Source organism: Canis lupus, chromosome 6 (genome assembly GCF_011100685.1).
Source record: "Canis lupus familiaris isolate Mischka breed German Shepherd chromosome 6, alternate assembly UU_Cfam_GSD_1.0, whole genome shotgun sequence".
Taxonomy (NCBI): domain Eukaryota; kingdom Metazoa; phylum Chordata; class Mammalia; order Carnivora; family Canidae; genus Canis; species Canis lupus.
This window is the reverse complement of record NC_049227.1, coordinates 17863729-17931170: the sequence shown is the minus strand read 5'-3', so window position 1 is coordinate 17931170 and position 67442 is coordinate 17863729. Positions and strand designations below refer to the sequence as shown.

Sequence of the window (67442 nt, the reverse complement as noted above, 5' to 3'; positions counted from 1 at the left end):
ATCTGTAAAATAGGGATAATAATACTATTTTTCAAAGTTCTTGGGAGGATTAAAGTAGCTGGGGGGCGGGGAGGCCCCTGGTAAGAACCTCATATACCATAGCTGATGTAATAAGAAATGAATTGAGGGCCGTCTGAGTGGCTCAGCAGTTGAGCGCCTGCCTTTGGCCCAGGGCGTGATCCTGGAGTCCCAGATGGAGTCCCACATCAGGCTCCCAGCATGGGGCCTGCTTCTCTCTCTGCCTATGTCTCTGCCTCTCTGTGCGTCTCTCAAAAATAAATAAATAAAATATTTTAATTAAAAAAAAAACTGATAGGTCCAGTTCTGATCTTCCAGGTCAGAATCCAGGACTACAGGATTTGGGCTTGCTTTGGGGCCTGGGACCCTTTCTTCCCATCCGTTACCCGGTCCAGGAACAGGGCAGGCACAAGCATTTGTCCTTCGAGGAATTTCCATCTGGCCAGAGAGATGTTTATATACTAATTTATTCACTGAACATAATTATTGTTTAAATTTTCATCAAATCAATGATTTTATAAGTACAGAGGATTTATCTCGAACAGCAATTCTCCCCTTTCCTTCTCAAGTCATGGTCCTGAAAAAAAAAATTTTAGTGCTTTTAACTTACTCCAGTCTCAGTTCTTCTCATGGGTCCATATCCCTAAACAGCCTGAGAATTCAACTAGTAGCAGAATCTGCCAAGCAGCCCTGTCCTGAGGATTAAATGAGCTAGGACATGGAGAGTACAGAGAACAGTACCAGAGCCTCTAAATGCCACATACATGTGAGCTGTAATAAATCCTCCATCATCACTGTGGCTTCCCTTCCTGTAGCTCTCTTCTGCCCTATTTCTGTTATGGATATGTATGCGTTTATAAGGCTCTAAGTAGATCGATCATATTTGCGTTCTCTTCTTTGCATTGTCTAGAGCTGTACCATCCAATATGGTAATCACTAGCCACATGGGGCTATTTTAATTGAGATCAATTAAAATTAAATAAGATTTAAAATTCAGTTCCTCCTTTGTAACTAACGAGCTCCATTTCAAGTACTCAAAAACCACATGTGGCTAGTGGTTACCTTATTGGATAGCACTCCAGTAGAATATTTGCAGCATCTCACCGGATGGTCCAGAATTTGAGTCTAACAATGAAAAAGCATTAATTGTCTTTCCTTTTATTTTTTTTTAATTTTTATTTATTTATGATAGTCACAGAGAGAGAAAGAGAGAGAGAGAGGCAGAGACACAGGCAGAGGGAGAAGCAGGCTCCATGCACCAGGAGCCTGACGTGGGATTCAATCCCAGGTCTCCAGGATCGCGCCCTGGGCCAAAGGCAGGCGCCAAACCGCTGCGCCACCCAGGGATCCCAATTGTCTTTCCTTTTAAAGGTTATATAATTTTGTTCAATGCACAGCCAATACTTTACTATGATTATCTACCCTGAATTATGCATCTTTTAATTTTTCCTAGAGCTTCTAATTGCTTTTCATAATTCCTTGCTTCCAGAGAACCACCTGCCCCCGCCTCCCCTATTGTTACACAGCTTCATCCTAGAACCAGTGGTTATTTCTCTCCCCGGTGGGATCCTCCATTTCCTGCACCCTACATCCTCCTCTCTCAAGCATATCCCCTCATTCTTATTTTTAATTAATTAACCAATTAATTAATTTATAGTAGTCTCCACGCCCAACGACCCCAGATCAAAAGTTGCATGCTCTACCCATTCAGCGAGGCAAGCATCCCCTCATTTTTGCTGGAGCACAGCCTCAAGTCACTTCCTAATAAAGAGACCTTCCTAAGAAGAAAGGTAAACTTTCTTTTTTTTTTTTAAGATTTTATTTATTTATTCATGAGAGACATAGAGAGAGAAGCAGAGACACAGGCAGAGGGAGAAGCAGGCTCCATGCAGGGAGCCCAATGCGGGACTCAATCCTGCGTCTCCAGGATCACACCCTGGGCCAAAGATGGCGCTACACCACTGGGCCACCAGGGCTACCCAAGTCTGATTAATCTAAAGGAACTACCCTCACCCTTGCCCATGATTAGAAAGGGAAAAGTGACCCAATTCTAGCCAGTGAGATGAAGGAAGGGAGGCTTCTTGGAGAATTCTTTACTTTTATTTTTATTTTTTTAAAGATTTTATTTATTCATTCACGAGAGACACATGGAGAGAGGCAGAGACATAAGCAGAGGGAGAAGCAGGCTCCCCATGGGGAGCCTGATGAGGGACTTGATTCCAGGACTCTGGGATCAAGATCTGAGCTATGGGCCGCCCTGTTGGCTCAGCGGTTTAGCGCTGTCTCCAGCCCAGGGTGTGATCTTGGAGACCTGGGATCAAGTCCCACGTCGGGCACCCTGCATGGAGCCTGCTTCTCCCTTTGCCTGTGTCTCTGCCTCTCTCTCTCTCTCTATGTCTCTAATGAATAAATTTAAAAATCTTAAAAAAAAAAAAAAAAGACCTGAGCCAAAGGCAGATTCTCAACAACCAGGCCACCCAGGCATCCTGAGAGTTCTTTACTTTTTTTTTTAAAGACTTTATTTATTTATTCATGAGAGACACAGAGAGAGTTTTAAAGTAACATCTTTAAAAGAAAGGAAATAAACCCTGATCTTATACCATACCCAAAAAATCAACTCAAAACGGGTGAAAGATTTGAATGTAAGACCTGAAGTCATAAAAGTCTTAGAAGAAAAACAGAGTAAACTCCTTGACACGGATCTTGGTGAAGATTTTTTGGACTTGACAACAAAAGCAAAAATAAACAAGTTGGGACTACATCAAAAAGTACAACCTAAAAAGCTTCTACACAGCAAAGGAACCACTGGCAAAGTGAAAAGGCAACCAACCAGCAGGAGAAAATTTTTGCAAGTCATATACCTAATATGGGATTAATTCCCAAAATATATAAAGAACTTGTACAATTCAATAGCAAAAACAAAACAAAAACAATTCAACTAAAATTGGCAGAGGAGGGGCACCTAACTTGGTTCAGTCAGTAGAGCGTGCAACTGTTGATCTCGGGGTCATGAGTTTGAGCCTCACATTGGGTGTGGAGCCTCCTTAAAGAAACTGGGCAGGGACACCTGGGTGGCTCAGTGATTGAGCGTCTGCTTTTGGCTCAGGGCATGATCCTGGGGTCCTGGGATTGAGTATCACATCAGGCTCCCTACAGAGAGCTTGCTTCTCCCTCTGCCTATGTCTCTGCCTCTCTCTGTGTGTCTTTTATGAATAAATAAATAAAATATTTTTAAAAAGATGAGCAAAGGATCTGAATAATCGTTTTTCTGAAGAAGACATACAGATGGCAAACAGATTCATGAAAAAGTGCTCAACATCACTTATCATCAGGGAAATGAAAACTGAAATCACAGTAAGATATATGAAACATCACCCACATCAACAGATGGCTACTGTCACTCCAATAATAAATAGCAAGGGTTTATGAGGATATGGAGATAGACTATTCTGTGTGCCATTGGTGGAAATGTAAATTGGTGAAGCCACTATGGAAAACAGTATGAAGATTTCTCGAAAGCTTAAAAATAGAAATATCATGTGATTCGGCAACTCTACTTCTGGTATTTATCTGTAGGAAATGAAGACAGTATTTTTTTTAAGATTTTACTAATTTATTCATGAGAAACAAAGGCAGACACTCAACCACTGAGCCACCCAGGTGCCCCTCTAGCCAACTTTTAAATAAATGATACAGCAGTATGAATAATAGTCATCAAGCTGTACATGACATTCCAGGACTTGTTTATTTTATACCTGGAATGCTGTAACTTCTGACCTCCTCCACCCATTTTGCCCAACTCTTTCCCCCTCACCACTGGCAAACACCAATCTATTCTCTATAACAATGAATTCATTTTTTTGTTTTGTTTTAGAGTCCACATATAAGTGAGACCATAAAGTATTTGTCTTTCTATGCCTAACTTATTTCACTTAAGATAGTGCCTTCAAGATTCAACCACGTTGTTGCAAATGGCACGGTTTCCTTCTTTATATGGCTGTATAATATTCCAGTGCATGTGCGTGTGTGTGTGTGTGTGCCATATATATACTGTATTTTCTTTTTCCATTCACTCATTGGTGGACACTTAGCCTGCTTCCATGTCTTGCCTATTGTAAATAAAGCTGCAATAAACATGGCAGTGCAGATATCTTTCCAAAATAGTGTCTTGGGTGCCTTTGGGGCTCAGTGGTTGAGTGTCTGCCATTGGCTCAGGTCTGGGGCCCTAGAATCAAGTCCATTGGCTCAGGTCTGGGGCCCTAGAATCAAGTCCTGCTTCGGGTACCTTGCAGGGAGTCTGGTTCTCCCTCTGCCTATGTCTCTGCCTCTCTCTGTGTCTCTCACGAATAAATAAATTAAAATCTTTAAAAAAAAGTTGAGTAGATGCTAGAGGTTTTCATGACAGAAAAAGGTTTGTAACTCTGTGTTACAGTAGATGTTAAGTAGACTTATTGTGGTGATCGGTTCACAATATTTACATACATTATGCTGTACACTTGAAACTCATAATATTTTATGAGTTTTGTCTCAATAAAAAAAAAAGAACATAGATGATAAGGTAAAATAAAAATGAGAGGGGCAGCCTGGGTGGCTCAGCAGTTTAGCGCTGCCTTTGGCCTAGGGTGTGATCCTGGAGACCAGGGATCGATCCCATGTCGGGTTCCCTGCATGGAGCCTGCTTCTCCCTCTGCCTGTGTCTGTGCCTGTCTCTCTGTGTGTCTCTAAATAAATACAATCTTAAAAAAAATGAGAGAAAAAACTCGGAGCCTAATGAAGGACTAAAAGTGTCTCTAAATAAATACAATATTAAAAAAAAATGAGAGAAAAAACTCGGAGCCTAATGAAGGACTAAAACTTCACATTTGACTTGGAGCTTCCTGGGGCTAACCCCAGAAGGGACAATTTACATGACGAGATCCCTTAGTCAAAAAGGAGGAAACACAGTAAGAAGTTTCTCCATGTTTTCCTGACATTCACTTCTAAAATTAGTTTTCATGTGAGAACATACCTCATGCCAGTTGATGTCATGGATGTAATTGCCCATGGACAACGCATCAGTCATGAGGGAGAATCTTGGATTCAAACAAACTAGCTTGAAAGGTGACTCTGCCAGTCATTGGATTCAAACAAACTAGCTTCAAAGGTGACTCTGCCAGTCATTATTTCAGTTTTCCCGCCCGCAGCCCCCCATTTTTTTAAGAGAAAGAGGGAGAGTATAGGGTAGGGAGAGGCAGAGGCAGAGGGAGAGAGAGAATCTTAAGCAGGCTCCATGCCCAGTGAAGAGCCTATGCAGAGCTGGATCCCAGAACCCTGAGATCATGACCTGAGCCGAAATCCAGGGCCAAGGATGCCTGGGTGGCTCAGTGGTTGAGCATCTGCCTTGGGCTCAGGGCGTGATCCCAGAGCCCCGGGATTGAGTCCACATTGGGCTCCCTGCAGGGAGCCTGCTTCTCCCTCTGCCTGTGTCTCTGCTTCTCTGTGTCTCTCATGAATAAATAACTAAATCTTAAAAAAAAAATTAAAAAAAAAAAGAAATCAAGGACCAGTCACTTAACCAACAGAGCCTTCCAGGTGCCCTTCCCGCCCTTTGAAATGGAATTAAAGGATCTACATCACAATGTTATTTAATTTGTTCGTTTATTCCAGAAATATTTGTTGAACATTAACCATGTATCATGCATAGGATATAGTAATGAACTAAATACAGTGTCACTCCTCTGTCTTTCTGGAGGTGACTTCTCCTGAGGTGAGACAGACCAGAAAAACACATCATGTTAGGTGTTGTGGAAGATCATAAAGAAAGGGGTAAGAGGAATTGCTTGTTTCCATAAAAAGGCCTCTCTGAAAAGGTGACATCTGAGCAGAGACCTGTCTTAAGCGAGGGACCCAACCATGCGATCCCTGGGGAAGGGAATTCTAAGGGAGGACAAAGCCAAGTCAAAGGTCCCTTTTATAATTTACTTATTTATTTTTAAGATTTGATTTATTTATTCATGAGAGACACACTGAGAGAGGCAGAGACACAGGCAGAGGAAAATGCAGGCTCACCACAGGGAGCCCAGTGTGGGACTCCATCCCAGGACCCCGGGATCACAACCTGAGCTGAAGGCAGATGCTCAAATACTGAGGCACCAGGTGCCCCTTATTTATTTATGTATTTATTTATGTATTTATTTATGTATTTATTTATGTATTTATTTATTTATTTATTTATTTTAAGGTTTATTTGTTTATCTTGATGGGGGTGTGGGTGCAGAAGGAGAAAGAGAATCCCAAAGAGACTCCCTGCTAAGTATGGAGCCCAACACGGGGCTTGATCCCAGGACCTGAGGTCATGACCTGAGCCAAAGTCAAAGTCAGACACTTAACTGAGCCACCTAGGCACTCTGTGGCCCTTTTTAAAAGTGGGATCTGGGATTGAGTCCTACATTGGGCTCCCTGAATGGAACTTGTGTCTCCCTCTTCCTGTGTCTCTGCCTCTGTGTGTGTGTTTCTCCTTGTCTCTAATGAATAAATAAATAAATCTTAAAAAAAAAAAAGTGACACCTGGGTGGCTCAGTGGTTGAGCATCTGCCTTTGGCTCAGGGCATGATCCTGGAGTCCTGGGAACGAGTCCTGCATGGGGCTCCCTGCATGGAGCCTGCTTCTCCCTCTGCCTGTGTCTCTGCCTCTCTCTGTGTGTGTCTCTCATGAATAAATAAATAAATAAATAAATAATTTTTAAAAACTTTAAAAAATAAAACTGGGTCATACTTGGTGTCCTCTGAGAACCCTAAGGCGCCAGTGTGGCTTGAGGAAAGCATACCACAAGCTGAGGGGAGGTCAGAGAGGAAACAGGGCCATATCCTGTGAGGTGAGCTTAAGGACTTTTGCTCTGAGTCAAAGGACAGCTGCTGATGGGCTGTCTTTGAAAAGGCTCCTTCTGGGGACGCCTGGGTGACTCAGTGGTTGAGCTTCTTCCGCCTTCAGCTCAGGTCGTGATCCTGGGGTTCTGGGATCGAGTCCCTCATCGGGCTCCCCACAGGGAGCCTGCTTCTCCCTCTACCTGTGTCTCTGCCTCTCTCTATGTCTTTCATGACTAAATAAATAAAACCTTAAAAAAAGAAAAGGCTCCTTGTGGCTGCGATGGGTGTGGCCGGGGCGGGGGTGGGCTGAGGGGGCGAGGGTGGAAACAGGGAGCCCGGTTGAGGAGGCCCCGCCCCTGATCAAGAGAGAGACCACCGGGGCTGAACCAGGATGATGGGAGATGTGGAGAGAAGTGCTCAGGTGCCGAACATGTTCTGAAGTAGAACCAACAGGGCTTTTTAATATATTGGGTATGAGGGTAGACAAGAGAAAAGATCAAGGACAACACCATGGGTTTGGGCCTGACGAGCTGTAAGAATGGAATTGCATTTTCAGATACATGAAAGCTGGGGTGGAGTGGGTTTGGGGAAGAAGATAAAGAGTTTATCTGAGGACATGTTAAGTTTGGGAAGCCATTTGACACCCAAGGGGTGGGGGTATCAAGTGAGCAGATCTGAAGCTCATAGAAGACGTCTACAGTGAGGATGTCAATTGGGGGACATCAGCCTTTAGATGGTGTTTAAAGCCATAAGTCTAGACAAATTCACCTCAAGAGTGTTAAGAGGCCCAGCGCTAACAAGTGAGATGGGTACTCCCAATTACAGAGAGGACCATAGGAGCTCAGAGAGGTTAAGTGACTTACCTAAGGATGCACAACTGGTAAGGGGTAGAAGCTTTGGGGCTTGTTGCCTTGGTCTGGTTGTCATCTACCTTCCACCCCCCAGATCTATCATCTGTTCTGCAGCATACCTTGGAGGTTCCTTTGCACTCTGGCTTCCATGAGGGTTTGGCTAAAGGTAGGACAGGCTGGAGATCAGAGAGAGAGGGAAAGTGAAGACAGGGCATTTCTTCCCTGCTCCCTTCTAATCTGGGTCACAATTTGGGCAGTGGCTTCATCTCTATACCCATGACTAGCATCTGGCAGGTGGCTCCCTGTGATATTGGGACTTATTTTTTTATTATTTATTTTTTTAATATCAGGACCTATAATAAGAACTATACATTTGGTCTTTGTCCCTGCTTCTTTTATTTTTAAGGTTTTATTTATTTATTCATGAGAGACACACACAGAGAGAGGCAGAGACACAGGCAGAGGGAGAAGCAGGCTCCACGCAGGGAGCCGAATGCGGGACTTGATCCTGGGACTCTGGGATCACACCCTGAGCCAAAACCCCCTCCTCTATATCTCCAGCTGTCACCTGGTTTCCATGACATCATTCCCTCCCCTTCCCCGACAGTCCTGGGGTTAGTAGCAGCTCTCCACTACTGTTGCCCCTGGGTGCTCCCATATTCCTTATAGGTTCTTTCAACCATCCCCACCTCTTATAGGTTCTTTCAACCATCCCCACCTCTACCTGGAGTGCTTACAGTAAAGCCTCCAGAATTGTGCTATCCAGTATGACCACTACTAGCCACCTATGGGTATTTAAATTTAAATGAATTAAAATTCAGTCCAATTTATTTATTTTTTTAAAGTTTTTATATATTTTTTTAATTCATAGACACAGAGAGAGAGGGGCAGAGACACAGACAGAGGGAGAAGCAGGCTCCACGCAGGGAGCCTGACGTGGGACTCGATCCCGGGTCTCCAGGATCACACCCCAGGCTGCAGGTGGCGCCAAACCGCTGCGCCACCGGGGCTGCCCTCAGTCCAATTTAAAATGCACTTCCTCTGTGGCACTATCCACATTTCACGGGTTCAACAGCCAATGTGGCTGGTGGCCACCATTTTGCTCGGTGCTGATTGAGACACCTCAGTCATTACAAAAGGTTCCATTGGATGGCACTACTTTGATACCATCTGAATTGGATCCTGTCTCCTGCCATGTCCATCAGAATAAGGCAATTTTACTGGGTTTACATATTTGGAATCCAGTTTAAACTGTCATTGACACTCAACCATTCTAACATATCCAAGACATAACGTTTAGCCCTCAGACAGTGTGACTGGGAACCTGTAATGGTGCAGCCACTTTGGAAAAGTTTGGCAGTTTCTCAAAATGCTAAACCATACACTTAACCATATAGTCATAACCATATAACACCAAAATTCCACTCCTAGCTCTATGCCCAAGAGAACTAAAAACATAAAAAACTTATACACATACAAAGACTTGTTCATAACGCTGCATTTTACAATAAATGTCCCAAAGTGATGGGGCACATAGGTGGCTCAGTCGGTTAAGTGACCAACTCTTGGTTTTGGCTCAGGTCGTGATCTCAGGGTCATGAGATTGAGCCTGGCATTTGGCTCTTGGCTTAGTGTGGCACCTGCTGGAGATTCTCCCCCTCTCTTTGCCCCCTCCCTATTTTCTCTCTCTCTCTAAAATAAATAAATAAATCTTAAAAAAAATTATTGCCCCAAAGTGGTAACAACCTTAATATCCATCAATTGATGAATGGATAAACAAAATGTAGTATCTCCATACAATGGGATATTATTCAGCTTTAAAAGAAATGAAGCACAGATCCATGCTCCAGCATGATGAACCATGAACACATTACAGCAAGTGAAAGAAGCCAGGCACAAAGGACCATATACTGTATAATTTATTCATTTGAAATGTCCCCACAAGGCAAATCCATAAAAACTGGAGTAGATTGATGGTTGCCAGAGATTGGAGAGGTAGGAGAGAAATGGGGCACAGGGTTTCTTTTTGCAGTGAAGGAAATGCTCTAAAATTTGTTGTGGTGATGGCTGCAAGAGCTCTATGAATGTATCAAATAATCATTGAGCATAGACTTTAAATGTGTGAATTATATGGTATATGAATTTATCTCCATAAAGTTGTCGTAAGGAAAAGACACAATGTATAAAAGCTATTAAATTTTTTAACTGTCTTTTTTTAAAGATTTTATTTATTTATTTATGACAGACAGAGAGAGAGGCAGAGACACAGGCAGAGGGAGAAGCAGGCTCCATGCAGGGAGCCCGATGTGGGACTCGATCCTGGGTCTCCAGGATCACCCCCTGGGCCGAAGAGAGGCAGTCAACCGCTGAGCCACCCAGGCATCCCAAAGCTATTAAATTTTTAAAAACCAGTATGTTATAACAAATATGGAGATAAACATCATCCTAACAACAGCTGATGCCTGGGTGGCTCAGTGGTTGAGCGTCTGCCTTTGGCTCAGGGCGTGATCCTGGAGTCCTGGGATCGAGTCCTGCATCAGGTTCCCTGCATGGAGCCTGCTTCTCCCTCTGCCTGTCTCTCTCTGTCTCTGTGTCTCTCATGAGTAAATAAGTAAAATCTTTAAAAAAAAGAATTCTTAAAAAAAAAGAATTCTTAGAACTATGTGCAGTATTATTTTGATAGAAAAATAAAGCATAATTTAAAAATAAAAAAGACTTATTTTTAAAAGCTCTTATTTACTTATTGCATATATATGTAATGAAATATTATTCAGCCATAAAAAAAGAATGAAATCTTGCCATTTGCAACCATATGGATGCATCTAGAGTGTATTATGATAAGTGAAATAAGTCAGTCAGAGAAAGACAAATACCATATGATCTCATTCCTATGTGGAATTTAAGAAAAACACATTAACACAGGAAAAAAAAAAGAGACAAACAGAAAACCAGACTTTTAACTATAGAGAACAAACTGAAGATTACCAGAGAGGTGTGGGGGGAGGAGTGGAAATGAATGAAATAGGTGATGGGGATTAAGAGTACACTGGCCCAAGACATCTCTCCAATAACTTCCATGCCAGTCACTCTGGCCACTCCTTCAGGAAACTCCTCGGGGCCCCTGATTGGCTCGTGCAGTGAAGCATGGGACTCTTGATCTCGGTGTTGTGATTTCAAGCCCCATGTTGGGTGTAGAGATTACTTAAAAATAAAATCCTAGGGCAGCCCCGGTGGCTCAGCGGTTTAGCGCCGCCTTTGGCCCAGGGTGTGATCCTAGAGACCGAGGATCGAGTCCCGCGTCGGGCTCCTTGCATGGAGCCTGCTTCTCCCTCTGCCTGTGTCTCTGCCTCTCTCTCTCTGTGTCGCTCATGAATAAATAAATAAAATCTAAAAAGAAAAGAAAAAAGGGAACTCTAAAAGGTACTACTTTCCAAGTACTGACAGGTTTATATCTGAATAACAATAATACTCCTCACCTCATATTGTCATGTATATAACATGTATATGTATATAACATGCATATCATGTATATACACACATACATGTAGTATATAACGCCATATGTTATCAGGTAATTAACATGTATATTATCTATACATCATGTATATAATATTTAGCCTGGAGTCTAAGTGCACATTATTAGTGCTTCATAAATTTGAATGTTTGGACTTCTCCAGTGGGATCCAGGTAGATGTCACATATCCAGATGTCACATATCCAGCCCCCTCATGGATTCCGGATTAGTTGGCAACTGTAGGATCACAGGGAGCCAGCCCGTGGCTGTGATATTAAACACCAGGCTCTTTCCACCACCAGCTCTCCCTTGCCTGCCTCTCCGCCACAAGGCTCAAGTGCTCATGAACACAGAGAATAGTGCCCTCTGCTGACCTCCATGAAAAACTTCGGTACATCTGTGGAAAACCAGAGGCCGCCCACTACGGTCTCTACTACCACTGAAATTGGGGCACCAGATCGGGTTGGGTTGGGACACAGCATAATGTAATCAAAAAGCCTGACTGGGGGGCACCTGGGAGGCTCAGTGGTTGACTCCCGCATCCGGCTTCCCACCGGGAGCCTGCTTCTCCCTCTGCCTGTGTCTCTCATGAATAAATACATAAAATCCTAAAAAAAAAAAAAGCCTGACTGGAGCTCCTGACCAGAATGAAGTAACAGGGGCCAGATATACCTGATGTGGAGAACAAAGGCAAAGGAAAAAAATGAAATTTCCTTACATCACACAGCCCATTGACAAGTCTGTGAGACAGGCAGACTGACCTTCCCCTAGGAATTCAACCTCCTTGATGTAAATACCTTGCTAAAGGCAAATGGCAACCTTAGCTTAACATAGTCTGACCTCCAGGATCTTGTACGTCTCTTTTAGCATACAAAAATTCTTCTGGGGGGCAGCCCGCGTGGCTCAGCAGTTTAGAGCCGCCTTTGGCCTAGGGCGTGATCCTGGAGACCCGGATCGAGTCCCATGTCAGGCTCCCTGCATGGGGCCTGCTTCTCCCTCTGCCTGTGTCTCTGCTTCTCTCTCTCTCTCTCTCTCTCTCTCTCTTTCTCCTCTCCGTGTCTCTCATGAATAAATTTTTTAAAAATCTTTGAAAAAAAAAATTCTTCTGGGAATCCCTGGGTGGCTCAGTGGTTTGGCGCCTGCCTTCGGCCCAGGGCATAATCCTGGAGTCTGGGGATCGAGTCCCACGTCGGGCTCCCTGCATGGACCCTGCTTCTCCCTCTGCCTGTATCTCTGCCTCTCTCTCTGTGTCTTTCATGAATAAATAAATAAAATCTTTTTTAAAAAGTGGTTAGGATGATAAATTAAAAAAAAAAAATTCTTCTGGAGGGACGCCTGGGTAACTCAGTGGTTGAGCGTCGGTCTTCAGTTCAGGGTGTGATCCCAGGGTCCTGGGATCCAGTCCTGCATCAGACTCCCTGTAAGGAGCCTGCTTCTCTCCCTGCTTCTCTCCGTGTGTCTCCCATGAATGAATAAATAAAATATTAAAAAGAAATTCTTCTGGAAACTTCCTTTATCTCTAACCTCAGAGATGTATGTTAGCGATCATCCCCCAAGCACATGACCCACCGATGTACATCTGAAGGGTCTCATGACTCAGGTTTTACTAGATGGTAGTAAATGGCCTTATCCTAACAGCAGCTAACCCCTCAAGGTCCTGGAAACCTGGCTTCCAAATTCCTTAGAGATTTCCGCTCTCTCTAACCCTCTGCCAACTTGAAAGTCTATGATGGGCCACTCATGACCCCAGGGCAGCTCTTTCTGCCCATGGGTCCTGTCCCCATGCCTTAATAAAACCACCCCGTGGGATCCCTGGGTGGCGCAGTGGTTTAGCGCCTGTCTTTGGCCCAGGGCGCGATCCTGGAGATCCGGGATCGAATCCCACGTCGGGCTCCCGGTGCATGGAGCCTGCTTCTCCCTCTGCCTGTGTCTCTGCCTCTCTCTCTCTCTGTGTGACTATCATAAATTAAAAAAAAAAATTTTTTTTAAATAAAATAAAATAAAATAAAATAAAATAAAATAAAATAAAACCACCCCTTTGGGACACCTGGGTGGCTCAGTGGTTGAACATCTGCCTTTGGTTCAGGCTGGGGTCCTAGGATCCAGTCCTGCATCAGGCTCCACTTTGGGAGCCGCTTCTCCCTCTGCCTGTGTCTCTGCCTCTCTCTTGGTGTCTCTCATGAATAAATTAATAAATCTTTTAAAAAAAGCTGCACAAGATAAACAAAAGAGCCACTTCAGTGTTCTGAGATCCACCAAAGGCTAAGTACAATCTGAGAAGTATATCATCTTGAAACCTACTCAACTTTGAGTTAGAATAGTGGGAGTCAGTAGTGTTCTCACTTGGGGCTGCTCCATCTCTCCTTCCCAGCTTGAGAAGTACAGAGGTACTGCCAAGGTGGGGTGGGCCTTGAGGACTAGCAGTGTCATTGCTGAAAGGGGGTTCATTTGATTTGGGCACATGGATGATGGCCATGCCCAGGGATGTTGCCAGAGGGAGCAGCCAACTCAGTGGCAAGAGAGTGGGGAGAGCCTGTGGCTCTATTAGCCTGACGCTGTTGTGGTTGAGGTGAGATGTTCCCTGATGAGGTTGTGTGCATTTGCTGCAGAGAGAGCTCATGTTACCTGCACACTCTTGGCTAACCCAGGGGGCCGCGTGCACAGGTGAAAGGAAAGCTGGGGTCAGCTTGAAAATGGCCTGAACTTTGTACTTTCCTAACACACATAGATCTATTGGCAGAGGATAGAATTCTCACTGGCTCAAGGTGACAGTACAAACTCTTTTCAGTAATTATCTGACCATTAAGCTACACAGACACGGGCATTCCTAGGGATCCAAGCTTAAAAATAAAACAAGAATTATTTAAAATTATTGCTGAGGCAATGCCCTTCTGAATTCTCTATTAGATGCCTGTGTGTTTGGTGATCTTTGGGCAGAGACATCAGTGGCCACTTACCACAAGGGAAGCAGAGTTCACAGATTTGGCCTAGGCAAATTATCAAACAAAGAAACAAACAAAAACCAATGACAACAACAACCTGTAGAGGGCATCAGAATCCAGTCTAAACTCGGGAAAAACAAGGCTTCGGTTGAACCCGTCTCTAAATGTCCCCAGATGTTGCATTTAGCAGACAAAGACTTTGAAGCAGCTATTATAAATATGTTCAAAGAACTAAAATAAAAAGACTCAAAGGAAAGTGTGACAACAAAATACATCATCTTGATAAGGGGATAGAAAAATTGTTTTGAGGGGAGAGAATGGGGGAAGGGCAGATGAAGAGGGAGACAAGCAGACTCCCTACTGAGTGGGGAGCCCTATCTATCCTATCTATCTATCCTAGACAAGGCTCTATCTCATAACCCTAACTGAGATGATGACTTGAGCTGAAATCAAGCATCTGTCACTTAACTGACTGAGCCACCTGGGAGCTCCCCAATTTTTTTTTAAATAAAGTACTGATACGTGCTACATCATGGATGAGCCTTCAAAACACTATGCTAAGTGAAAGAAACTGGACACATAAGTTAAAATATTGGGTTTGGGGTCCTTATGGTTTTTTTTTTTAGAGAGGGAGGGGCAGTGGGAGAGAGAATATTAAGCAGGCTCCATGCCCAGCATGGAGCCCAACACAGGGCTCCATCTCCATCCTGGGATCATGACCTGAGCCAAAATCAAAAGGGGGCCACTTCACCAACTGAGCCACCTGGGTGCTCCAAAAGGAAAAAATATTGTTTGCCTCCACTTATATGAGGATTCCACTTATATAATAGGAGTCCAATGCAAATTCCACCTAGAATATGCAAATTCACCCATAGAGACAGAAAAAAAAATAGAGGTTGGGGCACCTGAGTGGCTTAGTGTTGAGTGTCTGCCTTTGGCTCAGGTCATGATCCCAGGATCCTACACTGGGTTCCCTGCAGGGAGCCTGCTTCTCCCTCTGCCTATGTCTCTGCCTCTTTCTGTGTCTCTCATGAATAAACAAATAAAATCTTAAAAAAAAACAAACAAACAGAGGTTATCAGGAGCTGGGAGAAGGGAGAAATGAGACATATGAGACATTGTTGTTTGATAGGTAGTTTTCTGTTGAGGAATGAATAGTACATGTACTTAATGGAAATAGTGCACAGACTTAATGCTGCTGAATTATACACTTAAAAATGGTTAAAATGGTGAGGCGCCTTGCTGACTCAGTTGTTGGAGCATGCAATTCCGTGGGGTTATAAGTTCAAGTCCTCTATTGGGTGTAGAAATTACTTAAACATAAAATTTTTTAAAGTTGTTAAAATGCAAATAAATAATTATATAAATTCCAGAGTTGAAAAGTACACTAAAATTTAAAATTCACTAGAGGGACACCTGACTTGCTCAGTGAGTAACACATGTGACTCTTGATCTCCGGTTTTATTATTATTTTATTTTATTTTATTTTATTTTATTTATTTTTGCTTTTTTCTTTTTCTTTATTTTGATCTCGGGGTTTTAAGTTCAAGCCTCACATTGGGTGTAGAGTTTACTTAAAATAAAATCTTTTTAAAAACTCACTAGAGATGGGGATCCCTGGGTGGCTCAGCGGTTTGGCACCTGCCTTCGGCCCAGGGCATGATCCTGGATTCCCGGGATTTTGCTCCTCTCTCTCTCTCTCTCTCTCTCTGTATCTCTCATGAATAAATAAATAAGGAAAAAAAAAAAAAAATAAGGAAAAAAATTCACTAGAGGGAGGACACCTGGTGGCTCAGGGGTTTAGCGCCTGCGCTTGGCGTAATCCTGGAGGCGTTATCCTGGAGTCCCGGGATCAAGTCCCACATCAGGCTCCCTGCATGGAGCCTGCTTCTCCCTCTGCCTCTGTCTTTGCCTCTCTCTGTGTGTGTCTCTCATGAATAAATAAAATCTTTTTAAAAAATTTTTTAAATTATTTATTTACGATAGTCACAGAGAGAGAGAGAGAGAGAGAGAGAGAGGCAGAGACACAGGCAGAGGGAGAAGCAGGCTCCATGCACCGGGAGCCCGACGTGGGATTCGATCCCAGGTCTCCTGGGATCGCGCCCAAGGCGCCAAACCGCTGCGCCACCCAGGGATCCCAATAAATAAAATCTTAAAAAAAAAATTCACTAGAGGGGCTCAATGACAGATTTGAGATGACAGATGATGGAATCAATGAACATGAAGATGGGTCAATAGAAACTATCCAACCTGAAGAACACAGAGGGTAGGAAGCAAAAAAAAAAATTTGAGTCTTTACTCAGAGATCTGTAGAAATCAGATGTACCAACATAAACATAATAGGAGTCCAAGTAGGAAAGGAAAAGAGAGAAAAGAGCAGAAAAAAAAAATAATTGAGGAAACAATTGCAGAGCTTTCAAGCTGAATTCCACAGAGTTCCACATACTCCATGGTAGCACACCCCATTTTTATGAAAACAGAAGTTCCTGAGCTTGGGACCCTTCCAGACCGCCTATGTACTTCTTCATCTGGCTGCTCATCTGGTTATCTGTATTCTTTATAATATCCTTTATAATAAAGTGGTCAACATAAATGAAGACTCAAAGCAACAAAGTGACTTGGAATTCAAACCCGGAACTCTGTGTCTGAGAAACCAAAATCTTTTTTTTTTTTTTAAGATTTTATTGATTTATTTATGAGAGACACAGAGAGAGACAGAGAGACATAGGCAGAGGGAGAAGCAGGCTCTCTGCAAGGAGCCTGATGTGGGACTCAATTCTGGGACTCCGGGATCACAACCTGAGCCAAAGGCAGATGCTCAACCACTGAGCCACCCAGGCACCCTGAGAAACCAAAATCCTAACCATTATGTCAGAGAATATGTCACAACAGGAATTCATAAAGTACTTTGTCACAGGAAAGGAAAAAAGGAGAAATAATGGCCAAAAACTTCCCAAATTTGATGAAAAAATAATCTCCACATCCAAGCAGCTCAATGAATGCCACATAGGATCAATATAAAGAGATTCACAGTCAGACACATCATAGTCAAACCATTGAAAAAGAAAATAATAAAAGCAGTGATGAAAAAGACTCATCGTGTGCAAAGAAGTATTGACACCAATCTACATAAACTTCTCATCTGAAACAATGGAGGCCAGAAGTCAGTAGAATGACATATTCAAAGTGCAACAAACCAAGAATGAAATTAAGAGAGCAACTCCATGAACAACTTTGCATGAGTAAAATTCAATCACATAGATGAAATGGACAAATTCCTTAAAAATAACAAACTACAAAAAAAAAAAAAAAAAAAAAAACTACCAAAGCTCACTCAAGAAGAAATAGAAAACTTAAATAGCCTCACATATAATTAATGAAACTGAATTCAGAGTTAAATCTTCCCATAAAATTAATTGGAGTTCCATGCCTAAAATAAAAGTGTTATCTTTGGAACCAGCACAGATCTCTAGGCACTGAGAGGCAAGATTTTTTTTTCATTCCCAGAAATACTTTCATCATACAATGTTTTTTGTAGATGTTGTTTTACACAAGCCAACTTTCAAAATATTTGGATGCAGAAAGAATTCACTCTCAAGTTTCTCATTGTTGCTTTGCTGGTGAACTTAATAAAATTAATTGGATTCTTTCACATTTCCTATATGCTGGAGATAATAAACAGATATATTCAGGGAGAAAATCTCCTACAAAGAAAATTCCAGGTACAGATGGCTCCATTGGTAAAGTCCACCAAACATTTAAGAAGAAATAATACCAACTCTACATAGATTTAACATTATTCCCATCAAACCCCAACAAGGTTTTTAGAGAAATTGGCAAGCTGATTCTAAAATTTGCATAGAAATGCCAAGGAGGGCAACCCTGGTGGTGCAGCGGTTTAGCGCTCCACCTAGCAGCCCAGGATTGAGTCCCGCGTCGGGCTCCCTGCATGGAGACTGTTTCTCCCTCTGCCTGTGTCTCTGCCTCTCTCTCTCTCTCTCTCTCTCTCTCTCTCTGTGTGTCTCATGAATAAATAAATAAAATCTTAAAAAAATAAAGAAATGCCAAGGACTTAGAGTAGCCAAAACAATTTTTAAAAAGAAAAAAGTTAGAGGATGTTCACTACTTGATGGGGCTCACTATAAGGCTACAGTTATCAAGACAGTATGGTACTGGAGTACACATGGCTGGCTCAGTCAGTAGAACATGCAACTCTTGATCTCAGGGTCATGAATTTGAACCCCACATTGGGCTTAGAGATTATTTATTAAAAATAAAGGAAAAAAAGGGCACCTGGGTGGCTCAGTGGTTGAGCATCTGCCTTTGGTTTGGGTTGTGATCCTGGGGTCCTGGAATCAAGTCTTGCACTGGGCTCCCTGCAGGGAGCCTGCATTTTCCTCTGCTTGTGTCTCTCCTTGTGTCTCTGACTCTCTCTCTGTGTCTTTCATGAATAAATAAAATGTTTTTAAAAATAAATAATAAAATAGACAGTATGGTATTGGTATAGAGATAAACATATAAATCAATGGAATAAGGGTGCCTGGGTGGCTCAGTCAGTTGAGTGTCTGACTCTTGATCTCAGGGTCATGAGTTCAAGCCCAGTGTATGGAGTCTACTTAGAAAAGGGAGGGGGGTGCCTAGTGGCTCAGTCGGTTAAGTGTCTTCCTTCAGCTCAGGTCATTATGATGCTGGGGTCCTGAGATGGAGTCCCACATCGGGCTCCCTGCTCAGCAGGGTGTCTGCTTCTCCTCTCTCTCTTCCCATCCCCTCTGCTTGTGTTTTCTCTCTCTCAAATAAATAAATTAAATCTTTGGGAAAAAAAGATTCCAATTAATGGAATAAAATATGTAATTCAGAAACAGATGAACGTATATGTGGTCATTTGATGTTTTGCAAAGGTGGTAAGGCAATTTTTCAACAGGAGAAAGGATGATCTTCAACAAATGGTGCTGACACAATTAGCTAGCCATATGCCAAAAAAGTGAACTGTATACAAAAATTAACACAAATGGATCATAGACCTAAATGTTAAAGTTGAAACTATAAGACTTAGAGGAGAAACAGAAAATTTTGGGGACCCTGATTTTGATGATTTTTTTTAAGGTTTTATTTATTTATTCATGAGAGACACAGAGAGAGGCAGAGACCCAGGCAGAGGGAGAAGCAGGCTCCATGCAGGGAGTCCGATGCAGGACTCGATCCTGGTACTCGATCCCGGGACTCCAGGATCACACCCTGGGCCAAAGAGAAGCACTCAACCACTGAGCCACCCAGGCGTCCCATAATGAAGATTTCTTATATAGGACACAAAAAGACAAACTATAAAAAAAAAAAATCAAAAATTGAACTTCATCAAGATTTTAAACTTTCGGGATCCCTGGGTGGCGCAGCGGTTTGGCGCCTGCCTTTGGCCCAGGGCGCGATCCTGGAGACCCAGGATCGAATCCCACATCAGGCTCCCGGTGCATGGAGCCTGCTTCTCCCTCTGCCTGTGTCTCTGCCTCTCTCTCTCTCTCTGTGACTATCATAAATAAATAAAAATTTAAAAAAAAATTAAAAAAAAAAAGATTTTAAACTTTCACCCTTCTAACAATACTGATTAAAAAGAAGTTAAGACAAGTCACAGACCAAGGGAAATATTTTGCAAAATATATATCTGACAAAGGACTTGAATCTGAAGTAACTATCTGTTACAAACTCAATAATAATAAGATAAACAATCTAATTTTTAATAGACAAAAAATAGGAATAGGGGCATCTGGCTGACCCATAGCAGGTGGAGCATACAACTCTCAATCTCAGGGTTGTGACTTTGAGCCCCACATTGGGTGTAGAGATGACTTAAAAATAAAATCCTTTGGGATGCCTGGGTGGCTCAGCGGTTGAGCATCTGCTTCTCTGTGTGTCTCTTATGAGTAAATTAAAAATTAAATTAAATTTTAAAAATAAAATATTTCCTTTTTAAAAAAAAAAAAGATTTTATTTATTTACTCATGAAAGGCACAGAAAGAGAGGCAGAAACATAGGCAAAAGGAGAAGTAGGCCCCCTGTGAGAGACCGATGTCGGACTCGATCCCAGGACCCTGGAATCACACCCTGAGCCAAAGGCCGGTGCTCAACCACTGAGCCACCCAGGTGTCCCGCTTAAAAATAAAATCCTTAAAAAAAAATTGGAACATACATTTCACCAAATATTCTGGCTGGACTTTAGGATCACAGACCTGGGTTCAAATGGTGGCTTTACCACTTTCAGGCTGTGTGACATTAAATAGGTCACTTCACCTCTGTGGGCTTCATTTTTCTCATCAGCAAAATGGAGAAACTAATAACTAAATAGTAGGCAGTCAAGAAAGATGCCTGCTTGGCTCAGCAGTTGAGTGTGTGCCTTTGGCTCAGGCCGTGATCCCGGGGTTTTGGGATTGAACCTCACATCAGGCTCCCTACATGGAGCCTGCTTCTCCCTCTGTCTGTGTCTCTGCGTGTCTCTCATGAATAAATAAATAAAATCTTTTTTTAGGGCAGCCCAGGTGGCTCAGCAGTTTAGCGCTGCCTTCAGCTCAGGGCCTGATCCTGGAGACCTGGGATCAAGTCCCATGTCGGGCTCCCTGCATGGAGCTTCCTTCTCCCTCTGCCTGTGTCTCTCCCTCTCTCTCTCCCTGTGTCTCTCATGAATAAATAAAATCTTTAAAAAAAAATATATATATATATATATATATTTTTTAAAGTAGGCGGTCATGAAGATTAACCATACTATTCCTAACTTATTTAGATACTTAAGAAATGCCAGATGTCTTTTTCTTCCCTTTCAAATCCAGATAGGTTTAGTTACTGTATTTTAAGCCTGGGGAAAAGTCATCATTGTGTTTAAGCAAGCTAAAGAGGTTGAGACAGAGAAATCTGTCCAAAATAGGGCATTGGAGCTGCTGCTGGAGCTGCAGGGCAGAGACATGCAGAGGTAGTCGTGGGGACCGACCGGAAACTGAGAGCAAGAATAATAGTATCAGGGCAGGAAAACCAGAGGCTGCCCAAGCAGATCTGAGGCAGGATGAGTATCTGTGGTGGGGTTGCATGGGCTTGTCACATGTTGTGTTTACTTAGGTAGGTGGGGTCTTACCTACAAGGCAGGCTGGGCCAGACTAGGCCAGAGGGAGATGTGCACTGGGCTGGCCCCTTGGAGGGAGTTAAAGCAGTCTGGGGGCCGCTGAACCGATCACAGAAAGCATACCCTTGAACCGGGATGATAGCCAAAAAGGACCAAGGGCAAGCCTGGCTTCCACGTGCAGTTCAGAAGTGGCTACTGATCTGAAGAAACATCATCTACCCTTGGGCCTCGTTTGCTTCCAAACCCACTCTTGAAAGACATTCCTCTGGGGTGTGAGTGTCAGGAAGGGATGGGCATTTCCAGGGCTTCAGCTTGGTTCTGGCTGGGAGCAGATGGAAGGCAAGCTGCTCAGTCCCGGGCCTCCCCACTGCCTGGGAGGCCAGCATTTGGTGACCCTGCCTGCAAAGGAGGCATCAAAACAGCCAGGTGGGTCTGGAAGGGGTGACAGACATATCAAAGACATTAAAGGCCCACCTAAACTCCATGGGCTTAGTGAAGCCTGGCTTTTGACTTATTTTAACTTCTTTTTGCCATCCTCTATGGTCTCTGTCTCCCCCAAGACCTGACAGACACTCAGGGCAGAGTGTGACACCCTAAGCCCAGATTCACCTTATCCCACTCCTGCTAGTCTTCTGGAAAATGGCCTACCAAAGGCAAAGGCTGCATTTCAGAGGTTCTCGTGTCCTGGATACAGTGATGACATCTGCAGCTTTGAACTTGAGCCCCCCCGTAAATTTGCCCAGGGACCCAGGGACACCCCAGTAAGAACGACCCTACTGACCCCTCAGCCCCACTCCCTGAGAGACTCTTGGATCTAGACACCTGTACACTGTCAGGTGATACCTCACCCCTTTAAGGGCAACAAACAGCACCACCAGCCCCTAATTTCTGGTCTTGCTCGAGAGGGGACTGTCCCACACAGGACCAGGAAAGACTTGGCTCATTCCCTATTCATTCATCAGCACTGATTCCCAGTCTCACCCTAATTGGTGGAGACGGGATCCTTGGGTGGCTCAGCAGTTTAGTGCCTGCCTTCGCCCAAGGGTGTGATCCTGGAGTCTCGAGATCGAGTCCCACATCGGGTTCCCTGCATGGAGCCTGGTTCTCCCTCTGCCTATGTCTCTGCCTCCCTCTCTCTGTGTCTCTTATGAATAAATAAATAAAATCTAAAAAAAAAATTGGTGGAGACAGACAGGCAGGGAAAAACTGCCCTGGGTGTGACATCAGACCTCTTTGCTGCTGGGCACAGTGGAAAAAAAGCTGACCAACCTGGGGCATGGGGAGTGGGTTAGGAAGCTTTGTAGGGAAAGGAGACTTTGGATCTAGTACAACACATATATATTAACTGGTCTTTCCCATATAGAGGAGAGAGAAATGCATCACTGGGCCAGGCCTGGTGAAATGAAATTGCCCTCTCCTGGGAGAAGGTTGTGGGAGAAGGAAGTAGGGAAGCAAAGGCAGTTGCGGAGCTGGAGGGGCTGGCTCGAGTCAGGACATGGAAGATCCTCTCAGTCAGCTTCAAGCTGTTGAAATTTATCTTGAGGGAAATGGAGCCATTAAGAGTTTTCATTTTCTGTAAAAGGGAAGGCACTTCACCTCCATGGTCTTCCTCCCCAAAACCCACAGCCCAAATCTAAGCATGAGAAAAATACCAGACAGAAAAAACCCAAATTAGAGGAATATTTTATAAAATACCTAACCAGTACGCCTCAAAACTGTCAAAGTCAGCAAAAACAAGTCTGAGAAACCGTCAGACCAGAGGTTAAGGAAACATGACAATTGTATGCAAACGGGTATCCCAGAAGAGGTTCTGGAACAGATTAGGAACATTAGGGAAAAATGAGTAAAAGCCAAAGAAAGTGCAAGGTTTAGTTAATGGTAATAGAGCATACATCCATATGGTAGAATATTGTTCAACCATAAAAATGCATAACAAAAAATTTAAAAAGCATAATGTACTGTGTTACGCATTACATGGATGGATTTCGAAAACTGGCTAAATAGAAATAGACACAGGAGACACAAAGACCACATCTTTATGAGTCCATTTGTATCAAATCGCCAGGATAGGCTACTCTACAGAGAGAGAGGAAGATTACTGGTTGCCAGGTGCTGGAGGATGAGGAGGGTGGGAAGGAAAGGGGAGGGACTGCTGATGGGTGTGTGTGTGTGTATACACACACACACACGGATACACACTTTTAAGAAGAGCCAGGGAGTTAAGTGCTGATAGGAGCTTGTAATAGGGAAAGGCCACAGGGAGAAAACTTAGGGATGTTTGTGGGAGGGAAGAGGCAATCACTCAGATGGGGTATGTTAGTTTCCTGCTAGGGCTGCAACAAATAACCACAAGCTTAGTGGCTTAAGACACAACTTTATTAGGTAGGATCCTAGAAGTCAGAAGTCCACAATGGTTTTCACTGGGTTCAAATCCCCAGTAGGGCTGCCCTTTGTAGTGGCTCTTGCCTTTCCAGCTTCCACAGACCACTGCATTCCTTGGGATATGGCCCTGTCTTCCATCTTCAAAGCCAGCAGCCATGTTTAACACCTTCACCTCCTTTGACCCTCCTGACTTAACCCTTTGACATTGCAGGTCACTTTTGATGACACTGGGCCCACATACCTCAATAATCCAGAACAACCCTCCCCCCAATTCAGTCACTGATTTAATCACTTCTTTAAAATCTCTTTTGCTTCTTAAGGTCCCATCTTCACCGATTCTGTTAAGGACATGCCATATTTGGGGGGGGGGGGTCATTATTCTGCCTACAGTGTGTCATCAAAGAGATTGGGACACCTGTGTGGCTCAATGAGTTCCGTGTCCAACTCTTCATTTCAGCTCAGGCCATGAGCTCAGGGTAGCGAGACCAAGCCCCACATCAGGCTCTGTATCAGGCTCTCCCTCTGGGCACCTGACTGGCTCAGTGGTTGAGTCCGCCTTCAGCTCAGGTTGTGATCCTGGGGTGCTGGGATCCAATCCTGTCAGGCTCTCTGCAGGGAGCCTGCTTCTCCCTCTGCCTATGTCTCTCATGAATATTTTTTCTTAAAGGTTTTATTTATTCATGAGCGACACAGAGAGAGGTAGAGACAGGCAGAGGGAGAAGCAGGCTTCCTGTGGTGAGCCCAATGTGGAATTCAATCCCAGGATTCCTGGGTCATGACTTGAGCTGAAGGCAGACAAGCCACCCTGGGGTCCCAATAAAGAAAATCTTAAAAAAAAAAAAAAAATTCTCTCTCCTCCCTCTGCTCCTTCCCACCTCTCAATCTCTCAAAATAAAAAAAGGCGGCAGGGATCCCTGGGTGGCACAGCGGTTTAGCGCCTGCCTTTGGCCCAGGGCGCGATCCTGGAGACCCGGGATCGAATCCCACGTCGGGCTCCCGGTGCATGGAGCCTGCTTCTCCCTCTGCCTGTGTCTCTGCCTCTCTCTCTCTCTCTCTCTGTGACTATCATAAATAAATAAAAATTAAAAAAAAAAAAAGTTAAAAAAAAGGCAGGGGGGTGGATCCCTGGGTGGCTCAGCGATTTAGCACCTGCCTTCGGCCCGGGGCATGATCCCAGAGTCCCGGGATCGAGTCCCACATCGGGCTCCCTGTGTGGAGCCTGCTTCTCCCTCTGCCTTATCTCTGCCTCTTTCTGTGTGTCTCTCATGAATAAATTCTTTAAAAGAAAAAGGGTGAACCCAGGAGGACGCTGTGAGGGGAAGATGGGAGTCCGTTCTGGCCAGGTGGAGGCCCCAGGTGCTGGTGGCAGTCTCAAGGGAACTGCTACCTATTCACCAAACACTAAGCCCCTCCCACAAGCCAGTCATTGGGGTTATAAAGGTGGCAGCTGTACTGCTTTTCCTTTCTTGTTTCTGAAATCAGGATGCACCTTTTAATCATTGACATCTCGTAAATGTAATTGGCAGGGTTTTCTTCCTCAATGACACATAAAGAGTTCTTACAACTGAAGGGATCTTGGAGTCGGTGAAACCCAAGTCTGGACTGGCACTAGCACAGACCTAATTATCACAGAAGTTGGAGACCTTGCTGGAGTACCAAGTATCCCCACCCTGTCCTTGTCTTTCCTACTTCCCAGTCTGGCTCCTTCCACCTGGGGCTCTGGTGCTCCACAGTCCTGTAACAGACTCCAGCGGAGCCCTGGCCACACCTGTTCACCTCTGCCACCACCGCAGGATTTGGGAAGAGGCCCCTCGCTTGAGGTGGAACCCAATCACAGGAGTCCCACCCGATGGTTTTCCACTCATCCACACATTGGAATCACCTGGAAGCTTTTCAAAGTCCCAACCACCAAGCCACTACCTAGATCAATTCATTCAGAACATGAGGAGTAATTTTACAGCCCTGCTGAGACACCAATGGACAGTCGAGGTAGAAATGTGGAGGACTCCCCCTAACCTGGTGCATGAGAGAAGAGGCATAAGGCAAAACTGGTTAGAGGTGGGAGGTCCAGGTTCAATGATACCTGTCTCCTTCCCGACCCCACTCTTCAGAATCTGAATTCCTGGAAGTGGATCAGCTCCCTAGTTATTGAGAGTTCCTTCAAAGCACTAGCCTCATACCAGGCACACCACGAGAGCCCAGGGAATGGAAGCTTCAGGGCCTCAAAGGTGCCAAGAAAGGTCTGGGCAAGAAACCCATGGGGTCAAGTCATGCTCAGATTGCTGTGTGAGCTCCAGGGAGACACTGCCCCTCTTTGTCTGTTCAATGGTTGGCCCAGGTGGCCTGGAGTTCACACTTCGCCTGAGGAGCTGGAGATCCCGAGGGGGTGGGGAGGGAGTGGGTACCAGGCTTCCCACTCACCCCCAGCATATGTCTCAGCCCTTTTGAAGCCTAAAAATTTCTACTTCTGAAGCTCCATCTTATACTGGCTAGAGACTCTAAAGTTCTAAAAACAGGACTGCAGAAAAACAAAACAGGAACCCTGCTCCGAGGGTACTGGAGAACAGCAGGTGAGCAAAGAGATTTTTGAGATGGTGAGCAGAATCCAGGTGGGAAGGCCACAGGCCACCTGGGAGCCCTGGCTCTACCTTGGGAATGGTAAACAAAGGTGAGGTGGCTCAAGTGACCAAACACTCCCAAGAAGAACTTCATGAGGCAAGTCCAAAGGGGCTATGAAGCACCTTAGCTCCTGGCCATCAGCACAGCCAAGGCCCTAACATACAACTAAAGGCTTTTATTGGGAAAGGAAAATGGACTGAAAGGTGGCCCCCAAAATCCTCAATGCCTGAGACAGCTGGGGCCTCCTCCAGAGTCAAGGAAAGAAGGGACCACCAAACTGGGCCCTCAGCAGACTCAGGTGTAGAGGTCAAAGTCAATGCGTTTGGAGTTGTAGAACTGTCCACCGGGAGGGTCCAGCTTCCGGCAATAAACACCATCTGCGAAGTAGCCTTCGTTCACCCAGGTCTGCAGGAAAGGAAAGCAGAGCTGGGGAAAGACTCATGGGAGAAGGGAAGGGGGGTAGTGGTAGAAGCAGGAAAGGGCTTACCTGCATCTGGGTGCTGGTGAAGGGCCCATACAGCTCAGCATCCCCTGTGTTCTCCCACTTATATTCCCACATCACGTCCACCAGACCATCATCTCCTTTCAATTCTGCTTCTAAAACAACAGGCAAAGCCATCTGGCCCTCAAGTGCCCTACCTCCTGCCCCAACACCCCTCCTCTGCCTTCTGATCTTACCTCCCCTCTGTGTGGGGGTTGGGGTCTCCAGCTCCCCCTCTGCCACTTCCTCAGCAAACATGTCCAGAGAGGGTGGGGGTGTGGGGTCAGGGGGTCCCTGAGTCCGGGACCCCAACCCCTTCAGCCGCATGGCTAACCGTTCCCTTGTCTCCTGATATACACCGAGGTTGCCCCGGGCCACCATCTGGTCAGCCAACCCAGAGAGCCGATCCAAGCGCTGAGGGGAACTAGGCCGCCCAGCCCCCTTGCTGCCCCCTTTGCCACCTCCTCCTCCTCGGGCCCCCAGACGCCTCAGTGCCCCGGCCACTGTCTCTCTGGGTAACAGCAGCTCCAGAAGGCCCTCCAGGAGGGCTTGGGCACTCATTGGTGTCTGGCCCAGGCTGTCTTCTTCCTCTGAGTCTGAAGGTGGGCGCTGATCAGGTGGCCGCTCCTTGATCTTCACCTGTGATATGAAAACGGGGTGGGGGGGGGGGGGTCGGTTATCTCTTACAAACCGTGAGCAGGGCACAAGCCCAGCACTTGCTGCCTCCAGGTCCCCAGCCAAAGTCAACCCCTGGGCCACACCCAGTCAATGTTGTCCAGCCAGCTATCTCGGATCTGAGCATCCCGGTTCAGAAAGTAATTGCCATCAGCATCAAAGTGGCCTTCCTCCATCTCTTCCTGCAGGTTGAAAGGTGTGATCCGCACACCTCCCTCACTGGGGAGTGTGGCTGCTTCCTGACCTGCACCAAAGACACAGGTGGCCCAGGCTGAGCAAGCAAAAACAGACAAGAGCCTTCTCCACCCCATATCCCGTGAAACCCCATCTGTTCCTCCAGCAGCAACAATTCTTGGGTTTAGCTCACCTTCCACATCCTCTGAGGCCAGGATGTCGTATTTGCTGGACCCCTCATCATCATCATCCTCCTCATCACTGTCCAAAGAGTGTTTGCCTTTGAAGCGGCTCCCAGGACCCCCTGCCCCAGCCACAGGATCCACCAGCTGTGAGGAGCCAGCAAGTTGAGAGATGCAGGTTTGCGGCTATTCCTCAAAGTACTCTAGGAAGGTTTTTCTTCAAAGCTTTCTCAGACTGAAAATTCTCCAAACCCATTTCCCAGAGAACATGGAAAAAGCGAGACCTTTCACCGCTTTATCCCCACCAGCTTTCTTTCTCTTCTAGCCTCCAGTTCCTTCTCCCTGCCCTCACTCCTCCCCAGAATACAGGAGTCTGGCCACCTCACCTTCTTCTTGGGGACACTGATTTCATCCTCATCATCCTCATCTCCTACGCCTTGGAAGGTCACTTTCCTCTTTGGCATGCCTGCACAGAGGGGCCTTCGCCAAGCTGAGCGAGGGAAAGGGTGCAGATTAAGGGAACTGGGCGAGGCTACTCACCGCCGAAGGGCCGCCAGCACAACAAATAATCACCTGGTACGCACTAGATCCAGCTTGGGAAGAGAGGGTGCAGAGTCAGGGGCCGAAAGGGAAGTCGGCCGCCAGGAGGCCCCGGGGACTTGGTTTGGTCCAAAAGAGTTGCTGGTGCGGGGCCGGAGAGGCGGACGCGCGGAGGGGCTTCCCACGGGCAACCCCCACCCTTGACGAAAGGAGACAGACCCCCCACACATGCCCCCCCATTCCTGGCCCCCGCAGTCCTGGGTGCGACGAGGCTCTGAGGGCTGACACCGGCTCCTACACCCCCAGCTCCCTCAGAGCCCGCGGGGCCCGGGCGGACCCAGGACCTGGCGTCCTGGCCGACCCCCTCTTCCCCGCGCCGAACTCCCGGCTCCGAGGGGTGACCCCCAACTGTCCCGGGCTAAGTGTACAAATCAGAGGGGCGGCAGAACCGCGAGGATTCCAGGACCCCACCGGCGCGCGCTCACCTAAAGATCGACGGGAGGCCGGCGGGGAAGGAAAAAGAGAGCTGCTTTCCCCACGGCTACGTCCGGGGCAGCGGCCGCCATCACCCGGAAGGGAACTGCGGAAGGCGCTGGAGAAGGCCGGAAGTGGCTTCACTCGGGGTAGGGGACTAAGTGGAGAAGCGGGCGGAAGTACACAGTGAGCGGGAAACACCTCCCCGCCCAACCCAGAGTGACGTGATCAGTGTGGGGCGACAATGGCGAGAACAGGGGACGTACGAACGCCTAGGCCCCGATCAGACGAGAGAGATGGCCGGATGCGGTTTCGATTCCCTCCGACAGCAGTCAGAGGCTCTGGGGAGAAAGCAGAGCGCACTCTACTTAAAGGGGCGCCCAGGACCATGATGGAGGAGCAAAGTGGGACAATGGCCCGTTTCCCTTTCCATAGTTGAATCACTTTCCCCAGGGTTGCCCAAGGGCTTTGCGCCCCTCACCAGAATCTTCTTGGAAACCCTTCCTTTCCACTCAGCGTCCAGTCCAGTCCACTCCTACCCCGAGGTGCGGCCCTGCTCTTTTCCCCGAGGCAAGACCCGGTTCTGATGGCCAGCCTGGAGGCCCGGGGTGGTTCCGGGGCACTTGCCGAACACAGGTCTCTTTAGGACCCGGGGGAAGTCATTTACCCGACACCTATCCCCTGGGGAGTTCCTGGTTTGAGAGGTGGGAAGAGCCGTCTCGGAAAGGTGACGGTGGTACCTGTGTCCAGTACCCAGGCCGAAGTTTCTTGTGCCCTGATTTCAGGTAGGCCTGGAAAAGGGCAACAGTGCGTCTCTCCAACTACAGGCGCAAGCAAATAGGGGTCCAGGCCAGCGGCCCCTGCCCAGGGTCTGTAAACTAGCCCAAAGGGGAGAACTGTAGGTGGGAGGTGTCGGCCCCAGTGCTGGGGGGGGGGGGGGGGAGCAAGACCTGTACTCTTGAGGACACTCTTAAATCCCACTAGGCTAGGACCAGCTCTCTCTCCTGCCCCCAAGGTCTACTCCCAGATTGGACTACCATGAAACTGCACCAGAAATCCGTACTCAATTTCTTCCGTGGATACAGAAAAGCTCCAGACCGCGAGGGCATCTTGCTGAAGAAAGGAGCCCGAAATATCAGCTATCAACGCCGCTGGTTCATCCTCCGGGGAAACCTCCTCTTCTACCTGGAGAACCAGGCGGACCACACACCCCTGGGCCTCATTCTCTTGGAAAACTGTCGGGTGGAGCCACGCCTTGGGGCCACAGAACCCTATGCCTTTACCATACTGACCCCTAGGGTTGAGGGAACAGCTGGGCGTGCCTACAAATTGGCAGCAGAAAACCAGGAAGAGCTGGGAGCCTGGCTGTGGGCACTAGCTGGGGCGAGCTGGAGGCGGCTGGTGGCGCTACTACCCCCCCTGGAGGCCCAGTACCGGGAGCTGTGCCAGGCAGCTGGCCAAGAGCCCAGCTCACCCCCAGAGGACTGTGGCTTTCTTGCCACCCTCGGTATCCCCTCCAGCTTCCAGGAATTGCATGAGCACTTTGGAAAGGAGATCCGGGTGCTGCAGGTGGTGCGTAGAGGGCCCCAGGCTAACAATGGGGGCAGCAGATCCCAGGCAAAAGAGGAACAGGAGCTCAGCAGCTGATGAGTGACTGAAAGGTGGACCAAAGGCCAAGAGGTACCCACGTGCCAAGACCAGCCCACAGCTTCGGTAGATGCCTGGATCCTGGCCTGCTCCACTGTTTCCCACCCCCTGCCCAGTCCTTATTCTAACCCCCTCTATCAAATAACAAAGCAGGAGACGGGCCCAGGTACAACAGCAGGTTCTTTTCTGATTCCTCAAAGCGCTGCATAGGATAGGAGCAGAGATAGAAGAGAATGTAAACATTGGGTTCCACCCCCTGGAGCTCAAGGGAAGACCCCTTCCCCAGATAGGGGCTGGAGGGAAACAATGTAAAAGGTGGGGACCCTGGTGAGACAAAGCAGGAGAGGCCTGAGAATACACAGGAAGGTGGTGAAGAAGAAAGAGAGCAAGGAGGATGGTTGGGGGGGGGGGGCATTTCCTGTTCCAAGGCATGTCCCCTTAAATAAATGAGTGCAAGAACATTGTAGAAGGAGAACTAAAGGACAGAAGATAGAGCGAACACCCCCACCCTGGACCCACCAGGTCCTCTGTACATAATTACAACGCAGAGATGTCCGAAAGTAGAGCGAGGAGAGCTTTGGCCCCCAGGCAGGAAGAGGGGGAGATGGGCAGGGCTGCAGGGAAAAAGGAACCCGGCTCCACTCACGGATAAAGGGGAGCAACTGGAGTGTAAGAATCTGAAAACTGCTGATTCCCATCGCCAAGTCACCCCTGAGGTGACTAAAGGCCAATCAGGACTGCACCTGGGAAGGACCCCAGAGGGAATTGGGGCAGGAGTGACAGAGACCCCAGCTGGACCTAACTGGAGGTGAGGGGCTCCAGACTTATTCGAGGCTGTCCCAAGGAGAGGCGGCTGCCCAGTGCGCTCCCACTGTCCCAGCTGTGTAGGGACCAGTGGCTGGCAAAGGAGATGGGGAGCCAACTGCTTTCCCCAGAGAGAGTGACCACTGGCCCAGGAGGCTTGGGGCAGCACCCCAGGCCAGGCCTGCTCTGGACTGAGGAAAAAAGAGGGAGGTCATGCAGTCCAGCCCCAAAACAGAGGTCAGAAGTAAGCATCCTGCCGGGCCTCAGATGCCGAGGACCTGTCCCCACCATCCTGGGGGGTGGGGGGCCCATCTGCCTTTCGACGCAGTGAGAGCTTCCTGCCCTGGGCCTTCTTTTCCTGCTTCTGCCGCTCCTTCTCCTGCTTCTGTTGCTCCTTCTCCTGCTCTTTTTCCCACTTCTGCCGCTCCTTCTCTTGCTTTTCCCGTTCTTTCTCCTGTTTCTGCCGCTCCTTCTCACGTTCCTTTTCCTGTTTCTGCCGCTCTTTCTCTTGCCTTCGAGTCTCCTTGCTGGGAGCCAGTGGGGTGCTATTGCCAGTAGGCGAAGGAAGGGATGGATGTAGTCCCTCAGCAGTGACCACGGGCCCTGGAGTGGGCCCAGCACTAGCCCTGCGGGCAGGAGGAGGTGGAGAGGGGACCCCCCCCGTAGCCCGGGAACCTCGGCTCTTGAGGCCAGGGAGGCTAAGAAGGCTGGACGAGGGGCCCAGAGGTGGCTGCTGCCGCCGACGCTCCTCATGGATGGCCCGGGAGCCATGTAGTCGCCGAGAGGGCCGATACTGCAGCTCCCCCCGGGTTTCCCGCCACTTCTTAAGCTGGGTTGTGTTCTCTCGCTCAATCAGGGCTTCTGTCACTGGGAGGTTGGTGACCTAGACAGAGAAGAAATGGGTAGCAGGACGAAGGGGATGGGATGAAGCAGGTGTGGATGTGCTCAGGCCACAGCCTACCTCATGCACCAGGAAGTCCTCCTGCATGCACTGCTGGGGCAGGTTGCGCAGCTGCTCCATGGTCTCATACATGCCCTGGCAGGAGCGGAGCTTCTCCACCGAGCCCAGCGTGTGCCGCAGCAGCACCAGGGCCACCCGGAAGATGATCTTGACGCCTGCAAGGGCAGAGAAAAGACAGCGTGGGTGACCAGGGATGGGACTTCAACTTGCCCCAATTCAAAGGGACTCATAGGCTCTATCCCTGTCCTACTGCCATCCTCATAGATGAGGAAACTGAGGCCCCATGAAGGAAAATGAGCTGACATGGGTTTCAAGTTCCTGGGAGGGAGAGTAGGCTCCAGGCTGATGGCAGAGCCAAGGCTAGGCCCCAATCTCTCCAGCCCCCAGACTGCTTACAGGAAAGCCTAGGCTCCAGAAATACCTTTTGGCAGCCACTGAAACCCCAGGCCCCTCATGGCCTGAATGGCTACAGAAGTACCTTCACAGAAGAACATATCCCAGACACGCAGTACTGATGCCCAGGGCAGGGTGCGGGCGAAGATGCACATGAACCATTCTGTCATGTAGAGCACGGGGTCAATGCGCTGTCGCCGCAGGTGCCGATGTGCCAGCGGGGAGGCCCGGCGCAACAGAGCAAAAAAGATTTCTCCATCCAGCTGAATGGCCTCCTGGAAGTGGGATAAGCCTTGAGAAGAGGCCTACTGGAGCCCCCTTGGGGTAGAACTGTCCCAAGTAGGGGATCCTCACCTCAGTGGGAGAGGCCCAGAGCAGAGGGACAAAAGGGCAGCAGGTGGGGCAGGACAGGGACCTCCCTGCAGCCTTGGGCACACCCGGCCTTCAGACACTCACCAGCCCTGCACTGTAGTAACCAGGGAGGTACTTGTCACAGATCTGCACCAGGCACCAAAAAGCTTGCTGGGAAGGGCAAAAACAAGGAGGGAAGGATGGGACCTGAGACAGGGAGTAGAGAGCCCCCCATCACTGCTGTACACCAAGGTCCTCCCAGGCCCTCCCCAACAAGGCCCAGGGTGTACTGACCTCAGCAGGCATGTGCATGAGCAGCACTGCAGCCACTGGGGCCTGGGCCTGGCAATAGCCCTCATCAGGCCGGTAGATGGTATAGGCCTTTAGGATCCGATACAGGTCCTGTTGCCTGTGGGTTGGGGGAAGACCATGAGGGCAGTCACAGGAGCTGGAGCCTCTCTGCCCCAAACTAGGCCTACTCCCCTCAACCAGCCCCATTCCAGACCCCTCCTAGATCCAGTTCCAGATTAACCCCAGAGCTTCACCACCACATACCTCCATTGACCTTCCTGGCGCTATCCATCAAGGTGAAGCCAAAGATTCAGACCATAATGAAAGCATTCCAGGCTCCAGCCTTCCACCCTTGCCTGCACACCCCACGTGCTCCCTACTCATTCTCCCACAGAGGCTGTGCTCTCTCCATCTGCTAATATCCCATAGACCTTCAAGGTCACCTTCTTCAGGAAGCTTTCACCACCCACAGCATCAGCCCTCCTAGAGCACTGTCTGAATGCTTTTATCACCCCAGAGCAGGGGCTCTCCCAGGGCAGGGCCCACCTCATCTGCCCCACTGGATGGCATCAGGTTCCTGCCACCATGTCCAGTGGGCCCTGGTTCTTGGTGAAGGCTTGGGAAGCCTGCTGTGCCTCAGACCTTTCTCTTGTCTCTGCATGCAAAAGAAGAAAATCTCTGCCCTAGACCTGCTCCTGTTTCTTGAGAATGCCCCATCACTGTTTTTGGGAATTGCATTCACTCAGCTACACATTGGAAAAGAGGGCCCCTCGTCACTCCCCATGGCTATTTACCAAGTCTTCTCAACACTACCTCTTGAATTTCATTCATGCCTGTTCCTTCTGTCTCCACAGCCATTCCATAGCTCAGACCTTCATTTCTTCCCCAGAAAAAATTTAAAAATGACCTCTATTCCAAAATTCAGTCACTGAAGTATGATCTTTATTTGTGCTTTATTTGCATACCTCTCACCTATTTTCCCTCAATATTTTTTTCTCCATCCATGAAATGACAGGTTTGATGCACTAGTTATTTTACCTAATACCTATTAAAATAAACACATAACTCCCCCAAGCTTCCATGCTACCTTCACCCACCTACTTGCATGTGTCCCTGCTTTCTCCCCTGTTGCTGTGGGTAAACTATTTGTGGTCTTGGCCAAACACAGCCTTTCCATTGTGGAAAGGCTGCACTGCACCCCATCCACTCTCACTAAACAGACCATCCCTCCAGCACACCTCCCATCTCTCCTACATCATCAGTTTTTCTCTTCCTACTAGATCATTCTCATTGGCATACCAACATCTGTTATTTCTTCTTGCTTTAAAAAAAATGTCTCTTGGCCACCCCCCATTTCGCCTCCAAACCCCATACCACTTCTCTCCTTACCTACTCAGCGAAACATCAGAGTACAGACTCGCCGTCAATCTCTTTCTTCCCATCCTCCAATGAGGCTTTAACCTACTGCCCCATGCAAAACTGCTCTTATCAAGGTCACCAATGGCCTCCACTAAGCTGAGTCCCAAGGTCAGCCTGCAGACTTGACTCTACTTGACCAATCAGCAGTATTTCATACAGCTGATCCTGAAACCCCTCGTTTGCTTCCAGAAATCTGGTTTTCCTTCTACCTCTCTGCTGCTAGTCTCTCTTGATGGCTTGTTCTCATCTTCCCATGCTTGAAATGTTGGAGCTGCAGGGCTCAATCTTTGAGCTTCCTTTTGTATCTACATTTGCCACCCTGATGATCTCATCCAGTCTCATGGGTGTATTTAATCCCATCTAGAGACTGACAACTCTCAATTTCCAGCTTACATCCACTTTAAATTTCTCCCCAAATTCCAGACTTGTACATATAGTACATCCAACTTACTAGACATCTCCATCTGGATGTCCAATTAGCATTTCAAACCTCACATTCCAAACTGAGCTCCTGATGTACCCGTCTAACCTCATTTTCCCCATCCGCATCAGTATATAACAATTCCATTCTTCGTTTCTCAGGCCTAAAATCTTCAGGGTCAGCCTTAATTGCATGTTCACTCACTCTTCCTCTCTCACACACATACTCCACATCAAATTTGTGGACAAATCGTTTGGGTCTACCTTCAAAATAGATCCAGAACCCAACCACCTCTCCCTATAGTTCCACAGCTACCATTCTGGTCTATCTATCATTGTCTCTCTTCTGGATTATGGAAATGGTCTAATAGGTCTTTCTGCTTCTGTCCTTGTCTCCTTAGAGTCTATTCCCAGCACAGCAGCCAGAATGATCCTTTTAAAACACAAGTCAGATGATCACCTGTAACCCAAACTCCATTCACATTCCCTATTCCCCTTTCTTGCTTTAAAACCCGTTTCATACTTACCACCATTTCACATACAACATACTTTGCCTTATTTATTCATCCTCTATCCCCACTAAAATGTAATAAGCCCCATAAGGGCAGGAGTTTTGTCTCTTGTTAACTGCTGTCATCTGTGGCTTGAGTAGTGCCTGGCAGATAGCAGGTGTTGAAAAGTACTTGCTGAAAAGATGAACCAACTGATGAAAAAAGTCCACCTAAGAGCTACCTAATACTATCTTGCATATTACTAAGGACTTATCTATCTGTCTGTCTATCTTGGGTAAGCCCAGCATATAGAACAAAAGTATAAAGTGCCTTGGGGGGATCCCTGGGTGGTGCAGCGGTTTGGCGCCTGCCTTTGGCCCAGGGCGCGATCCTGGAGACCCGGGATCGAATCCCACGTCGGGCTCCCGGTGCATGGAGCCTGCTTCTCCCTCTGCCTGTGTCTCTGCCTCATTCTCTCTCTCTCTCTGTGACTATCACAAATAAATAAAAATTAATATAAAAAAAAAATAAAGTGACTTGGAACAGGTTTTAAGGGCCTTTGGTGATCTGGTTCTAAACTGCTTTTCCAGCCGCAGCTCTACCCAACCACACATCCCGGACACAGCTTAACCCCTAGCCAGGAAAAACCTGTCCCTTGCTTTGCTCCCATCTATTTTTCAAAACCCAGTTCAAATGTAACCTCAACAAGTCACTGTGCGCCCCCCCCAACAAGTCACTGTGCAGCCCAACCCCAAGTCAGAATCTCCCTCCCAAGATGCTTCCTTCAATATGGCTTGATACTCAATCCATTAAGGACCACTCTCCTAGAAGCCCTGGAAAGCAAGAACTGTATCCACCTGAAGCCTTCTACAAATGTTTGCTGACTGACCCATGTGGTCAGGCCATCTTACCCATGCCCCCCTCGAGCAGCAAACATCTCATGGAAAGGGAACTGGCGGTGCAGGTCCTTCTCAATCACATCCAGCCACTTAGGGTCCCCAGGAGCCCGTTCCAGCTCCTGCAGTGGAACAGCAGGGACTATCTCAGGATCTGGGGGGACTGATGATACCCTTCACACCATGTCACATCCCCATACCCTGGACACACCTCAAACTTGCCAGGGTTCTGCTCCAGGAGTTCCTTGCTATTGGACAGGTACTGCCAGGCCTTGGCTCTGAGGGAGGAGGGGATCCCCTTCCGGCAGCGCAGCTTCACCTAAGAGAGAGTGGCAGGCAGGGCAACAGCTTCAGGGGCTGGCATAGCCTCCAGGCTTTCCCCAGCAGTCCTCAGGCTTCTGGCACACCTCTTCCACATCCCATTGGCTTGACTCCACTGGACCTGGCTTGGCATTCTATCTTTAAAGCTAGTCCTCCTCCCAGGCCCAAGTACCACCTGCCCCAATGTCTGTCTAAAGAGCAAATACTAACATGCCTTCCCTGGAGCACATGAGCCCTCTCTGGCCCCCTCCCAATCTGTCCATTGCCCTGCCCACCACTCAAGCCTTCCAAACCTTCTGGAAACGCCGTGACAGCCACTTATCCCAGTTACTGAACATCTCCAGCCATTTGAGCTCCCGCTGCCGAGCCACATCCACAGGAATGGAGCTTTCTCTGCAGGATGAAGGGAGCATGGAAGGGGTCAGTAGCAGTAGTGTAAAACATGGATTGCCGGTGGAACTGAAGTCACCTCCCCAGTTTCTTGTTGTTGTTGTTGTTTTTTACCTCCCCAGTTTCAAATGAGATACTAGATAGAAAAGCATTTTGTGAGCTGCCAAATATCAGAACATTTGGCTGCTCAGCTGCCCAAGGGTCTAGCTTACCATACTGAAAGCACTTTTTTTTTTTTTTTAAGATTTTATTTATTTATTCATTAGAGACACAGGGGGCGGGGGGGGGGGGCGGCGCAGAAACATAGGCAGAGGGAGAAGCAGGCCCCATGCAGGGAGCCCAATGTGGGACTCGATCCCAGGACCCTGGGATCACACTCCGAGCCAAAGGCAGACACTCAACTGCTGAGCCACCCAGGCGTCCCAAAAGGACTTCTCTTTGGAAGGAATCTCTGTATAGAGATCATGTTCTCATATTGGATCTCTATATGTGTTGGGTATGTTCAAATCCTGCACATACAAGTTTGGGGAGAGGGTACAAAATACATAAAAGCCACACTTTGTGGATCCCTGGGTGGCGCAGCGGTTTAGCACCTGCCTTTGGCCCGGGGCATGATCCTAGAGACCCGGGATTGAATCCCACGTCTGGCTCCCGGTGCATGGAGCCTGCTTCTCCCTCTGCCTATGTCTCTGTTTCTCTCTCTCTCTGTGTGACTATCATAAATAAATAAAAATTAAAAAAAAAAAGCCACACTTTGCATTAGACTGGGGCCCAATTCTAGCTTCACCACTTATTCATTGTGTGACCTTGGGCAAGTCACTGAATTCCTCTGGGCCTCAATTTCCTCATTTGTAAGATGGAGAAGTTATATGAGGTGACAAATAGCAAGTGCTCAGTAAGTAACAGCAATTATTATCCATAAAATAAAATACAGAACCAAAATATTTCTCGCCTCCTTAGAAGCAACTGAGTTTCCACCTATCAGACTCTTGAGATTTCCTGGGCCATCTGCAATTCCCTCTACCTCCTCCTCCCTGAAATCATCCTAGATTCCCAAGCAAATGAAGTTTTCCTTGCATTGTCTGCCCATTGTTCTGTCACAGCTTCACATTCAAGATGCCCATAAGGCTTGAAATAGTTATCTGTAGGAGCCAGTAAGAGGAGGTGAGTGAACGGAAGAAAGAACTTGAGTTTCCAGACAGACCTGAGTTCAAAACCCAGTTCCATCCATTAGAAGTTGGGGAATTGGAACACCTGGGTGGCTCAGTGGTTGAGCATCTATCTGCCTTTGGCTCAGGTCGTGATCCCGGGGTCCCAGAATCAGGTCCCACAATAGGCTCCCCGCAAAGCAGGGAGCCTGCTTCTCCCTCTGCCTCTGCCACTCTCTGTCTCTCATGAGCAAATAAATAAAATCTTAAAAGTTGGGGAATCTGGGAATCCCTGGGTGGCTCAGCGGTTTAGCGCCTGCCTTCCGCCGAGGGCGTGATCCTGGAGTCTCGGGATCAAGTCCCACATCGGGCTCCCTGCATGGAGCCTGCTTCTCCCTCTGCCTGTGTCTCTGCCTCTCTCTGTGTGTCTTTCAATAAATAAATAAAATTAAAAAAAAAAAAAGTTGGGGAATCTTGGAAAGTGATAACCTGAGTCTCTTCCTCTTCTATAAAAAAGGGATGTCACCACCTACATCACAATGTTATGAGAGGACTACTGAGAAACTGTATATAAAGGACTGGTAAATGGAAGGGCTCATTAAATTTTAGTTTCGTCTCAGAAGCCCCTTAAACATCTCTCAATTTCTATCATAACTTCTAAACTCTAAGGATTAGGAAGAGTAAGATAGTATCTTTCCTGCCCTCAAGAAGGTCACAAGCTTGCAGGGGAGATAACTGCAATGTGGTGTGGGAAATGCAATGACAAAAATGTACAGAAGAGGCACTGACGGGAGTAGGGGCAGTGGATACATCGGGAAAGGCTTCCCAGAGGAGACATCTTCATAAACCATGAAGGACTGAGTAGAACATACCAAGACAAGGAGGAGGAGAAAGGCATTCCTGGCAGGTGGGAAAGCCTGAGTATGAAGGGAGAAAGACTACAACCAGTTCAACAGGACCACAGGGGATGCCTGGGTGGCTCAGCGGTTGAGCACCTGCCTTTGGCCCAGGACATGATCCTGGAGCCCTGGGATCGAGTCCCACATTGGGCTCCCTACATGGGGTCTGCTTCTCTCTGTGTCTCTCATGAATAAATAAATAAAATCTAAAAAAAAAAAAAAAAAAAAAAAAAAGGACCACAGTACTAAGTGCATGGCAAGGTGGCAAGGACTGGCAAGAGAGAAGACCAGAAAGCCTGACAGAGCCAGATAATAAGGAACCTGTCTGCAGAATAAAGCACTTGAAGGGCGCCTGGGTGGTTCAGTGGTTGAGCGTCTGCCTTTGGCTCAGGTCGTATCCGGGGGTCCTGGGATCGAGTTCCGCAACAGGCTCCCTCCCCTTGGGGAACTTGCTTCTCCCTCTGCCTATGTCTCTGCCTCTCTGTTTGTCTCTCATGAGCAAATAAATAAAATCTTAAAAAAAAAAAAAAAGTTCTTGGGATTTTATCCTGTGACCAGTGGGGAGCCATTACAAGCTTTTAAGGTAACATGTGCCCCACTCAGCCTTGCCTCATAAGTATATTCCTCCAGCACAGAAGATAGATTTTAGAGGGACAAAATTACAAAGCACAAAAATAGCAACCAGCACAGTGCCTGGCACACACGAGGGGCACACTAAGATCCAATTCAATCCAAGTTCCTTAGGGCAGCATGGTTTTGAGGATAAAGTCAGTCAGTCACACAGATCCAGATGTGAGTGGGGCAATTCACTCAACTGCTTTAATCCTGTTTCTTCACCTATAAATTGTGTACAACAGTGCATCCCCTGTGCATGGGAAAACACCACGGTCAAACTTCAGTTGCCGGGATCCCTGGGTGGCGCAGTGGTTTGGCGCCTGCCTTTGGCCCAGGGCGCGATCCTGGAGACCCGGGATCGAATCCCACATCGGGCTTCCGATGCATGGAGCCTGCTTCTCTCTCTGTCTGTGTCTCTGCCCCTCTCTCTCTCTCTCTGTGACTATCATGAATAAATAAATAAAATCTTAAAAAAAAAAAAAAAAAAAAAAACTTCAGTTGCCTTCCTAGGACCATGAATTTTGGTGTTCAATCAAAGGTTTTCTGTTTTTTGGATTATAAAAAAATGCTTTGAATATCCTCCCAATTGTTTTCCTCCAACCCCAGACAGGTACCCCCCACCCCAATGCGCACATACACAACTAAATCCTATTCATTCTTCAGCATTTGGACCTTCAGCAGACTCCTGAGTGGGCAAAAGATCCCTTTCCTAGGTGCTCACAAAATCCTGTGATGATCTCTAGGCTAAACCTAACATATATTGAAGCCAACTGTTTAAGTATCTGTTTCTCCTCTAGATGTTAAGCACCTTGAAACAACTATTTTATCCCTAGTACCCAGCACGGGTCTGGCACCTGGGTGCTCAGGTGATGCTGTAGGTTGAACTGACCAGCAGGTTAAATAGAGTACAGAAACAATGGACAGGATCCGGAGAGAGGGAAGGAACAAGTCAGAGGCAATCACACTCCCACATCAGGAGTGACTCAGGCCCCTGGAGGGAACTAGGAAAGAGTAAGCCAGGCTAGGGAGATGAGGAAATGGGGAAGAGGCCTCCCCTAACCCTTTTCCTTTAGTAAAAATACAAGACTGCCCTTCTCTGTTTTGCAGAGGAGTCTTGCCTTCAGGGTCTCCCCTCCATCAACCAGACTTCCCCATCTCACCAACCCATCAGAGCTAGGACTATGGGGGAGGGGAGATGCCTGCATCCCTCCCAGACTCCTCCCTCAGGGACTACCAGAACCCCTGCCCAACCAACCCTCCAGAATATCTGGCCCATAGCTGGAGTTTCACATCAAGGACCTGGGACAATCTTAGGTATCACGTCATTCAACCTTTCACTTTATAGAGAAGGAAACTGAGGCACGGAAATAGGGAAGACACTAGGTCAAAGGCACACAACACACTAAAAGCAAAGCTCAAACTCAGAACTCCTGACACCTGGCCTGAAACTCTAACATCCAAGTGCCACCAAAACCTCACGATGCTCTAGGCATGAAAGGGATCACCAAGTACCTCACTCCTGCTGGAGACACTCTCCTGGAGCCTCAGAGCAGTCTGGGCTGCCAGAGTCTGGGCAAGGTGTATCATTTCCTCCTCCCCAACCTCTGCTTCCCTGAAGCAGTCCCCACTGGGTGCCCACTGGGTACTCACAGACTGCCCGAATACTGGCTGCCCCCAAGGAAGCCATACTTGTCCGTCTTGCGCAGGGCCAGCCCATTTATCTCCGAGTCTGAGCCCATGGAGCTCACATCATCTGCCAAGGACTCCAAGGTCCCAGACATGAGGCTTACGGAGTCCAAGTAGCTCAGAGTGTCCGGGGCCTGCCCTCGAGGCCCAGAGATGCCAGGTCCCAGGCTGGACGTGGAGCCTAGGTCCTGAGAGTTTTCAGCGGGCTCCGGAGCTGGGGTGACTGTCACAACAGCTACCATAGCCTCACATGTCCCTGAAGGGCCTGGAGCAGGCCCTGAAGGGTCCTCTGGAGCCTGTGTAGTTGATGCTGATGTTGCTGGGGCAGCTCCATGTCCACTTGTCACCTGTCCCGCGGTCACTGCTGCAACCCGCGCAGTCACTCCTGAGGCAACTGTGGTTCCCGGCTTGGGGGCAAGCGGGGGTTTGGCAGTCAGAGCCCCAGGAGCCGTTCTGGAAGGGGTCCTGGTGGGGGTCGCGGTGGGAGTACCTGGCCCATGGGCGGGTGAGGTTCTAGCCTCCTCTGTCTTCGGAGAATCTGCCCCCGGGCCCGAAGCCACGGACATCTCGGCTCCTGCCACTGCCGCGGACACCAGGGGTTCTGAGCCAGCGGAGACCTGCGTCCTCGCGGCTTCGGGTGAGGCCTCCAGAGTCAGCACCACCACTGTGCTGCTCGTGACGGTCGGGGCCGGGGCCGGGGCCGGGGCCGAGGTCTGGGTGGGCCCCGGTACCCAGGCGGGCCGCGCCTCCCCGGGGGCCACCAGGGTGACTGGGGCCGAAGTGGCCGTGGTCACTGGCGGGCCCGGAGCCACCACCACGACGGGTCCGGCCCGGGAGCCGCGGGGTGGCGGCGAGGGGGCCGCGGGGGCGCCATGACGGCGCGGCGGGGCCACCAGGGGCGCCGGGCCGGTCTCCATGGCCGCGGGCCTCCCCTCACATCCCCCCGCCGGGGCGGCCGCAGAAGGCGCCGCCCCTCAGGCCGCTCCGCGCCGCCCGCCAAGGAAGGGGAGCAGGCTAAGGGCGCGGCCCGGCGCACGTCCGGGACGGGGGCGGCGCGCGGGCCGCCGCCGCCGGGCGCGCGGAGGCGTGGCAGGGGTCCCGGGGCGCCAGGCGCGGGGGTCCCGCTCGCGCCCTCTTACCCCTAGCGCTCTCGCCGCCGCCCCCTCCCTCCTGCTTCAGGCTAGCGGCCGACCTCGCGCATGCGCACATGCCCAGTGCCGGCTAAGCGGCCAGCGTTTCAGCGTTTCACGCCTGCGCGCGGGCAGTCCCATCGCGCTCCTTTTTTTTCCTCCCGCCTCGTCAGAGTGTTTGGACGAATAATAGGACAGAGGGAACTGGGTCTCTGCCAATCGTTGGAAGGGTGGGTGGGGTTGGGGGTGGGAAGGGGCTGGGTAATTTGGAAAGAGGAAATGGAAAAGGCGGAGGGCTCTAAGACCAATGAGAGGGTGAGCGAAGGCAGGCGGAGGTGGGACGAAGGAGAGAACTAATAGAAAAGCGGGAAGCTGAACCTCCCAGCCACTAAAAATGGCTGGAGAGTGAATGACCACGGAAGGAGGAGGGTGCTGCGCAAGAAGAGGCGAGCCTGGCCAAAGGGAACAGTAAAAAGGGAACCAATGAACAGGGGGAGTGGGCGGAGGTCAAGTTGACAGACAGGGGTGTCTCTTAGGACGGTGACGGACAGCATCCGCAGTCAATAGGAAGAGCTGAGGAATTCTTGAGGTCTCCCAAGAAAGTCAAGAAGGAATGACAGCTGGGGGAGGGGGGTGCGGGGGGGGGGGGCCAAATTTGCAATTAATTTGCATCGTCAGCCAATGAGAGTATTCCCTCACTTTGGCAACAGGAAAGTAAGATAGACGGATGTCTCGGCCAGTGGCAGCATCCAAAAGGGTAGGGGCGCTGCCAGCAGGCGGTGCCAGCTCAGGGATATCGGTGACAACCGGAGACAAGCGCAGGAGGGGGCGACAGTTGGGGACAGCGCCGAGAGGGGGCGGAGGCCAGAGACACTAGTGCAGCCCTTAGCCAATAAGAGCGCCGCGCTGCTCTGCTTGAGTCCTTTCTGGGCTGCCATTCTCTCTCTCCCTGTCCTCCCTCTCTCTCTTTTTAAGTAGGCTCCACAGCCACGGTGGGGCTTGAACTCACGACCCTGAAATGGAGAGCCGCATGCCCTCCCGACTAAGCCAGCCAAGCGCCCCCTGGGTTCCCATTCTCCATCCAGAGCCGCCTCACTCTGGTGGTCTGTGAGACCCCACCACAAATCCAGTGGCCTCTGATCAAGTACTCTCAGCCAGTCTGTCTTTAATTTTCATCTAGGCCAGCAACCAACCTCAACACTCAAAGCCTAGGCGACTATAACCAGAGCTCCCAATCCTCTAAGCAGCCCATCTCCCTGGATCCTCCATTTCCTATGGGAATCCCAAGCCCTAAGTCCCTCTTCTCAGCCCCCCATCTATCTCAGCTCCTCCCCAGAATCTAGGCTCTAATTCCTTGGACTTCATCCTCTGAGTGTGCCCCCCATTCTAAAAAAAAAAATTTTTTAAGATTTTATTTATTTACTTGAGAAAGAGGCACAGGCAAGAGGAGTGGCAGAGGGAGAGGGAGAAGCAGGCTCCCCGCAGAGCAGATAGCCTGTGGTGGGGCTCAATTCCAGAACCTTGGGATCATGACCTGAGCCAAAGGCAAAGCTTAACTGAGGCAGCCACCCAGACACTACCCCTCCCCCCAGTTCTGGTGGGTATGCTAGCACCCAAACCATGAATTCCCAGTAACATGAATTCCCATATCTTTGTTCTTACTGTTTTGGGGATGAAGGACCTGTTCCATCAACTCCTCTCCCATCACTGCCACACCTCTCTGTACTCATTTTTTTTTTTAAGATTTTATTTATTTATTCATGAGAGAATAAATAGCTCCCTGCATGGAGCCTGCTTCTCCCTCTGCCTGTGTCTCTGCCTCTTTCTCTCTCTCTCTCTGTGCCTCTCATGAATAAATAAATAAAATCTCAAAAAAAAAAACAAAAAAAAACAAAAAAAACAACCTCTGAGCCACCCAGGGATCCCTGTAGTCCTCATTTTCTGCTAAGAAACCAGACCTCCGTGGGATGCCTGGGTGGCTCAGCGATTGAGAGTCTGCTTTCCCCTCAGGGTGTGATCGCAGGATCCAGAATCGAGTCCCATACTGGGCCCCCTGCCGGGAAGCCTGCTTCTCCCTCTGCATATGTCTCTGCCTTTGTGTGTGTGTGTGTCTCATGAATAAATAAACAAATTTTAAAAAAAGAAAAGAAACCAGACCCCAGTCTCATGAGCCCCCAGGATACCATAGATCACAAACACAAAGCTCTGACTTTAGGAGTCCCTCCTCTCTCGGACCCCCATCCCTTTGAGCCTCAGAGTTAGAGGGCCCCAATTTTCCATACAGAGTCCACCATCCTAGAATTTCAGTCAGGCCAAACTCCCAATGTCCCGGATCCTCCTTGGTTTCTGAGTTCTTTTAGGCTATTTGCTCCCAGCTCAGACCCAGATCCTGTGTATTTCCATTCAGTGTCTGAGTTAGACATACAGCTCCTGATCTCCTTCTTATTTCCACGCTTTCCTTTTGACCCAAACTACCTGAGTACTTTCCCCCTTCCCCTCTTTGGGGTTTTCCTCCCCTCCCAGAACCAAGGAATAAATGGGCTCCTCCCTGAGCCTAGACCCCCCTGGTAACCGTATAAGGTGAGGCAGCTGTCATTGGAAGCAGGGAGAGGCTAGTGTAGGAGGCCAAGGGCAGCTGCTAAGTTTAGGGTGGCTCCTTCTCTCTTCTTAGAGACAACAGGTGGCTGGGCCTCAGTGCCCAGAAAAGAAAATGTCTTAGAGGCATTGGCATGAGGCTGGAGGAGGGAAAAAGGAGGAGGTACTTTCCTCAGGACATCAGGTCCTAGAGGGAGCAAAAGAAGGAGGAGGTGGGTGTCCTTGCCAATCTTGGCCTCCCAGGGCTTCCTCAGCCACTATTTCCCCAGGAGAGGGTACCTCAAAGTCACACAAGCAGCCGAGCTGGTTCTTGCCTAGAATGGGGAAAGGAGCACTAGCCATTCCAGCCACCCAGAAGGAAGTGACCAACTAGCATCTCTCCTGGTGTCTCTGACTCCCCTCCTCTGAATTCTAACTTTCACAATAGGATCCAATGAAATGATTATAGACTCACATTAGATTATGTTCTTCAGTTTCAAACTTTTCCAAGGCTCCCAAGTTCTTATCCCTCACCTCAGCCTGGCATGGAAGACCCTTCAATCTCTGGTTTCCAGCCTACACCCTCTGCTCTAGCCTTGTCACCATTCTAACAACTTGACCTTTCACTTCTCCAGGTCTTTGCTTATCTGTGCTCTCTGTTTAGCATGCCTGCCCTTCTACTTTCACCTAACTTCTCCTGGTCTTCATAAAATCATTCCCATATCCTCAGACAGGGCTGCTATGCCCTCTACTTCTGTGCTCCAGATCAGCTGTCCTTTTTTTTTTTTTTTTTTTTTCAGATCAGCTGTTATGGCATTTTCTTAGTTTATCCAGTCTCCACAGGTAGGCTGTAAGTCCACCAAGGCAGGGCACAAATATGAATTGTAATGATTATATTTCACTAAACTGTTTCCACATAGTGTTCATATCCACAAGTTCTGTGGGATGGGGAAAACAAGGCCCATGTTTGGTGCAGAAATTATTTAAAAATAAAAAATCTTTTTAAAAATACAAATAAGGGCAGCCCCAGTGGCGCAGCGGTTTAGTGCCGCCTGCAGCCCAGGGCGTGATCCTGGAGACCTGGGACCGAGTCCCACGTCAGGCTCTCTGTGTGGTGCCTGCTTCTCCCTCTGCCTGTGTCTCTGCCTCACTCTCTCTCTCTCTCTGTCTCTATGAATAAATAAAATAAAATCTTTAAAAAACATACAAATAAATAGAAACATAAAAATGTTAATTTCAAAATGAGGAATATTTTTTAAAGAAATAAATAATAAATAAATCTGGAGCCACCCCACTCAGGTTTATCTTTCTCCCAGTACTATGCATTAGTTTGGGTCCTCTCTGAACTCTGGCATATTGGAGCCCCCTTTTGGGAAAGTGAGCATCCTTTCCTGCCTGGGTCCTAGTGAGACACACATCCCAAGACCTAGTCGCTCCTCCCTCCCTGAGCTCCAGCTGCTGCCAGCCCTCCAAGAAAGGAGAGGCCCTGAGCCGGGCTATTTTGGTATCTGGGGTGGGCACCCACAGGGCTAAGGTTACCCTGGTATGTTGAGGGCTCCCTGGGGCAGGACTATATAACCCCAGAGGGACTGTCACAGGCTGACTCTGCTCCTTCCCAGCCAGAGCCACTGCCTTGCCCCCAGGAGACTGAAGCCATGGTGAGTGAGAATCCCCCAGCCCCTACCCAGATCCCTCAGACCTCAAGGCAGCCCCACTTTTTATAAGTAGCTGATTCCCAGTCCAGTAAGAGGAAACAGATGAATCCTCCCTTTCTTGTCATTGCTAATGGGGAGCATACAGAAAGATGGCCTAAGTGATCCAACCAAGGATAATCTGCCAAGACTCTCCATTCACAGGAGACCCACCTCTCTCAAAGCATGCTGCATACTTTCCTGTACTCCTTTCTAAAACCCTCTGGGCAGAGTCAGGCAAGGATTTCAACTCTCATTCTATACATGAGAAATTAGAGGTTCAGACAGGGTGAATGAGCAGATCAGGGTCACACAGCAGGTTTGGGACTCAGAGGAGACAAGCTCTGGTCACTGAAAAGGAGATTTGTTGAGGAGTCCCACATGCTGGGTAGGATGGAGGATAGGAATTTGGGGATGCAACCAAAACAAGTCCCCTCAGCAAAGAGGTCATAAGGAGAGGAAAACCTAGAACCAAAAGAGCTGCTTTTAAAAAAATGACTCAAAGAACCCTGAATCTAATCCATTGCCTCCAGAGAGATGTAGGGATTCACCCATGGACCACTTTGCCCATCCCTCACCCCCCCAGGCACCCAAAAAGGCCAAGAGAAGGGCAGTGGCAGAGGGCGGAAGCTCCAATGTCTTCTCCATGTTCGACCAGACTCAGATCCAGGAGTTCAAGGAGGTGAGTAAGGGGAGAAGGGAGACTGGAAACTGACCAAAGGCACCCCTTGCCACCTCTCCCTGGAATGTGCACCTGTTTAGGGGGAGGGGAAGGGTTTAGAATTCCTTGCTTCCCGTCCTGCTTGGCATGTAAGAGAACAGCTGGCAAGGGGCCAGAATCTGATCTGCCTGGGCTAGGGATGCTGAAGCCTGGCCACAGGGGAACTAATCCCTCCCTGCCCCTGCCTTCCACAGGCCTTCACGGTAATTGACCAGAACCGTGATGGCATTATCGACAAGGAAGATCTGCGGGACACCTTCGCAGCCATGGGTGAGCCCCTTCTCCTACCCATAGAGACTCAAGGCTGGAGAGTACTGGGAATTCAGGAGCCTTGGGTTTCAGCCCTGCCAGTTCCACCCCAAAACCTCAGTCCACCCAGAAGAAAAAATGGGTGGGATGATCTGAATTTATGGGAAGGATCAACCAACCCTTGGCGGAAAGATCCCACTCCAGCTTCCCCCACCCTACTCCAGGGCGCCTCAATGTGAAGAATGAGGAGCTAGATGCCATGATGAAGGAAGCCAGTGGTCCCATCAACTTCACCGTCTTCCTGACCATGTTTGGGGAGAAGCTTAAAGGTGAATGAAATGTCCTGGGTCTAAGCCCCCAGATGCCCCTACCCACACCTTTCAGGGACAGAACCTTCAGAAACCCTTCTGCTTCATGCGCCTTCTGACCTTCCAGGTGCGGACCCCGAGGATGTGATCACTGGAGCCTTCAAGGTCCTGGACCCTGAGGGGAAGGGCACCATCAAGAAGCAGTTGTAAGTGACCCTTTCCAGCTCAAACACAGAAAGCCTCCTTAAATTCTTACCAAAGCTTAGGTATAAAAGAGAGAATAAGGGAAAAATTAGGACTGTGGAAATGGGCAATAGGATTACACTATCACAGCACATATGAGAGGGGAAGAGCAAAACCGAGAAGGCCAGACTGGGAGACCAGTGAGGGATCTGGAATGACTTCGGTTTTCAAGTTGATACCAGGAATGGCAACCAGGATGAGGTGGGAGGGACTGGAAAGGAACCACGAAGCCCAATCTCAACTCCCCATATGTCACCTCTCCGCAGCCTGGAGGAGATGCTTACCACGCAGTGTGACCGCTTCTCCCCGGAGGAGGTGAGCAGGGGAGGGGCCGGGAGAAGCAGACGGAGGGGGGAGGGGAGCATACGGAGTCGGTAGGAGACGCCGCCCCTGAATCTTTCCGCAGATCAGGAACATGTGGGCAGCCTTCCCCCCCGACGTGGGAGGCAACGTGGACTACAAGAACATTTGCTACGTCATCACGCATGGCGACGCCAAGGACCAGGAGTAGGGGACCCTCTTAGGCTTCTGCGGGCCAACGCCTTCCTGCCAGTCCGACCCCCACCCCGACTCCTAATAAAACTAAACTGGTCTTTGTTTATTAGCCGCGGCGCTTTCAGTGCGTTTGTGGGAGAGGGACTCAGGTGGGAAGCTGGCCTGAAACACTGCCTGGCCCCAAGCCAGCGCCCAGCCGACGAGTAAATAGTGGCCCGGAGGCCTGGGGTCCGGGTGGGGCGGCTCCATCCGCTCCATCCGCTACATCCGCCACTTACTCCCGCTGGGAAAGTAAGACTCTGGTGGTTTCAGGGAAACTACTTGTTTTTTTAATATTTACCCATTTATTTATTTGAAAGAGAGCGCAGGCGCGAGCAAGGGGAGGGGCAGAGGGAGGAGAGGGAGAGAGAAAAATCTCCAGCAGACCCCCGCTGAGCAGGACCGGCCCCCCCACCCCCCCACTGGATTCTATACCCTGAGATCATGACCTGAGCCAAACTCAAGAGCCTCACGCTTAACATACTGGGCCACTCCGGCGCCCTGAAACTCATTTTATTGAAGTCACAGCTTGAGTGAAGGGGGCGGGGGGGCTAGGGGCGGGGCTGAAAGCTGGGGCGTGGCCAAGGGGTGTGGCCAAAGGCGGGACTACAAACCCGGCATTGGGAGAACCTCTTAGCCCGAGAGCCCAGAGCCGAGTTGGGTCTCGCAGGCTGGGGCTCCAGGATTGGACGGGAACCGACTGAAGGCGGAGCCGAGGTAAAGCAGGGCCGGGCGGGGTCCTCAGAGAGTGTCCGATTGCTCTCCCTGAGTCTGGCTTTGCTGCATCTGGGCCTGCATCTTCTCCAGCATCTCTTGCATGCGGCGCAGCTGTGCGGGGCAAGATTGTAGGCGGTGGGACGGGGAGGCCATGGAGGGACTTCGAAGAAGACTTGGGGTTCTGGGGGGTTGGGGCAGAGCGAGGTACTTGCTCACCTCTTCATCTTTCTCACGGATCAATTTCTCTGTCTCGGCCAGAGGCAGCATGGGCAACGGGATCTCTGTGGCGCTCTGGCGGGAGAGCTTACTAGGAGGCGGGGGAAAGGGACAGGGAATCAAGGGCGGGACCCTCGGTTAATGGTTGCAGGAGCGGCGCGGGGCGTGTGGCGAGGTTGGGGTCTAGAGGCGGGGCCATGTCCTTTCAATGCCATAAACAAAGTGGATGGGGAAAGATTCTGGGAGAGTGGTCTGGATGATGAAGGCCGGGTCCGGGACAGTGAGGGCCAGGCCTTGGGAGTCCCTAGGACTCAGGTCAGGGTCTCACCTACGGCTGGTTCGATCGCGAGCCCCAGGCCGGGCTAGGCTCTGTAGGCAGCTGGCCCGGTAGCCCTCGTAGAGAAGATCGTGGGTCACTTCCTTCAGGTCCTGCAGGTGTGTCTGCACCAGCATCCGTCGCAGGTTCAGGAAGTCGCAGTGATGTGGGTTCTCGACTGAGGGGCGGACCGGCGAGTGTCAGGGACCTTCGGGTCTAGCCCTACTGGGCCTGGTCGAGTCTGCCCAGATTCCTGCCCCTGTCTAGGTGAGGGTCTGAAGTCCAAGGATCCCTCTTTTGGCTCTTAGGATCCCCGGGACCAGAGATCGCCCCAACTTTACATGTTGGGTGCCATTGACTCAGAGGCGTCTTGGGCTCCCCGCTGGCCTCAGAAAGCATGCCCACCTTACTCACCCTCCACGGTACCCCAGGAGTAGCGGCGTCCCCTCACAGGCCGGGTCCCACCGTCCCTCACTACCTCGCAGGAACCAACAACTGCAAAAGGGATGCTTTCCTGAAAGGCAGGAGTCAGGGATCACCGGTGGCCCCTCTTGGGCAGAAACCTCGTTGTCAACCTCCACCTCTGCAGCCGCAGCCCTGGCTTCTTTGCCCCATCCTCCTTTGCATCTTTACCTTCATCTCTGCATCCTGCCTCTTGAAGTCCTCATCCTCATCAGAGTCACAATCGGGGAACTGGTAGATGTTGATCTCTTCCTCTTTCAACTGGTCCCTGATCTAGGAGCAGACAGATGCACAGACAGTGAGAAACAGAGGCTGTGAGCAGCAGACACTGCCTGGCTGGAGACAGTGAGATAAGGTACCAGGTGGTCAGAGGCAGGTGACATGAAAGGCAGATGGTGACATACAGGAGGCCCCAAACCAAAATCTCAGAAGGGTGCCTGGGCTGGCTCACTCAGTAGAGCATGTGACTTTTGACTTCAGGGTTGTGAGTTCAAGCCCCACGTTGGGTGTAGAGATTACTTAAGATCTTGGGGCCCCTGGGTGGCTCGGTGGGTGAAGCATCTGACTTGATTTCAGCTCAGGTTTTGATCTCAGGGTCATGAGCTCAAGCCCCTGTTGGGCTTAAAAAAATTTTTTTTAATTAAAAAAAATACTTTTATTTAAATCTTAAAAAAAAACAAAACAAAACAAAACAAAACAAAACAAAAAAAAACTCAAGTAATGAGAGAGATATATATGGTGAAAAAGAGACAAAGACACCCTAACAGGGATGACTGGAGCCTGGGAAGATTATAGGATGAGGCAAATACCAAAAGCCCAGGAGAGAGAGGCCTAAGCAGAAACAGTGAGAGAGGGCTCTGAAGTTACGATGGGGATCATCATTCCTTGCTGCCACCCTCAGACAGACAGGCCTTAGCCAAGCAACCAGTCCAGGGATTCTATTCCGAGCCTCCAGCTTCTTCAGCCAGCTTACTACCCACCTTCCTCAGAAACTCTCTCCTGCAGTGTGGTTTGACTCATTTTGCTTCCTTTCCCGAGATCAAAGAAGTCAAAGCTGATTTCAGGTTTGATAACAACTTTTGGCTTCATGTAGGGCCAAAGATCAGAGGTTACCAGACATACCTTCTGCTTGAGAGCCTGGGTCTCCTTAGGCATCAGGGCATCTGCTTTGCCAATGACTGGGATGATGTTGACCTTTTCATGTACTGCCCGGAGGAAGGCCACATCTAGGGGCCGGAGCCTGCGTGGAGTGATTGGTCAGGGTTCAGCCTTAGGCCACGGAAACCTTCCCTGCCCCTACCCAATACCTCAACCCTCGAGGGTGTCCCCCAGACCCTCGGCCAAAGGGTGAGATGAAGTAGAGGCAGCAGTGGACACGGGAATCCTGAATGTTCTTCCGGTTCAGGCCACTCTCATCCCTAAGATACTGCTCAAATTGCTCCTCAATGAAGCGCACCACAGGCAGCCAGCTGGGGTGTGGGGCAAGAGAGAACAGTCACAGGGGAGGGGCCACAGGGGAGGGAAGGGGTCGAAGCTAGCCAGGACCCTGGAGGTGGGAACTAGTTTCTTGGACTCTAACCAAAGACATCAAAGGAGATTGATGAGGTGTAGTTCAGCTGTTGGGAAGCCACATGGCCACCAGATGCAGACCCACCTTTTGGGGAGGGCAGGGGCAGAGCAGACCAGTCCTGTAACTGACCCCTCAGCCTTCACAGAGTAGCCACATGGGGAAGCTTAGCCCGCGCTCCTTCCATTGTTCTCACCAGTCTGAACAATCCACGGAGTCCCCAAAGCCAGGTGTATCCACCACTGTCAGCTTCACCTTAATACCCCCCTCCTCGATCTCCACACCCCGGCGCTCAATGGTCAGTGTTCGTGTCAAGCGAGCTGTGGAGATGAGAAGTGGTCAGGGAGCTTCGCAGGGGTCTGAGCCAGGTTTCCTTTCTCAGAATCCCAGTTGCCCCCACCCATTTTTTTCAGGGGAGTCTCAGAAAAGCACTGAGCTACCCGAGTGCCCCCAAAAAGTCAGGGGAGACCCAGATGAGTGCCACCTGGGGATAGGGGAGACAGAGGACCTGGAGAGGACAGGATGGTCTTACCGCTGGCCTCTGGCAGTTGCCGGTCCTCATAGAGATTGGTGAGAAACAGGCTGTTGATGAGGGTGGATTTTCCCAAGCCTGACTCCCCTGTGGACAGGACAGACCCACCTGGTCAGGTGAGGAGACAGCCAGGGTCTCTTGAGGACCCAGTCCCCTGTCCCAAACCCATCAGACCTGCCACCATGAGTGTGAAGTCGAAGCCCTTCTTGACGGACTTGCGGTGCAGCTGATTGGGGAGGGCGGCGAAACCCACATACTCCTTGTCCTGTTGCTAGGGGGCAGACAGTATGAGGCTGCTGGGAGCGGCAGGCAGGGCCCCCAGTGTAAGCTGACTTCTCCTTGGGAGTGAGGAGAAGTCAGCCTACCATGGGTTGACTTGGGCCTGGCGACTCCGGGGTTTGGGGGCTGAGGGCAAAGATGCCTGTATTCCTGGGCAGAAGGACTTACCATGGCCCTGCTAGCTGTCGCTGCACCTGCTGTCTCTCCCCACTTCCTCTGGTGGGGCAGGAAGTTGAGTGTGGCAAATAAGGGGGCGGGCAATGTAGGAAGCTGAGATGCTCGAACTGGTGAGGAAAGCCAAGACCAAGAAAACCTGGGAGTTCTCACTTTCTGGATCCCTTTGGCTATGCCCTCTTGGGAAGCTTCAACACCTCAGTTCTCTGCACACCCTTATTCCAAGCCCCCACTGTGACCCCATCACCCTGGTGAGAGGTGGGGTATAGGCAGAGAGGAAGGAAGCAGATTGGTGTCTTTAGCAAGTGAGATGAGACTTTGACTGAGATGGTTAAAAAAAAAGTTCCCAGAGACTAAGTGGACCAAAAGTCTTAACAGATTTAGGGGTGGAAGAAGCCATCAATTTTCCTTACCAGCTCATGCAATTGATTTTTTTTTAAAGATTCTATTCATTTATTCATGAGAGACACAGACAGAGGGGCAGAGACATAGGCAGAGGGAGAAGCAGGCTCCTGGATGGGGAGTCCAATGCAGGACTCAATCTCAGAATCCCAGGATCACGCCCTAAGCTGAAGGTAGATGATCAACCACTGAGCCACCCAGGTGCCCCTGATTCATTTTTTTCCCCCCATGCAATTGGTTCTTTTTCTTTTTCTTTTTTTTTTTTAAGATTTTATTTATTTATTTGATAGAGAAAAAGCACAAATACATAGAGTGGCAAGCAGAGGGAAAGGGAAAAGTAGGCTCCTCACTGAGCAGAGAGCCCAGTTGGTGGGGGGGGGGGGGGGCTCCATCCCAGAACCCTGAGATCATGACCTGAGCTGGAGGCAGACACTTAACTGACTGAGCCACCCAGGTACCCCTTCATGCAAGGGATTCTTTTTTTTTTTTTTTTTTTTTTTTTAAGATTTTATGTATTTGAGAGACAGAGAGAGCACAAGCAAGTGAGCAGCAGAGGGAAAGGGCGAAGCAGTCTTCCAGCTGAGCAGGAGCCCAAAGCCTGGCTCCATCCCAGGTCCCTAATGTGCTTCTGTGTGTAATTTTTTGGTGTGTATGCATTTTGAAAAATGTGTAGTGGGGATCCCTGGGTGGCTCAGCGGTTTAGCACCTGCCTTTGGCCCAGGGTGCGATCCTGGAGTCCCGGGATCGAGTCCCGCATCAGGCTCCCAGCATGGAGCCTGCTTCTCCCTCTGCCTGTGTCTCTGCCTCTTTCTCTCTGTCTGTCTATCATGAATAAATAAATAAAAGAAAAACCTTAAAAAAATGAAAAATGTGTAGTATACAGTGCATGTTTACACAAATGATTATATATATGAATACATATTTGTTAACTTTTTCATTCAGCACTATTTTTTTAAATTTTATTTATTTATGCATGAGAGACAGAGAGAGAGGCAGAGACATAGGCAGAGGGAGAAGCAGGCTCCCCCAGGGAGCCCGATATGGGACTCCATCCTGGGACTCCAGGATCACACCCTGAGCCGAAGGGAGACACTCAACCGTTGAGCCACCCAGGCGTCCCCAGCACTATTTTTTTTTTTAAGATTTTTAAAATTTATTTATTCATAGAGACACACACACACACACACAGAGGCAGAGACACAGGCAGAGGGAGAAGCAGGCTCCATGCAGGGAGACCAATGTGGGACTCTATCCCAGGTCTCCAGGATCACACCCTGGGCCACAGGTGGCACTAAACCGCTGTGTCACTGGGGTTGCCCCCCAGCACTATTTTTTAAAAGCTTTAAAAAAAATTTTTTTTAAAGTAATCTCTACATCCAAGATGGGGCTCAAACCCATGACCCCAAGATCAAGAGCTGCATGCTCAGGACACCTGGGTGGCTCAGTGGTTGAGCGGCTGCCTTTCGTTCAGGCTGGGGTCCTAGGATTCAGTCCTGCATCAGGCTCCCCATTGGGAGCCTGCTTCTCCCTCTGCCTGTGTCTCTGCCTCTCTCTGTGTGTCTCTCATGAATAAATAAATAAAATATTAAAAAAAAAAAGGTATTTATTTATTCATGAGAGACACAGAGAAAGAGGCAAACACAGGCAGAGGGAGAAGCAGGCCCCATGCAGGGAGCCTGATATGGGACTCCATCCTATGACTCCAGGATCACACCCTGAGCCAAGGGAAGACACTCAACCATTGAGCCACCCAGGCGTCGCCAGCACCATTTTTTTTTTTTTTTTTTTTTTTTTTTTCAGCACCATTTTTTAAAAGCTTTTTTAAAGCTTTTTTCTTTTTTTTTTTTTTTAAAGTAATCTCTACACCCAACATGGGGCTCAAACCCATGACCCCAAGATCAAGAGTTGCATGCTCAGGACGCCTGGGTGGCTCAGTGTTTGAGCATCTGCCTTTCATTCAGGCTGGGGTCCTAGGATTCAGTCCCGCATTAGGCTCCCCATTGGGAGCCTGCTTCTCCCTCTGCCTGTGTCTGCCTTTTTCTCTGTGTCTCTCATGAATAAATAAATAATTTTTAAAAAAGATTTTATTTATTTATTCATGAGAGGCACACAGAGAGAGAGGCAGAGATAGAAGCAGAGGGAGAAGCAGGCCCCATGCAGGGAGCCCGATGCGGGACTCCATACCAGTACTCCGGGATCATGCCCGGAGCTGAAGGCAGACCCCCAACTGCTGAGCTATCAGGCATCCCTTAAATATTAAATTAATAATTCTACCGCTTAGGGTCACAATGGGGATTTTACGGCCTAATAGACATAAAGCTCTTAGTTCAGTATCCAATGTATGAGATGAGCTCCCACAGAAAATGCTAGCTATTGCTAGCATTACTTGGGCAGAGGGGTGTGACAGTGCCACCATCTCAAATCTAGTGATTGCCCCTTGCTGAGGATGTAGACAGGGTTTCGGCCCTCTGGGGAGCCAGAGACAGCCACAGGTAAGTGTGCCACAGAGCACTGGTGCTAAAAACGTAGTGCAACAAGGAGATAAACAGAGGACTTCGAGAAGCCAAGGGAAGGGATAATTATACCCCTCCTCACTCCGAAACCCTTCCTCCTGCATTTCTTATCAAGCTGAGCAGGCCTAAAGTCTTAATTAAAACTCTGAGCTCCTCCCCCCTTGCACTCCAGGAGTACATTTGACCCCAGAACAACACAGCTTTCAACTGTGATGATGGTGGTGGTGGGGGTGGGGGTGTCCATTTGTATGCAGATTTTTTTTTCAATGAATACAGTACTATAAAGGTATTTTTCTCTTATGATTTTCTTTTCTTTTAAAAATATTTTGTTTATTTAGGGACACCTGAGTAGCTCAGTGGTTGAGCATCTGCCTTTGGCTCAGGACATGATCCTGGGGTCCTGGGATTGAGTCCCACATCGGACTCCCTGCAGGGATCCTGCTTTCCCTCTGCCTGTGTCTCTGCCTTTCTCTGTGTGTGTCTCTCATGAATAAATAAATAAAAAATCTTAAAAAAAAAGGGTTTTATTTATTCATGAGAAACCCACACAGAGAAAGGCAGAGACAGGCAGAAGGAAAAGCAGGCTCCCCGTGGGGAACCCAATGCAGGACTCCATCCCAAGACCCCAGGATCACGACTGGAGCCAAAGGCAGATGCTCAACCACTGAGCCACCCAGGCATCCCATGATATTCTTTTTTTAATTTTTAATTTATTTTTTAAAAGATTTCATTTATTATTAATTAGAGAGAGAGAGAGTACACGGGAGCATGAGCTGGGGGAGGGGCAGAGGGAAAGAGAGAAGCAGATTCCCCACTGAGCAGGAAGCCTGATACTGGGGCTCAATTCCAGGACCTCATGATCCTGACTTGAGCAGAAGGCAGATGCTTAACCAACTGAACTACCCAGGCACCCCTCCTTTTTTTTTTTTTAAGATTTATTTTTATTTTTATTTATTTATGAGAGAGAGAGAGAGAGAGAGAGAGAGAAAGAGAGAGGCAGAGACACAGGCAGAGGGAGAAGCAGGCTCCATGCCGGGAGCCTGACGTGGGACTGGATCCCGGGATTCCAGGATCGCACCCCCCGGCCAAAGGCAGGCGCGAAACCGCTGAGCCACCCAGGGATCCCCCCACCCTTTTTTTTTTTTTAAGATTTTTATTTATTTGAGAGAGCACAAGCACAGGAGCAGGGGGAGGGGCAGAGGGAGAGGAACAAGCGACTCCCCACTGATGAGGAGCTCAATAGTGGACTCAATCCCAGGACCCCAATATCATGACCTGACTCAATACGGGACTCAATCCCAGGACCCCAAGATCAAGACCCAAGCCAAAATCAGATGCTTAACTGACTGAGCCACCCAGGCACCCCTTCTTATGATTTTGATAACATTTTCCTTTCTCCAGCTTATTTTATTGTAAGAACACAGTATGTAACACAGTAGTATTCATTTTATTTATGAATAAATTGTAAGAACACAGTATGTAACACAGTAGTATTCATTTTATTTATGAATTTATTCATTTATGAATAAATAAAATCTTAAAAAATATATATGCATCTAATATCACTACCATGATATAACCCCATTTTGATTTTTATCCTTCTAGATTTTCTCTCATCCCTTTAAATATGAATAAACATATTTACAAAACTAGGATCATACTATAACTTTGTTTGGAATCCTATTTTTATCACTGCATATGTTCTATCTATAATAAATATTTATAATTTTTAACATTCATTTATTTTTATGAGGATGACATTTAACAATTTGATATAGAGTGGTTTTTCTTTTTTTTTTTTAAGTTTTGTTTTAATTCCAGCTAACATACAGTGTTATTAGTTTCAGGTATACAACATGATTCAACAATTCCATACATCACCTAGTGCTCAACACAAGTTCACTCCTTAGCCTCCCATCATCTGTTTAGTCCCTCTCTGCCTCTGATAACCATCAATTTGTTCTCTATAATTAAAAGTCTGTTTCTTGGCTTGTTTCTCTTTTTCCCCTTTGCTTGTTTTCTTAAATTCCACGTGAGTGAAACAATATTTGTCTTTCTATGATTGACTTATTTCCCTTAGCATTATACTCTAGCTCCGTCATGTTGCTGCAAAAGGCAAGATTTCATTCTTTTTTATGGCTGAGTAATAACCATTATATATACACACCACATCTTCTTTATCCATTCATTTATCAGTAGACACTTGGGCTGCTTCCGTAATTTGGCCATTGTGGATAATGCTACTATGAACATTGGGGTACATGTATCCCTTTGATGTTTTTATATTTTTTGGTTAAATATCCAGTAGTGGGATTGCTAGATTGCAGGATAGTTCTATTTTAACTTTTTGAGGAAACTTGATACTGTTTTCCACAGTGGCTGCACCAGTTTGCATTCCCACCAATAGTGCATGAGGGTTCCTTTTTCTCCACCTTCTTGTGAACACTTGTTTCTTGTGTAGCTGATTTTAGCCATTCTGGCAGGTGTGAGGTAAAATATCATTGTAGTTTTGATTTGCATTTCCCTGATGATCAGTGATGTCGAGCATCTTTTCATGTCTATTGGCCATATATATCATCATTTTTATAAAAGTTTAGTATTTAGATTGATTCCCATTTTTTTCCCAGTGATAAACAATGCTGAGCTGGGATGGACATGTTTGTGGTGCCATCATTGTGTACTTGTCCAACCATTTCCTTAGGCCTTTCTATGAGGTGAATTACTGAGTCAAAGGAAGTCACATATTTAAGGCATTTGTGAATATTAACAAATTGCATAAACAATAGGCTCTTAGCTTGCAGAGATGACATGAATTACTAGTGACACAATATTCATTTACATGCTTATTACTCCAACAAATTATGTCTAATCATCCATACAATAAGGTTTGGGGCCTGCTCAGAGAAAGGAAGATCCTACCTTGAGATTCCTATGGGGCAGTATATGGTAGATAGGTATTTTCTCATTTAATCATCTGGATTATTTATTTTTCATCTTGCCATTAAACCTGCATAGCTATTGATGGCCCCACCGGGCATCCCTGGAAGGGCTTCTGTATCTTTTGATCCGAATTCAGGTTCAGACCTAAGAAGTCCAGGCTTTCTCTAGCTAGTTCTGTGAGTGAGTATGGTATACAGACTGGCCACCTTTCAGAAGGTTCTCCAAGAGTGGCTGGCTTTTTGCCATTTGGTACCCCCTTATCTCTGTTTTCCATCACAAGGACCTGGCACGGGATCCCTGGGTGGCGCAGCGGTTTGGCGCCTGCCTTTGGCCCAGGGCGCGATCCTGGAGACTCAGGATCGAATCCCATGTCGGGCTCCCGGTGCATGGAGCCTGCTTCTCCCTCTGCCTGTGTCTCTGCCTCTCTCTCTCTCTCTGTGGGACTATCATAAATAAATAAAATAGATAAATAAAATAAACAAAGACCTGGCACATGGTGGGCCCCCAGAATACAACTAAATGTACCATTCTATCTTCAGCTTCCTTTGCCTTCCTATTATGTAAACTCATGACACATTAAAACACAACTATTCGGGCAGCCCCGGTGGCTCAGCAGCCCTCCAGCCCGGCGCATGATCCTGGAGACGCAGGATCGAGTCCCATGTCAGGCTCCCTGCATGGAGCCTGCTTCTCCCTCTGCCTGTGTCTCTGCTTCTCTCTCTCTCTCTCCTGTGTATTCTCATGAATAAATAAATAAAATCTTAAAAAAAAAACCACAACTATTCTGTTTTTCTCTTTGAGGATAGGTCTTCACCATCTTTGGATCTCAGGCTTCTAGCATGTAGTAGGTTTTCAAATAGTGTGTAGGCAACTGTTCATTTCATTCCCTCTGCCTGAGTTCTTCATTCAGCCCCCACTTTAGCCCACTCTGGATTTTGGTGAAACCTTAGCTGTTCTGAAAGGATTGGCTCAAAAATGCCATCTTCTTTCTTGGTTGCTCCACCCAAAAAAGTAAAAGCTGTTATCTTTGGCTAAGCACTTTACACATACAACACATATTAATCCTGAACCATTCAAATTGGCTATTATCCTCCCCATTTTACAGTTTAGGAAAAGAAGTAGGTCAAATTTGACTAGGGTCAAACAATAGTAAATGACAAGGTCAGGAATCAGCCTGCAGGAATGGCTTTAAAGGCAGTGTCCATAGCCACTAAACTCTACAGGTCTCTCTCTCTCTGCACTGCACTCCTATCATATTTTGTTCATCAGGTTGGTATAGAATCTGTCTCATCAGGATGCCTGGTGGCTCAGTGGTTAAGCGTCCGCCTTTGGCTCTGGGCATGATCCTGGAGTACCAGGATAGAGTCCCACATCTGGTTCCCTGCATGGAGCCTGCTTCTCCCTCTGCCTAGGTCTCTACCTCTCTACCCCTCCGTGTCTCTCATGAATAAATAAAATCTTTAAAAAAAAGTCTCACCACTTGCATATCTCCATTTTCTACTGGACTAAGGAGTTTCTTTGTATTTTCAGGGCCTACACAGCATCTAGATATTGATGATCCATAAGTGTGTGCTGATTGATGTCAGTGTCTAACATCCATGCCTACCAGACACCCAGAACTACGCTGACCCATTCCCACAGCTTAGAATTCTTCCTGCCTTCCCACACTCTTTTACTGGTGCATGTAACTTTTTCATGCCCCTATAATTCTTTTCTTTTTCATGATTGGCATGCTTGCCCCTGTAAACTGGTAGCATCCAAGGACAAATCTTACATGTGTTTCATCTCTTTATCCCAAACTTTTGGCTTTGCATTAAGGTGCTAATTAAATGTGAATTAATATACAAATCTGTCACCCCTCCCTATCATCAGATCATCTCTCAGGCACTCCTCTCTTCACCAAAGACAAGCTGGTTCAGAGTACAGATACCGGGGATCACACCCCAGGTCCCCTGGAACACAGACTCAGCCATGGTGGCACCAAACTGGAAACCAGGGTTTAATGTTTTAGGCTCTCCTTCTTGGGTTTGGCCTTTGTGGGGTTGTCGACCTGTCCCCTAGTCTCCCCATGGGCTCTTTCTTTGTGTCTCTCTTTGTCTCTGCCTGTTTCACTGTCTTTTGTTCCTCTGCCTCTGGGCCTGCTTCTCTCCAGATTCCCTTCCTCTTTTTTTTTTTTTTTTAAAGATTTTATTTATTTATTCATGAGAGACACAGAGAGAGAGGCAGCGACGCAGGCAGAGGAAGAAGCAGGCTCCCTGCGGGGAGCTCGATGTGGAACTCAATCCCAGGACTCCAGGATCACGCCCTGAGCCAAAGGCAGAAGCTCAACCACTGAGACACCCAGGCGTCCCTCCCTTCCTCTTCTTACAGCTCCTCCGACTGTGCTTCAGTGACTTTGTATCTATCTCTTGTTTCTACATCTCTTTGTTTTCGGCGGCCAAGCTTTTGCTCCTATATTTTTTGGGCCGCCGTTGTCTCTCGGTCTCTCTCTGCCTTTGTGTCCTCTCTGACTCGGGGCTCTTGGGTTACGACTTGGTGAGTCTCTGGCTCAGGGTCTCCGCTCCAGGCCCCTGGCCTGATTTCAACTGGCCCCCTCTCCCCGTCATTTCTCTGGCGCCGGCCTCAATCCTCTACCGGCTGCTCCGGCCTCGGTCTCCCCTAGCCCTGCCCCCTCCCCACCCCTCTACCGGTTGCTTCGGCCTCGGTCTCCCCTAGCCCAGCCCCCTCCCCACCCCTCTACCGGCTGCTCCGGCCTCGGTCTCCCCTAGCCCAGCCCCCCTTCCCACCCCTCTACCGGCTGCTCCGGCCTCGGTCTCCCCTAGCCCAGCCCCCCTTCCCACCCTACCCCCGGCCCTAGGCCTCTCGGACCGGCCGCGCTTTGTTTCCTGTGTCTCAGCGCCCCGCCCCCGCCCCGTCTGGGGTCTCCGCCGCCCTCCGCCGCCCTTTGTTTGCCTTGGTCTCTCCCCCACCCCTTTCCCTGGGTCAGTCTTCGGATCTCTCTTTGTCTCTCCGGACCGGGGTGGCTGGCGCGGTCGGCCAGCCCCGGAGATCGGCGCGGGTGGCCCGACACAGCGACAATTAGGAAGAGTCTTCGGCCCTCATCACCCCGCTCCAGCCCAGCAGGTACATGGTTAATACCACCGAGTTCGGGCAACTGTCCTCGGCTTAGAGTAGCCCTGTCCGCGGCTTGCGGCCTCCCGCCGGCCACCGAGCTCGGGAGGACGCGGGCGGCCCCCACAGGCATGCAGCTCCTCCCAGGTCCTAGAGCGGTTCCGTGCGGCCCCGCGCTTCCGCTTCCCGTCCCCGCCCCCGGCGGCCGCCCCCGGGACGCCTGGGTCCGAGCCCCCTCCCCATTTGGCGCGGAGCCCGCGTCCCGGGGCCGCCGGCGGCTCGGGCAGCGGAGCCCAGCCGAGGAGCTCGCGAGGGCGCCGGGGTGGCGTAGTCGGAGGCGGCCAGGAGGAGAAGGGGGCGCTGCGGGCCGGAAGGAACAGCAGGTGCAGGGGCGGCCGGCGGCGCGGGCGGGGGTCACCGGGGACCGCGCCCCGCACCTCAGACCCGGCCGCTGTCCGGTGCCCGTGCTGACCGGCAGAGGGCAGCGGCAGGACCCCGCGGGCCGCACATGGCTGTGTGACCGTGGGATTGTGTCTGTCCCCTTGCTCAGGGCGGCGTGCGGGCGATGGAGCGCGCGGTGGAGCCCTGGGGCCCGGATCTCCAGGGCGCAGAGGAGAGGGAGCAGCTGAGAAGCGCCCGCACAGGTGAGGCCCGGGGCGGTGCGCCGCCTGGAGTAGGTAAAGGCCGGGTGGGGACTCCGGTGCCGGGCTCTGTTTAGCCGAGACCTAGAAAAATCGGGAGGGAGCTGTGCTTCCAGAGGGAGGGGGAGGGGAGGAAAAGCCAAGGTTAGGGAGCTAGCGTTTCTGAGCACCTACTGTGCGTCAGGCGGTTGAGGGGCTTCATCTTAAGGACTCTCCGGGGTCCTGGACAGTCATCACCAGCTTCACCGCCTGTGCCCTACTTCAGGGCTCATTTTATCTCATCCTGACAATTGCAACAACCTCCCCACATCCCTTTTCTCTTCAGTGATGCACTCAGCAGCCACCTTGATCCAAGTCCACATTTAATCCTGGTTCCTTCTCAGACACCTTCCCTAACTCCCTTCTGCCTACTAATCAAAAGCCTTAGCGTAGTGTTTGGTCTGGGCCTTACATGCTTAATCTAATCCCAACATCCTTTCCAGCTTTATCTTCCATTCCTCTCCATGGTTTACTCTTTTCTGTGCTGTGAAAACTTGGCCCTATCTCCTTATTTCTTCTCTCTCCTGAGAGCAGTTATTCTGAGCCCATAATTATAATTATTTGTGCTTGATCTTATCTCTCTACCAACCCTACGCATTTTGAGGGACAGGTGTGTGTCTGGGTCCTCTCAGGTACACACAAGGTGAATGAAGTAATAAATTACAGAATGAGCTAATATAAGAAGATATAAGAGAGGGGCACCCTGGGACGCCTGGGTGGCTCAGCAGTTGAGCAACTGCCTTTGACTCAGGGTGTGATCCTAGGGTCCCAGGATTGAGTCCTGCATCAGGCTCTCTGCATGGAGCCTGCTTCTCCCTTTTCCTGTGTCTCTGCCTCTCTCTCGGTGCCTTCTCATGAATAAATAAATTCCTTTAAAAAAAAAATGAGATGGACGCCCGGGTGGCTCAGCAGTTGAGCGTCTGCCTTCTGCTCAGGGCGTGATCTCAGTCTGGGTATCAGGTCCCGCATCGGGCTCCCTGTGGGGAACCTGCTTCTCCCTCTGCCTGTGTCTCTGCCTCTCTCTGTCTCTCATGAATAAATAGACAAAATCTTAAAAAAAAAAAAAAAAGGTATAAGAGAAATAACAAATATTAGATTTTTCAAATAGAGACAGTATATTGTTCATGCATCGTTAACACAGGCTTGGGAATTGGACAGACCTGAGTTAGAAATGTGACTTTGCTATTTTCTAACCCTTTTTTTTTTTTTTTTTAAAGATTTTGTTTATTTATTCATGAGAGACAGAGAGAGAGAGAGAGAGGCAGCAATATAGGCAGAAGGAGAAGCAGGTTCCCCACAGGGAGCCCTATGCGGGACCTGATACCCAGACTGGGATCACGCCCTGAGCAGAAGGCAGACGCTCAACCGCTGAGCTGCCTGGGTGTCCCTCCTTTCTAACCTTTATAACCTTGAGAAGTGACTTAAATTGTCTGTCTGAGTGTTCATTTCTATAAAATGGGAGAAGGAGGAGGAATATCTAATAGCATTGTTTACAAGTCTTCAGTGATGCTTAGATCAGTGACTGGCACATATTAAGGGCGTGTTATAAATTACCAATTGTTAATGAGATGCAGCAATAAGTGTTTCAGAAGTTTAGAGAAGAGAGACATCCTTGTAACCACAGATTGTCAAGGAAGAGTTCCTGGGGAAGTTGCTATCAAAGATAGGGGCTGAGCCAAAGGGCAGGGTCTACTATTCCCTTTTCTTTCCTCAGGTATAGGGAGTGAGAATGTGGAGATTTCTCAGCCGGATGAGTTTGAACATACCCCACAGGAGGATGACTTGGGGTTCAAGGAAGAGGAAGATTTGGCCCCAGGTCATGAAGTAGGAAATGCCTCTCTCAAACCTGAAGGCATCCAGACCTGGGATGACTTGTGGGTCCAGAGAGAGGTACCAGGAAAACCTCAGGCTCGGGACGGAGGTCCCCGGCTCTTGGGAGAGCCACGTTGGGGCCAGGCTAGTGATCGGGCTGCCGTGTGTGGTGAGTGTGGCAAGAGCTTTCGGCAGATGTCAGATCTGGTGAAACACCAGCGGACCCATACTGGGGAGAAACCCTACAAGTGTGCGGTGTGTGGCAAGGGCTTTGGGGATAGCTCTGCCCGTATCAAACACCAGCGAACTCATAGTGGTGAAAAACCCTACAGAGCCCGGCCACCAGCCCAAGGCCCCCCAAAGATTCCTCGATCCAGGATCCCCGCTGGTGAGCGCCCCACTATTTGCGGTGAATGTGGCAAGAGCTTCCGGCAGAGTTCTGACCTGGTGAAACACCAGCGAACACACACGGGTGAGAAGCCCTACAAGTGTGGCATCTGTGGGAAGGGCTTTGGTGACAGTTCTGCTCGCATAAAGCACCAGCGGACACACCGGGGGGAGCAGCCTCCCCGGCCCGTGGTGCCCAGACAGCAGCCTTCTCGAGCAGCCACAGCAGCCACACAGGGGCCCAAGGCCCAGGACAAGCCATATATCTGCACCGATTGTGGTAAAAGGTTTGTGCTCAGCTGCAGCCTTCTGAGCCACCAGCGCAGTCACTTGGGGCCCAAACCTTTTGGCTGTGATGTGTGTGGAAAGGAGTTTGCCCGGGGCTCAGACCTGGTGAAGCACCTGCGGGTGCATACAGGAGAGAAGCCCTATCTATGCCCTGAGTGTGGCAAGGGCTTTGCTGACAGCTCTGCCCGGGTCAAACACCTCCGCACCCATAGTGGGGAGAGGCCTCACGCCTGCCCTGAATGTGACCGCACCTTCAGCCTCAGCTCCACCCTTCTCCGCCACCGCCTCACTCATATGGAGCCCCAGGACTTCAGCTTCCCAGGCTATCCCTTGGCTCCCCTGATCCCCAGCCCACCCCCCAGCTCAAGCCCACCCCCACCTCCTCTTGGCACGAGCCCCCCTCTGACACCTCGAAGCCCTTCACACTCAGGTGATGGGCCTTTTGGCCTGCCTGGCTTGGAACCAGAGCCTGGGGGCCCACAGGCTGGGGAGCCTCCCCCACCCCTGGAAGGTGACAAGCCACACAAGTGCCCTGAGTGTGGCAAGGGCTTCCGCCGAAGCTCGGACCTGGTGAAACACCATCGTGTGCACACAGGGGAGAAGCCCTACCTCTGCCCTGAATGCGGCAAGGGTTTTGCTGACAGCTCAGCCCGAGTCAAGCACCTCCGCACCCACCGAGGTGAACGGGCTCGGCCACCACCACCATCCACTCTCCTGAGGCCACATAACCCCCCTGGCCCAGCATCCACAGCCCCTCGACCCCGAGTCCGAGCCCAGACCTCTGGACCCAGTCAGCCCCATGTGTGTAGCTTCTGTGGGAAGGAATTTCCCCGGAGTTCAGATCTGGTCAAACATAGGCGAACACACACTGGGGAGAAGCCATATAAGTGTGCAGAGTGTGGCAAAGGTTTTGGTGACAGTTCGGCCCGCATCAAGCACCAGCGTGGGCACTTGGTCCTGAGGCCCTTCGGGACAGGGGATGGTCAGTCAAGGCCCCTCAAGGAGGAGCCACCAACAGGACTGGAGTAATAGGGTCCAGGGAAGGTGGAAGCCCAGGAGACCAAAGGGAGGGTATCTGCTGCTTAAGCAGAGAATAAAGGGCCGGGGAGGTGGTGGGAGGGAGAAGAGGGGAAGAAATGGGAGAAAGGAGTGAATAGTTAGAAATAGAGATTGGAGACAATGACCTTGAAGCTCAGGAAACTGTCCTGGCTGGGCTCAGTCAGGACCTTGACAGTGTGGTCTATACCCCCAGCTTCTAGAACACTGCCTCATATTCTGAATAGTGTAGGCACTTAATACTTATTGAATGAATAAACTGGCCTTAGCCTGAGGGCCCTTAAAAAACTCTAAAATCTGCTGCCTCTTAACCTGTTAAGAATTGATCCCACACAACCTTGCCCCTAGGAGACCAGCACCCTGGCCAGCACCAAACAGGGTTGGTTTGACCTTATCAACTGCAACAGTAAGACTTAAGGAGTTTCGGGTGGTAGAAAGGCAGGGGCATCTTGAACCTTCTGATGGGAAGAGCTTTGCTCTGTGGATCGCAGTACCCAGGCTCAGGCCACGGGACATGGTCAGCCAGTGGGACACCCTTGGACAGCCCAGATCTTATCTGCCTGGAGAACCCCAACCCGCCCTGACACCTGGACACTGGCAGAATGGACCAGAGACCGCAGAAGGTCCTACGCTCCATGCCAAGCCCAGGTCCTGGTGGACATCAGCAAAGACAAACTGGCTGGGAGACGAGCAGGACTGGAGTGAGGAGAGGCCAGGGAAGCTCCAAGGCAGGACAGCCACATCTCCATGTATCTCCTCACCAATAAATTTTCTTGTCTGAAACTTGGACTCTGTGCTTGTGTGTGTGTGTGCGCGCGCGCGCAGGGTGAGGGGTGGAAGAGACGTCAAAGCCTCACCACAGGTGAAGCCATGTGTAAACTTGTGAGGGTCTCTTGCCCTCTTTGAGCCCGTCAAATAAAAAGTTGGAATAGGCCGCCGCTTTCTAGCTGGCTGGTTGAAAGAAACGGTCACCAGGTCTGTCAGCTGATGCACCAGACCTGCGTTCTGG

At 49.1% G+C, this 67442-nt stretch overlaps 6 protein-coding genes across 14 annotated transcripts; 3 read left to right on the top strand and 3 right to left on the bottom strand.

The window, feature by feature from the left end:
* Positions 1 to 26432: 26432 nt before the first annotated feature.
* Positions 26433 to 29399, bottom strand: CD2BP2 (CD2 cytoplasmic tail binding protein 2). Of its 6 annotated transcripts, none has more exons than XM_038539829.1 (10): positions 29281 to 29399; positions 29066 to 29140; positions 28811 to 28956; positions 28359 to 28378; positions 28172 to 28275; positions 27797 to 27864; positions 27516 to 27673; positions 26952 to 27393; positions 26761 to 26870; positions 26433 to 26678 (listed from the first exon to the last, which is right to left on the bottom strand). In XM_038539829.1, exons 5-10 carry the CDS (start codon positions 28210 to 28212, stop codon positions 26568 to 26570), a joined length of 930 nt encoding a protein of 309 aa, XP_038395757.1. In that variant the 5' UTR covers positions 28213 to 28275; positions 28359 to 28378; positions 28811 to 28956; positions 29066 to 29140; positions 29281 to 29399; the 3' UTR covers positions 26433 to 26567. The 6 variants fall into 6 exon arrangements, with proteins under 6 accessions (XP_038395757.1, XP_038395754.1, XP_038395755.1 ...); XM_038539826.1 differs by having other exon boundaries at positions 27797 to 27932; positions 29281 to 29348; XM_038539827.1 differs by lacking the exon at positions 28359 to 28378 and having other exon boundaries at positions 26761 to 26864; positions 27797 to 27932; positions 29281 to 29398.
* Positions 28654 to 30618, top strand: LOC102151745 (sesquipedalian-1-like). Its single transcript, XM_038539830.1, has 2 exons — positions 28654 to 28948; positions 29815 to 30618. Exon 2 carries the CDS (start codon positions 29838 to 29840, stop codon positions 30444 to 30446), a length of 609 nt encoding a protein of 202 aa, XP_038395758.1. The 5' UTR covers positions 28654 to 28948; positions 29815 to 29837; the 3' UTR covers positions 30447 to 30618.
* On the bottom strand, positions 30609 to 42448 carry TBC1D10B (TBC1 domain family member 10B). Its single transcript, XM_038539823.1, has 9 exons — positions 41496 to 42448; positions 37087 to 37186; positions 36684 to 36791; positions 36488 to 36594; positions 33250 to 33364; positions 33061 to 33126; positions 32690 to 32879; positions 32212 to 32366; positions 30609 to 32133 (listed from the first exon to the last, which is right to left on the bottom strand). The coding sequence occupies exons 1-9, from the start codon at positions 42446 to 42448 to the stop codon at positions 31489 to 31491; spliced, it is 2439 nt and encodes an 812-aa protein (XP_038395751.1). The 3' UTR covers positions 30609 to 31488.
* Positions 42449 to 46744: 4296 nt separating this feature from the next.
* Positions 46745 to 49051, top strand: MYLPF (myosin light chain, phosphorylatable, fast skeletal muscle). The gene is made up of 7 exons (XM_038539822.1): positions 46745 to 46893; positions 47513 to 47608; positions 47842 to 47917; positions 48121 to 48225; positions 48332 to 48410; positions 48714 to 48762; positions 48854 to 49051. The coding sequence occupies exons 1-7, from the start codon at positions 46891 to 46893 to the stop codon at positions 48956 to 48958; spliced, it is 513 nt and encodes a 170-aa protein (XP_038395750.1). The 5' UTR covers positions 46745 to 46890; the 3' UTR covers positions 48959 to 49051.
* A 405-nt stretch (positions 49052 to 49456) lies between these two features.
* SEPTIN1 (septin 1) lies at positions 49457 to 53474 on the bottom strand. Of its 2 annotated transcripts, XM_038539815.1 has the most exons (11): positions 53239 to 53455; positions 52966 to 53062; positions 52792 to 52878; positions 52456 to 52579; positions 52027 to 52161; positions 51815 to 51932; positions 50864 to 50965; positions 50645 to 50744; positions 50243 to 50408; positions 49915 to 50005; positions 49457 to 49809 (listed from the first exon to the last, which is right to left on the bottom strand). In XM_038539815.1, exons 1-11 carry the CDS (start codon positions 53239 to 53241, stop codon positions 49723 to 49725), a joined length of 1110 nt encoding a protein of 369 aa, XP_038395743.1. In that variant the 5' UTR covers positions 53242 to 53455; the 3' UTR covers positions 49457 to 49722. The 2 variants fall into 2 exon arrangements, with proteins under 2 accessions (XP_038395743.1, XP_038395744.1); XM_038539816.1 differs by lacking the exon at positions 52027 to 52161 and having other exon boundaries at positions 53239 to 53474.
* ZNF48 (zinc finger protein 48) lies at positions 49573 to 67222 on the top strand. Of its 3 annotated transcripts, none has more exons than XM_038539813.1 (3): positions 49573 to 49698; positions 62761 to 62854; positions 64605 to 67222. In XM_038539813.1, exons 2-3 carry the CDS (start codon positions 62776 to 62778, stop codon positions 66404 to 66406), a joined length of 1881 nt encoding a protein of 626 aa, XP_038395741.1. In that variant the 5' UTR covers positions 49573 to 49698; positions 62761 to 62775; the 3' UTR covers positions 66407 to 67222. The 3 variants fall into 3 exon arrangements, with proteins under 3 accessions (XP_038395741.1, XP_038395742.1, XP_038395740.1); XM_038539814.1 differs by lacking the exon at positions 49573 to 49698 and adding an exon at positions 61995 to 62222; XM_038539812.1 differs by lacking the exon at positions 49573 to 49698 and adding an exon at positions 62327 to 62593.
* Positions 67223 to 67442: the final 220 nt, after the last annotated feature.

Excerpts from the sequence above, each read along its gene's own strand:
- CD2BP2 (XM_038539826.1), bottom strand. The coding sequence starts at position 28,249 with ATGCCAAAGAGGAAAGTGACCTTCCAAGGCGTAGGAGATGAGGATGAT. Across the intron at positions 27,933-28,171 it reads TCAGTGTCCCCAAGAAGAAG|CTGGTGGATCCTGTGGCTGG; the intron begins GTGAGGTGGCCA and ends GGCTCCTCACAG. Across the intron at positions 27,394-27,515 it reads GGCTGGACAACATTGACTGG|GTGAAGATCAAGGAGCGGCC; the intron begins GTGTGGCCCAGG and ends TTCATATCACAG.
- LOC102151745 (XM_038539830.1), top strand. The coding sequence starts at position 29,838 with ATGAAACTGCACCAGAAATCCGTACTCAATTTCTTCCGTGGATACAGA.
- TBC1D10B (XM_038539823.1), bottom strand. The coding sequence starts at position 42,448 with ATGGAGACCGGCCCGGCGCCCCTGGTGGCCCCGCCGCGCCGTCATGGC. Across the intron at positions 33,127-33,249 it reads TCATGCACATGCCTGCTGAG|CAAGCTTTTTGGTGCCTGGT; the intron begins GTCAGTACACCC and ends TGCCCTTCCCAG. Across the intron at positions 32,880-33,060 it reads GTTACTACAGTGCAGGGCTG|GAGGCCATTCAGCTGGATGG; the intron begins GTGAGTGTCTGA and ends TCCCACTTCCAG.
- MYLPF (XM_038539822.1), top strand. Across the intron at positions 47,918-48,120 it reads GGACACCTTCGCAGCCATGG|GGCGCCTCAATGTGAAGAAT; the intron begins GTGAGCCCCTTC and ends ACCCTACTCCAG. Across the intron at positions 48,763-48,853 it reads ACCGCTTCTCCCCGGAGGAG|ATCAGGAACATGTGGGCAGC; the intron begins GTGAGCAGGGGA and ends ATCTTTCCGCAG.
- SEPTIN1 (XM_038539815.1), bottom strand. Across the intron at positions 50,966-51,814 it reads CCCAGGCTCTCAAGCAGAAG|ATCAGGGACCAGTTGAAAGA; the intron begins GTATGTCTGGTA and ends GTCTGCTCCTAG. Across the intron at positions 50,745-50,863 it reads GGCAGGATGCAGAGATGAAG|GAAAGCATCCCTTTTGCAGT; the intron begins GTAAAGATGCAA and ends CCTGCCTTTCAG.
- ZNF48 (XM_038539812.1), top strand. The coding sequence starts at position 62,342 with ATGCAGCTCCTCCCAGGTCCTAGAGCGGTTCCGTGCGGCCCCGCGCTT. Across the intron at positions 62,594-62,760 it reads CGGGCCGGAAGGAACAGCAG|GGCGGCGTGCGGGCGATGGA; the intron begins GTGCAGGGGCGG and ends CCCCTTGCTCAG. Across the intron at positions 62,855-64,604 it reads GCTGAGAAGCGCCCGCACAG|GTATAGGGAGTGAGAATGTG; the intron begins GTGAGGCCCGGG and ends TTCTTTCCTCAG.